The sequence below is a fragment of the Panthera pardus genome, unplaced genomic scaffold, assembly GCF_024362965.1.
Source record: "Panthera pardus isolate Hobbes unplaced genomic scaffold, ASM2436296v1 HiC_scaffold_13, whole genome shotgun sequence".
Lineage (NCBI taxonomy): Eukaryota > Metazoa > Chordata > Mammalia > Carnivora > Felidae > Panthera > Panthera pardus.
In genome coordinates this window covers 167257356-167329444 of record NW_026526688.1, presented here as the reverse complement: position 1 = coordinate 167329444, position 72089 = coordinate 167257356, and the positions used below count along the sequence as shown (strand labels likewise).

Sequence of the window (72089 nt, the reverse complement as noted above, 5' to 3'; positions counted from 1 at the left end):
AAACTACTTGATCAAAGTACATTCTGATAAAAAGGCCATTAAAAGATGGTATCCAGGCCCTTTGGCTATTTTCAGTGGGTGACCTTACAGTCCATTGTTGGTTTCACAATTACTGAGAGCCAGTGAGCATAGACTCTTTATGTTCTACCAGAATTTTGAAGAGGATAAGCCAAATCTGCCTAAGCCTCAGTACACAGAATTCTGTAGAGTTAGCATCAACAATGGCTATGGCTGATCACATTATCCAGTAAATCATCATCTACACATCATTCAAGACAGAACCATTTTTAAAAAGAAAGATATATCTTGGAATTGACAGGCCTGATAAATCAAATCTAGGCTTCAAAGCCAAGAGTAGATTCAGTGAAACCATATGAAGCCACGAGTTGGCTCAGAGAAGCTATATAGTAAAATTAAACTTGTTTCCAAATGTCATAGGTACACTTAAAAGCCTCATTTGGTTGGAATTGAATAATATATAAATTAATTTATGTATGTAGATTATAAGGGGGAATAACGCTGAAATTTAAACATCTCATAGGCTCTGAGATTAGATATCCTTATTTTTCATTTGGGTCCAATAAATTAAATGATTCTGAACTTGAAGATAAAAAAAAATAGCTAGAAGTGTCTCCTACTGAATTCCAATTCCTACTGAAGAACAAATGCAATTAATAAATAGAAGGACAGGGGTGCAGTCAGGTAAGGGACTGACTTTGGCTCAGGTCAGGATCTCACAGTTCGTGCGCTCAATCCCCACGTCAGGCTCTGTGCTGACAGCTCAGAGCCTGGAGCCCGCTTCACATTCTGTGTCTCCCTCTCTCTCTGCCCCCTCCCACTAGCACTCTGTCTCTCCCTGTCTCTCAAAAATGAATAAAAACATTTAAAAATTTTTTTAAATAAATATAAGGACAGTGGTGACATGGAAATGCACTGGCCAGATCTCCCTCAAGGCAGGACTTGTTCCATCTGTCAGTAGACAGCCTCCAACTGTTAGCTCCTTCAGTGTTTGCCTCAGCAGTGGAGTGCTGCCTCACTGAAGGGATAGCTTTCTTAGGGTAGTCCCCATCACATGACTGATGGTGGGGTATACAGGCCCTGCAATTTTTGTCCACCAAGGAGTGGACTGCATGTACTCTAGAGCTCTGCACAGCATTAACCAAAGCTTTGCTAGGACTGCAGTGCTATTCAGTGACTCGCTGTGCTCAGTCCTGCTCCCTTCCCTTTCCAACTGCTCTACTAGTTATCCTGCATGCCAGACTCCTTCTCTGTGTCTGCTTTTGGAAAACAAGTTTGCAGAAAACAGCATACAAAAATGATCTCTGCAATGAAAATATCAAGCCCCAGCTCTTCTCTGAATGTCACAACAAACAGTTCAGCCTACAGAGGGTTTTGGTACCTTAAAAAATGGCAACTTATGGTATCTACTTGTTGCACCAGGAACCAACTTTCTCATTGCTGTGCCAGAAAGAGTTGTATGTTATTTCCTTATTTTTCAGACACTTGCCTATGAAATAATAGTTATTGGGCATTCTATGGAGTGTGTGTGTGTGTGTGTGTGTGTGTGTGTGTAGTATCTAAAAAATATGGATAAAAATGATTTACCTCTAGGGCAAAGATTTTCAGAGGAGAGAAATGTATTTGTAAACTGTTGCAGATGACTTCTAGACTGGCTTACTTTTAACAGCTTAATTCAACACTTTCCAATACACCTGCTTATTTCCACTGAATTAAGCAATCTTAAAATCACAGCACAGAAAAATAAAGAGGCCTATTTTTTCAAAGGAAAAGTAAATGTATTATTAATCCATCCTTGAACCTCCCATTCTTGGGTTTAAAGGAGGTGTATCTCCCACTATGGGAAGCTTCTTCTTCAGGACATATGTGGCTGGCAGATGCGGGATATGATTTCGTTGCATAGGGCCCCTGTGTTCTCGTTGTGCCTTGTTCTCGTTTTTAAGAGGGAAGTCAAGAGTGTTGAAGGTAGTTCTCAAGGCATCATCTAAATGTACATCATAGCAATCTACTCCCTGAAAGGTGTTCTTTTAGCAATTGCAATTTCCCCTTCTCTCACATTTCTAGTCCCTAACACCTGTCTATCAGATACAAAACTTCTTATAACTCTCTCCTCCAATGCTTAATTATGGAAATGGAAATGTAGATTCATCTCTTATAGCTTCAATTATTTTAAGCTGCAATCAGAGGACTACAGATCTAATTTATTTAATGCCTTCAAATTTTCTTAGTTATTAAATTAATAAATATTAGGAAAATTAGTCATTCCTCTTCCTAGATATTTTTAAAAGGGAAATATATTTATTACTGAACACTAAATATATTAATATAATTTCTATATTTTCCTTAAAGAAAAATTCAACAAAAAAAATGATATTTGCTCTTCTGTTTTCTCCTAAACCTGAAGATTACCTATATAATTTCAAAACAGAAGTTAGCAATAAAGTTGCTCTTCCCACCCTCCACCATACATAGCTTCTTAACTACCCACTTGTGCTTTCCAGTGGAAACTGCTAATGGTTTGATTATTATGATTTGAGAGCAAATAGTTTTTCTCTAGTTTATTTTTGGAAATAATGGTAAGCTCTTTTTGGAATATGTTAAATTTTGTGTCACCCAGTAGTATCTGTTTTTCTTTCTGTCTTCTCTGATTTATCGGTTATTTTAAGAATGCAAATATGATCTAGGGTTAGAAGTTGATGTCAGATTGTGACTAATTCACCCATGCTCTATCTGCTGCTTTTTCCTTTCTCTGCTGACTCCCTTATTCCTTTGCACCATCAAATCCTACCTAAATGATCAACAATGCTTCATGCTCTAGGACACTTAATGTTTAGTGGCTTAATATTGAATTGTCTTTTCTGCTAGACTGTGATATTGTTCATGTTTTTAGTAAATGGGCTTCAGGATGGTTCCCTGTGCATGACTATGTTTGTTGGTTTGGGTTTTATGATGGAAAAGTGAGGGCAGGGGAGAAGCTATCCTGTCTATTCCACTGATCTCCTTAGGCCTCCAGCCGAGTGATTTCTCTTTATTTGAAGAGTTCACTCACCTCTTTACTTGAAGAGTTATTGATCTGCTTGAAGGTGTGTTTTTCACCTGCTGTGTTACCAATATGGTAACAATAAAAAAGGAAGAATATGATTGGTTTGATATAAGTTTAGAGAAATTGCTGAATGGGCACAACTGGAAGGACTAGAAGGCGAGATGGTTAAGGATATTCGTGAGAAAGAAACTGAAATACTGAATTCTCAAATTTAATTGGGTTTGGAACAAAGTACAGCTAACAGGATTTATAGGTTTGGATGAAATGAATGTGTCAACCAGGTGCCAGTAGAAAATGGATAAGATTCTTAAAAGAGGTAAGAGTTTATATACTAATATTTGGTCAGTCAAAAAAGCATGGTAAAGCTCCCAAAGACTGTCAATAGAGGGAATTCTCACCTTCTCTAGGCCTGAATGGCTATAGAAGGAAGGGATGGAGGTGGGGGGTGGGAGAACAATGAGAGACAGGGAAAGGCTGAGAGAAAGAGAGGATAATGAGAATTTTACAATTAGAAGAGGCCACTGAAAATGGAATGTGTGGGGCGCCTGGGTGGCTCAGTCGGTTGGGCGGCTGACTTCGGCTCAGGTCATGATCTCGCGGTCCGTGAGTTCGAGCCCCACGTCGGGCTCTGTGCTGACAGCTCGGAGCCTGGAGCCTGTTTCTGATTCTGTGTCTCCCTCTCTCTGACCCTCCCCCGTTCATGCTCTGTCTCTCTCTGTCTCAAAAATAAATAAACATTTAAAAAAATTAAAAAAAAAAAAAAAGAAAATGGAATGTGGCCTTTGGTAGTACAGGGAGACAGGAGAATAAATTCTTCAACCTCGCTCTCCTCTCACCCTTTGACACCATGTCTCTTTGGCTGAACTCATCCAAAAACCAGAGTTGCAAGGGATACTGGTTGAGAAAGTACATCAGTGAGACCAGGTTAGAAAAGACAAGACTATAGATTTGTGTGGAGTATGAGGCTTCTTTTAGTGTTAAGGAAGTGTAAAAGTTATAGTACTTTTTAAAATGGAGGTAGAATGGATTTTAAGCATTCAGTGGTGAAGCAGTTTGAAGAGTGACAAGTGAGTGTCTGATAAAGTAGAGGAAGAGTGAAGGTCATTAGGCTTGCTCTTGAAGGTATGGAGTGAACTACCTTCGTTTTCTTGAGAGAAAGAGTTTTCCAGGGGTATAGGACTTTCAGTGCTAAAAGTGTCCAGAGAGTCTGGGCAAATTGGGCAGTTGGTCAAACTTCTTGAAGGATAAGTGGATTTGACAGGCATTCCACGCAGAGGGAAAACATTAGCCTGGGTATAGAAATAGCAGAGCATAGGGAATGTTTGCAAGGACAATGAATTGCATTTTTGCTCTAGTTTAGAGTAGATTTAATAGGAAGAATAAATAAAATAAAAAGTAGTATCACTAGGTTATAGAAGAACAAGAAGCTTGAACTTTATGCTATACAACCAGCATTTTGGTTTTCCAGTATTGATGTTGAATCTCATTGACTGATGTATAGACGTCACAAAAATAATACACAGGCATAGATCCTGTGTGTACCTCCCATCTAGCAGTATGTGACTTTTTTCTTTCCTTGGTTATCTGTGATTTTGTCATTTTTAGCAACCATTCAAACTATCTGAAGTCTTTAGATGAAATCTGTTAGTGTGTGTTTCTATACATCTATGGTCCTAATTATCAAGGAAACTCAAGTTTCAAATATAGATTTTTAAAAAATTATCAGATGAAACAGTAATCAGTAGGATTAAAATAATTAAAATTCAGTTTCTCCCCTAATATTCAAGTTTTAAAATCCCAGGTAAGAAATTAGTGCCAGATAATGCCAGATGTTTTCTTAAATTTGGAAGAACATAAACATTTCAAAAAATCTGTCATTTGAAGAAATCAAGTCAAATTAAAAATAGGAATGGCTGGAGGAGGGTGGGGAGACGGGTTAAATAGGTGATGGGGATTAAGGAGAGCACCGAGTGTTGTAAGGAGGTGTTGAATCACTATTTTATACACTTGAAACTAATATTGCACTGTATGTTAACTAACTGGAATTAAAAAAAAATCTTTACAGGGTCACCTGGGTGGCTCAGTAGGTTAAGCATCTGACTTTGGCTCATGTCATGATCTCACAGTTCTGAGTTCGAGCCCCATGTCAGGTTCTCTGCTGTCAGCACAGAGCCTGCTTCAGATCCTCTGTCTACCTCTCTCTCTGCCCCTCCCCAACTCATGCTCGCTTTCCATCTCTCTCTCTCTTTCTAAGAAATAAATTAACATTTAAAAATAAGTAAATTAAAACTTTAGAAAAATAAAAATAGAATTGGCTGTTAGAATATAGAATATAGAGTATAAAATAGAATATAAAATAACAATTCCTTTTTCTGTTTTAAATATAACTTAAACTTATAAACTGCCATCTTGAATGATCTAAAATGCTTCATTATGAATCACTTTTTAAAAAGCCTAATATCAGTTTAATACTGATACTGAGGGGCACCTGGGTGTCTCAATCGGTTAAGCATCTGTCTGACTCTTGATTTCGGCTTAGGTCATGATCTCACAGGTTGGTAGGTTCCAGCCCTGTATCGAGTTCTGTGCTGATGGCATGGAGCCTGCTTGGGATTCTTTCTCTTCTTCTCTCTCTGCCTCTCTCTCTCTCTCTCTCTCTCTCTTTCTCTCTCTTTTTGCCTGTCTCTCAAAAAATAAAGAATGACAGTTTTTAAAAATATATTGACACTGAGTAATATTTTTTTTTCATGGGATTAGTCAGTTCACTAAAATACTTAAAGAATCCCAGTAACACCAGAAATCACTACTTTTCTAAAAACAGGGTTGAAAGAAGAGTCAACTTTTCAAAGTCGATGAGGATGTTCTGGGGTTGTCATGTGACATAAGACTTTGAAGTCCTAATGGATACGAAGCTTGGCCTTTTCAAGTGGCCACTCATGCCCAAATTCTCACCAAAGCTGCAGAGCTGGTAGCTGCTGTGAGACTAGTTTTCAGGCTTATTTGTACACAAAGTACAGTTCAAACATTAATACCTGAAATTGGTATAATTTTGTTTATTGAGAACCATAAATTAATTAAATTATCTCTACCTAGAATTTTTCCTATAATGTGGAAAAATGTTTATTAATCATATAATACCTTATACATCATAGACTCTCAATCGGTGTATTTTGTATTTTTAAAATGTTACCTTGGAAGGTCTATTTGCTGTCTTTATGCTCATCTCTGTAGCCACTTCCTCCTATGGTAGAATTACTTGAACAACATACTGCAATATTAATCAGTCCTAGATTTATATAACTCAGTATCGTTCCTGTTTTCAGAGGTGAAATTTTGAGTTTTATGAATCAGATAAAATAAATAGGTCAGGAAGAAACTGCCTGTGGATTAAAATAGTCAGAGGTCTAATTGCAACTTAAAAAAATGAGGCTAAAGTGCCATTATCCAGCTTTTCAATTATTTCTTATGTTAATATTTTCTTCTTGAGGTAATAGCCACATTGGCCTTTATAGAACAGAAAAAAACTAGAGAATGTTTCTATATAATGCTTTATTTATTGTTGTAAGTATTTCACTAGGATACTATGTCCACTTTACAGTAAAGAATTCTGAGCACTAAATAAGAATCAATGAGTAGGAGTTACAGGGAGGTCTCATCATCCTCTTGGAATACCTGTAAAACTGTTGTGCCATATATATTCATGTTGAAGTGTTTAAATAACTTGTGAGTTTTTAAATTGTCAAGAACACACTGGCAAATGCACAGTCAGGCCAACTTGGACTAAGTGAGACAGAGACTAGATTCCAACCTGCAAGAGGCAGCTGGTGAGGCTGCTCAGCAAGCATGGGGAACATATTCTGTAATGCTGTCCTCTAAAGTGGCCAAGATGATGATAAAAAAGAAAGAATAACCCAGAGGGCATCTAGGACCTTTTGGCAAACAGATATCGTTCCCTTGTACCATCCCATCTCTGCACTCAGAGGGATTTCTCAAGGTCAACATTTGAGAAGCCATCGGAGAAAAATGTTCTGTTATATATTCTCCTCAGGCCATAGGCTGCCTACATTGATTATATTTACATTTTCATAACTAAGAGAGATGTAAAAAATGTTTCTACTTCCACAGTAACAAAAATCTGACCAGAAAAAATTCGCCTTTTTACTTATACTTGCAGAAGTTCTTAAGCTGGCAACTCTTGTGCAGTTGTGAAGTTCCCTGTGGCAAGGTCAAGTTAGAAATCAACTTGCTTCTTTTTCTGTGTATGTTGGAAAGTGAAAACATTTCTTTTCTTTCTCCCCCTTTTTTGGAGTTATTTCTTCACTGTTAGCAATTTCACATTGTACCTAGTATTACAAGACATATCTGTTATTAAAATGTGTGAACCAGTGTTTACTTAGAATTTTCTGACTCTTTGATTCTTTATATCTTTCCCAAAATGTAGTTAATTCTCAAGGTTATAGCCCTGAACAGTTTGAGGAATTGAATCTCAATCCATACAGTCAAGTCTTTCTATATTAAACGTTAAACTACAGTTATCAAGAGTACTCTTTATTGATTTATTTCATTAGGAAATTTAAAGGAGTTGCCATGACTAAGTTCAGAGAAAGAGTTTTTGTTGTTTTCTTTACCCATCCATTGATGGACCTCTGTGTTGTTTTCACATCCTTGCTGTTGTGAATAGTGCTGCAGTGAATGTGGGAGTGCTAATATCTCTTCAAGATCCTGCTTTCAGTTCATTTGGATAAATCCTCAGTTGGATTGCCAGATCATATGGTAGTTCTATTTTTAATTTTTTCAGGAAAATTCGTACTATTTTCCATAGTGGCTGCATCATTTTGCATCCTCACCAGCAGTGTTCTAGGGTTCTAATTTCTCCACATCCTTGCTAACATTTGTTATACTTTTGTTTTTGACACCATACTAACTGGTGTGCAGTGATATCACATTGTGGTTCTGATTTGCATTTACCTAAATTAGTGACATTGAGCATCTTTTCATATGCCTGTTGGTCATTTGTATATTTTTGGTTAAATAAATGTTGGAAATTACTTGCCAACCTCAATATTGGTAACCTGTAAAGATAAGGTATTAGCTAGCAATTGCTTAGTTTCTGGGGCCTTATGGATTGTACCCAACATACTCACAATGGTTTTTCACCAGTGCTTTCTGCTTTTAATCACTTTCTAATCTTCCTCTAGCCAGTCTCATAAGTTTAAGAAATAAGATACTTATTTAAGCATATGTGTTAGTTCTATTGAACTTTGGTTAAATTTGAGTTTATATGCAATTTATGTGTATGAGTGTGTGCATATATATTGGGTATTCTGTTTAAAATGCCTTACTTTCTGGAAAAAAAACATATCATACATCCAAAATAATCTCTAATTCTACATTTGACCATTTTATAACTATAACAATATGCTTTTTTTCTGAGTGTTGTAGAACTACTACACTGTACTTTGGGTAGCACAAAAAATGGCAATAATAGCAACGTGGTATCTTTTTAATTACACCTTTAATCTGTGTTTATTCATTTCTGATTGACAAAAGCAAAACAAAAAAATCAGGAAGTCCATGTTCCAGAAAACTCTTTTCTTGTCAAGATATGTTATCTTGATGCTAACAATATTAAATTACAAGGTGCCTTTTTCTTCTTCAACTAGAGATCTTTCCTATTGCATTTCTGTAAAAACTATAAGAAAATCTTAAAAACCAGATTCATATGTTCATGTGTGGTTGGAAATTGCTTGGTTATTTAGAGGTGCATGCTATTTTCACTATATACATAGTAGTTTCCTGAAAAAAAAAAGATAAAGAATCTCCTCTTTCGTGTCCTCACTGTGTGATGATTCAAAATATCTAACTAATTACATTCTTATCACAAAACACAAACTGAACTATCCCATTAACTACAGGATGATTTTCCTTGTCAATGATGTTCTCATTTCTAGCAGCATTGTTGAGAGCATGGGCGCTGAATCTAAGGTTTGTGAGTTTGAGTCTAGCTCTACCATCTATTAGGTCAGGGCTGAGACTTGACTGGTACACATCATGATGGTTCTCTCTCTGTTTTGATTGTTATTGCCCATGTTGCTATTATATATTTGTAATAATGCCATTGACCACCTGTATGACCCTGGATAAGTTACTTGATTCATCTGTGTGTGAGTTTCCTCAACTGAGGGATAAAACTGATATCTATCTATCTCATTGGGCTGTTGTGAGAATTAAATTTATAAATATCTATACAGTGTTTAAAAAGTTCCTATTACAGAATAAGTGCTTAATACATGCTATGTATTATTTTTTATCTCTCTTTGGCTCTTTCTGATCTATGATTCTGTTTCTTGCTTTCTCTGTGTTCTTCCTGTAATTATGCTCTTACAGAATGTAAATGTAAAGAAGAAAGTGAACAGAGGAGAAAAAGTAAAAATAAGAATACTAGCTAGGAGGTTATTTCAATTGCCTGTTCATGAGTTAACAAAGAAGAGCTTTATCTAATGTACTAGCTCAGAGAATGCAAAGCAAGGAATAATGATAATAGTTGACATTTATTGAGCCTTTATAGTGTGCTGAGCACTGCTTTTAAAAGTGGTTTCTTAACTTCATTCTGCTGTACATTTTGTTCTAGGCATCCCTATCAACAACTTAAGGACACTAGAGTTTACTGACGTTAAATAATTTGACATCTAATCTGTGACAAAGTTGGAATTTTAATCCAGATATTTGAGAGTCCCAAACGTATGTCCTTAACTACTATATATTGCTTTTCTCCAGGGAAAATATGTATTCAGGCATTGGACCTGAAGGAATCAAGAGACTCTAGTAGATATGGCTTGAGTTATTTGAAAAAAAACTGTCAGAATATTGTATTTTAATTTTTTGGCATATTGTTTCAATAGCCAGAATGAAGGCTTTCATCGGAAGCAGCTTCATTTTTGATCTCCAAAAGCCATAGGGGTCTTATCAACAACAAAACACCTGACAGTAATAAAGGAGGACTCATTAGCCTTATCTCTGTAGACAGGCTCAACCACTAGCTACCTGGAGTTGTCCCACACTATTTTATCTGGGCATGAGATGGTAAATGGCAAAGCAGCCCTTAAAAATAATTCTTTCCTATAACTCTTTTTCATCCTTGCTGCTTCCTAGTCACTAGTATACGAGGAAATTAAATAAAGCCTGCCTGCTTTTGCTCTGAAGGGGAAGCAATGACAGATCTCTTTTATAAATGATCCCCTTCTTTGTTAAAAAGAAATGTCACCCCTTAACGTAATTTACAGCAACTCTTACTATTTATTTCCCTGAATTCGTACATTAGTTAAATCAATCATGGAATCCACACACTGGGGGCTTATGATAAACTTGAGTTTTGGTTGATTTCATTTTTCTTGATTATAAATATTGGAAAGGGAATGAGTTTGAGAAATAAATATCTCTAAATAGATTCCTATTTTATAGGTACCATATAACATACTATACTCAAAGGTTTAAGAGGAAAACCAAAAACATAGTTATACCTACAAGCACAGACATTACATACATCTGTATATATATTCATACATACAGATGTTCCTATATACAGTTTTTTTTTTTTCAAATTACGTTTGTGAGATTTGGATAAATTCAATAATATGTAACATTTCATAAAATGTCAAGGTCTTCTAAGGAAATTTTCTTTCTAATTATCAATTCTTTTTAATATAATACATGTTTCTTTTCTCCCTATAGATTTGGTAAATTTCTCCCCATGCTAACAATGAAAGATTCACTTTTAAGAGTATCCATAATTCAGTCATGTCTGATAAATAAATATCTTCATAACATTTATTCCATTAGTATGTATTAAAGGGCCAACTGTGTGCACTCTCCTAGTCACTGTAAAAGGAATGAGGAAAACAAAGTCCTTCTGCATATGGATGTCACATTCTATTGGAGAAAGACTGGCAGTAAACAAGCAAACAAGTGATGTGTCGTGGTGATAAAGGCTCTGACAAACAATGAAGTCAGCAAGGGTGATAGCAATCAGGATGCTATTAAATATCAGGAATCTGTGGTTAAGAAAGTCTTCCATGAGGCATCACAATCCCAGACTTTAGCCTCTACTACAAAGCTGTCATCATCAAGACAGCATGGTATTGGCATAAAAACAGACACATAGACCAATGGAATAGAATAGAAACCCCAGAACTAGACCCACAAACGTATGGCCAACTCATCTTTGACAAAGCAGGAAAGAACATCCAATGGAAAAAAGACAGTCTCTTGAACAAATGGTGCTGGGAGAACTGGACAGCAACATGCAGAAGGTTGAAACTAGACCACTTTCTCACACCATTCACAAAAATAAACTCAAAATGGATAAAGGACCTGAATGTGAGACAGGAAACCATCAAAACCTTAGAGGAGAAAGCAGGAAAAGACCTCTCTGACCTCAGCCGTAGCAATCTCTTACTCGGCACATCCCCAAAGGCAAGGGAATTAAAAGCAAAAGTGAATTACTGGGACCTTATGAAGATAAAAAGCTTCTGCACAGCAAAGGAAACAACCAACAAAACGAAAAGGCAACCAACGGAATGGGAAAAGTTATTTGCAAATGACATATCGGACAAAGGGCTAGTATCCAAAATCTATAAAGAGCTCATCAAACTCCACACACGAAAAACAAATAACCCAGTGAAGAAATGGGCAGAAAACATGAATAAACACTTCTCTAAAGAAGACATCCGGATGGCCAACAGGCACATGAAAAGATGTTCAATGTCGCTCCTCATCAGGGAAATACAAATCAAAACCACACTCAGATATCACCTCACGCCAGTCAGAGTGGCCAAAATGAAGAAATCAGGAGACTATAGATGCTGGAGAGGATGTGGAGAAACGGGAACCCTCCTGCACTGTTGGTGGGAATGCAAACTGGTGCAGCCGCTCTGGAAAGCAGTGTGGAGGTTCCTCAGAAAATTAAAAATAGACCTACCCTATGACCCAGCAATAGCACTGCTAGGAATTTATCCAAGGGATACAGGAGTACTGATGCATAGGGGCACTTGTACCCCAATGTTTATAGCAGCACTCTCAACAATAGCCAAATTATGGAAAGAGCCTAAATGTCCATCAACTGATGAATGGATAAAGAAATTGTGGTTTATATACACAATGGAATACTACGTGGCAATGAGAAAAAATGAAATATGGCCTTTTGTAGCAACGTGGATGGAACTGGAGAGTGTGATGCTAAGTGAAATAAGCCATACAGAGAAAGACAGATACCATATGGTTTCACTCTTATGTGGATCCTGAGAAACGTAACAGAAACCCATGGGGGAGGGGAAGGGAAAAAAAAAAAGAGGTTAGAGTGGGAGAGAGCCAAAGCATAAGAGACTGTTAAAAACTGAGACCAAACTGAGGGTTGATGGGGGGTGGGAGGGAGGGCAGGGTGGGTGATGGGTATTGAGGAGGGCACCTTTTGGGATGAGCACTGGGTGTTGTAAAAAAATAAAAAAATAAAAAAAATAAAAAAAAAAGAAAGTCTTCCATGAGAAAGTTCTTCATCTATCCATAAATGAACAAGCCTTGTCATCTAAGACATCACTCTTCTCAAAGGAAGAAATTTCAGAAAGAAGGCAACAGGAGGTAAACTAATACCTACTCCTTAATGGAGCTTGGATACAAATCCCATGTTTACCTAAGGTCATGCAGAGATATGTTTTGCCAAGGCTTGAGCCTTAAGTGGTTTATTTTACCCAGGGGTAAACTATTTCATATAACTTACCATTGCAGTTAAAAACCCAAACCAATTATTGCCAAAGAAACAGAAATAGAAAATGAATAGGAAGAGTAAACTTGCTTCCGAGAGCTAGAGTGAAAGCCAAATAACGCAGGCTTTTTGGCAAGGGCTGCTTGTTTCCCACAGTTGTAGGACAAAGAAAGTGCAAAATGGATAGAAAGATAGCAGGGGGCACTTGTCTTGGTGCTTTTGTGTTTCTTCCACTTTGGCTGCATTGGAGTATTTAACAATCACTTTGATCTTTAATTTCATTTCAAAGATCTCTAGAAAGTAGTTCCCAGGCAGTGTCTTCAAAGGTGATTGTATCCACATTTCTAATCTGTTGGAGCAATTGCTTCATAAAATCCACACCTCCATAAGAGCAATGAAAATAATGACAAAAATGCCCCAAACCAACCATTTCAGAACTCTCTCTGGAAATTAAGCAAAGAGCTCTAACAATCTGAGGAAGCATTTATTTGTTTGTTTGTTTATTTATTTATTTATTTAATTTTATTTTTTATTTTTTAAAATTTACATCCAAATTGGTTAGCATATAGTGAAACAATGATTTCAGGAGTAGATTCCTTAATGCCCCTTATCCATTCAGACCATCCCCCTTCCACAACCCCTCCAGCAACCCTCAGTTTGTTCTCCATATTTATGAGTCTCTTTCGTTTTGTCCCCCTCCCTGTTTTTATATTATATTTGTTTCCCTTTCCTTATGTTCATCTGTTTTGTCTCTTAAAGTCCTCATATGAGTGAAGTCATATGATTTTTGTCTTTCTCTGACTAATTTCACTTAGCATAATACCCTCCAATGTCTGAATCTTGGTATGAATGTCGAGCTTTGCAGCATTTTACTTTGCTCTATTCCCATCCTCTTCTCCTTAGGTCTACAGAAGCCTTGAAACAGCAATTTCACAACCTCAGTATCTGTGAAAACCAGGAACCTAGCAGCCACTGGAGGAGGCAGACAGTTTTAGAGCTCTCCAAAAGTCCCATTCCTAGAAATGTATCATTATTTGACTTGTCTGGCAGAACTCTGGGAAAATGCTGTTCTTGGGCTTGACTTTATTTGACTTAATGTAGCACTCACTTCAGAAAACTCTATCCTCAGGAGGGTGGGTTAAAAACAGTTGGTGGCATTATTTAACATTGCAGTTGCCTAACTGTGATACTAGTTGGTTATAACAAGGGACTGGCAAAAAAAAAAAAAAAAAATCTGGGGAATTAGATGTACATAGGAGGCTTTACAAAGCTTTGACATGTTTATAAGGGATCTAGTAAATTGTTCTCATACAGAGCCACGTGCATGCTTAAGGAATATCTGATTTGGTCCAAGTCTCTCATCTCTGACTCACCTGAGACTATACAAGCAGGAGTAAAGATTAAGTAGAGTTGTAAGATACTGAAAGGTAAAGGCTTACCCTAAGAGCAAGGACTGAGATACTTTTTGGTTTAAGACATTTAATGAAATCCCTGTCAATAATTAGCAGACCATTAAGCAAACCAAGCATAAACTTCAGTGGCCACATATGACAAAGATTACAGACTTTGCAGAATTAGCCCAGGAAAGTCAGAAGTGAAATTTTCTCTAGAAGAGATCAAAGTCACTTTGAACAGATAATTGAATCATCCAACTTGTGGATGAGTCGATTGAGATTTTGTAGGCTAAAAATAAAAAAGAATAAAAAAACGAAGGAAGAAAAATGAACAGAGATTTGGAGACCTGTGGAACAATATCTAATACACCAACATATACATTATGGTTGTCCCAGAAGGACAGGAGAGAGAAAAGGAGGGCAGGGGGAGAGTATTTGAAGAAATAATGGCTGAAATTTCCAAAACTTGATGAAAAACATTAATCTATATATCAAAGTACCTCAATGAATTCTACATAGAATAGACTCAAAGAGATACACCCCAAATTCTAATCATACTATCAAAAACCAAAACCAAAGAAAGACTTTTGAAAAGGTATCCAGATATCTATATGCAAAAGAATGAATTTGACTGCTACCTCATACCATATACTTATATTAACTAAAGAAGTATCATTGACCTCAATATAAGAGCTACAATTCTAAAAATCTTAGAAGAAAACATAGAAGTAAATCTTTAAGGGTGCCTGGGTGCCTCAGTTTGTTAAGCATCGGACTTCAGCTCAGGTCATGATCCTGCGGTCAGTTGGGTTGAGCCCTGCATTAGTCTCTCTGCTGACAGCTCAGAGCCTGGAGCCTGCTTCAGATTCTGTGTCTCCCTCTCTTTCTGCCCCTGTCCCACTCATGCTCTCTCTCTCTCTCTCTCTCAAAAATGAATAAACATTTTTTTAAAAAAGTAAAAATTCATAATCTTTGGTAGGGAATTGTTTCTTAGAAACAAGTCATTGAAAAAATACGAATAAATGGGCTTTGTCAAAAGTAAAAAAAAATGTATCTCAAAGGGTACCATTAAGAACGTGAAAAAAAAACATAGCCTGGGAGAAAATATTTGCAAATTATATACCTGATAAGGACCTATATCAAGAGTATATAAAACACCTCTGACAACTCAAGAATAAAGACAATTCAAATTACACTTGGGCAATATATTTTGAGTAGACATTTACCTGAATAACATATATAGATGGCTAATATGCACATAAAAAAGTGTTCAGTATCATTAATTATTAGGTAAATGCAAATCAAATCCCCAATCAGATACCTCTTCACACCCACAATATGACTAAAAGATAGATGAAAACAACTTTGGCAGGAACATGGAGAAATTGATACCCTCATTCATTGATAGTGGGATTGGAAAATAGTTCAGCTACTTTGGAAAGAAGTTTGGCAGTTACTCAAATGTTGAACACAGAGTTATCCCATGATACGGCAATTCTATATATCCAAGGAATTCAAAACTATCCCACACATAAACTTGTAGATGGGTGTTCATAGCAGAATTATTCCTATTAGCCAAAATGTGGAAGCAACCAAAGTGCCCATCAACTGAAGAATGGCTAAACAAAAGAGGTATCCATGCAGTACAATACTGGGCAATAAAAATGATGTACTGATGCATGCCACAACCTGGATGAACCTTGAAAACATTATGCTAAGCAAATGAAGCCAGTCATAAAAGACCACACATGGTATGATCTTGCTTATGTAAAATATCTAGTTGAGGCAAATGCTTAGAGACGGAAATAGGTCAGTTGTTGTCTATGGATGAGTTAGGATGGGGAGCCACTGCTAATGGTCATGAGTATTGTGTGCATGTAAAGTTTTTGTTGGTGATTAAAATGTCCTAAAATTGGAGAATGAAATGGGAATTTAATATTAATCAATATTACACTCATTTGGACTTGTAAAGACCACAAAAGGTATTAATTTAGAATGAACTAAAGCATATCAGTATAATTAGTCTTTGTCTTAATTGATCTTCCACCCTTATTTTACTTGTTATTCTTCTATATCTTTTGGTTCCCCACAATGGCTCTATGGACTGTGATGATCATCCTGCTAGACTAGTTATTTATTATGTTAGTGTTGGTAAAATACAATTTTAGTTTTTCTCTAATATACATACTTTCTCACCTGCATTTCTTTTACTTTGGCTATTTGTTTGCGATTGCTAACACCCAGATCCATGTGAGTAAAGGACATTTATTCTACTCCAATGTGTACTTGCCAAAATTGTCTGTTGAAGTCATATGAGATCCTCTTGTCTCTCTAAACTATAATGACTGGCAAGAAAAATTACATAGATACTCCTGTATTTTAATAAGAAAACAATTTATATTTGAATGCTTCTTGAAAGTTTTGTCATGACAGGAGTTTCTGTTTACCTGGTTTGTTGCATTGTTTTACATGCCACATTCCCACCTCAGATTGCTGTATATTTTCTTTTAAACTGTAGCGGGTGCATTCATGGGTATATTAGTTCTCCAGGAAAACAGAACCAAGAGGATATATATTTAAGCATATATATACGAGGAGATTTGTTATAGGAATTGACTTGCATGATTATGGAGGCTGAGGAATCCCATGGTTTGCCTTCTGCAAACTGGAGAACCAGGAAAGTTGGTGGTATAATTCAGTCTAAGTCTGAAGGACCACTAATGTAAGTCCTGGAGTCCAAAGATCAGAGAACCAGGAGCTCTGATATCCAAGGACAAAAGAAGATGGATGTCCCAGCTCAAGAAGAGAGACTTTATCCTTCTGCCTTTTTGTTCAATTCAAGCCTTTAACAGATTGGATAATTGCCCACATTGGTGAGGGTGGATCTTTACTCGGTCTGCTGATTCAAATGCTATTCTCTTCCAGGAACACTTTCCTGGATGCACCCAGAAATAATGGTTTACCAGATATCTGGGAATCTCTTAGCCCAGTCAAGTTGACACATAAGATTAACCATCAAAACAGGTAATTGGTATATGAAATAGACAAAATACATTATATCCTTAAGGGAGGACTGAAACATATTGCTCCTGGGTGTGCCCTAGAGCCATATTCTATATGTAAGTGGCTACATAAGCAAGTACATGTATATTCTATTTTTTATATCTCATAGTATAGTGTGTTATTATTAGACTTCTTTAGCCTTCTTTGTGTTTCTTTTGAAGCATGGTTGGACTCAAAGAAATTTACTGGTGCAGGGCTGATAATGCACTTTTCTCTCTTGGGTAAGATGGGGCTCTATACTCCATAGGTTTTGCTCTAGAAGGAAATCTGGCTGGCTTTCCTGCTGCTTTCCATATTGGAGGAGGGCAGGGATCATCCTAACTGGAACACTTTGAGCTTGATAATCTAGGTTTCAGTCTTGCTGGTAGGAAACTTACTGTTCCATATTCGAATATGTCTGTTCGAATATTGGTACTTGGTTTAACAGAAGGCATTGCCACTCACAACCTTCCAGCCCAAAGAGCTGATTGCTAGACTTCCTCAGGTAGTCTGCTGGGATCATCCAGAGAACCAACTGTTTTTCTCCTTCACTATTTCCATATTACCTTGTAAGTTATCTAAAGTCCTCCCAAAATTTGTCAGCATTTTGAATAAACTTAGTCTCCAAATTAAGTTTCCCAAGCATTCTATCTTAATATGAAGATACTAATGAACTAAATATTGGGAAACATGAGTTAGGTAATTCTGTCTCTGCTTGAATTTCAGAACTGGAGTCAACTAATTTCTATCAAATTCATTTCATCACTAATATGATGAAGTACAAGATGATTTCTCATCTCTTGCAAATCTGTGATTCTGTAATGATGTGCAATATTCAATAAGTCTATTAAAGGAAATAATTCAACTTTATGCATTTACACAAGATCATTTTACAAACTTTTCCATTGAGAATATTCCTCTTTATTCCAGATTTCTATTTACCTTATTGTCTGGGTCTCTTATGAACTATAAGGTAACAACACGTAAGGGAAAATACCTTAGCATGTCCGACTCCATGTTGCTTCTATTTCCCTTGCTGCTGTGACCTGTATCTTAGAAACTTCTGCTTAACCCTGCACATAGGCATGTTACAATTAATATTTGAAAAAAAATGCTCTTTAGCCAAAACCTACCTTAGGAGATAAGGAAGTATGCACAGAAATGACTATGCTGTGTTTAAGATTTACAGAAATGACATGACCAGATTTCTGTTTGCAAAGGTCAACTGACTAAGGGCAGAAGAGTTTCGCAACCCTCTTCGGATCCTTGCAGGCACTTTAATGTCTACAGATGTCTGTAACCTTTTGACACCAATCTCCTCCTTCTTCTCCTTTTCCCTAATATAAAAGAAGCTGGAATTTCATGGAAGGGGTGGTGATTGAAGTGTGCTGCTTTAGGACCACAGTTGGCCATCTCTTCAGTTTGCTGGATTTTCAAATAAAGTCATTTTCCTTAGCCCGACGTCTGTTTCTCAACTTATTGGCCTGTTGTGCAGCGAGCAGAACACACTTGGATTCAATCAGTTACAAAAGCAAGAGTTGGTATATCTTTCTTTGGAAGTTGGTGTGTTAAACTTATCCTGCTGTATTTTAAATTCACTAAATCAAAATGTCTTTACCATAATTGCATCTCAAAAGTTCACATTGCTGTCATATGGTCTTTTCTCTTTTAATGGATATGAAATTGGCTACCAGGAAAAAAAAAACTTTTTAACACTTTATATTTAGAGGCCAAATCAAATGTTATTTGTGCAGCTATCACTGGTAAGATGATCATGTGGTATAATTAGCACTGTATCATGTTAAATTCTGCCTACACTCAGGAAACATAAACTTCTTTTTTTTTTTCAAGTTTATGTATTTATTTTGAAAGAGAGAGTGTGAGTGGGAGAGGGGTAGAGAGAGAGTGAGGCAGAGAGTATTCCAAGCAGGCTCCGAGATGCCAGTGCAGACCCTGACGTGGGACTCAAACCCATGAACCGTGAGATCATGACCTGTGCTGAAGTCAGACACTCAACCAACTGAGGCACCCAGGTGCCCCAGGAAACGTAAGCTTCTTAATGTCCCTAATAAACAGCCAAAAATGAACTCATTTTCTATGACAATAGGAAAACGACCCATGTATACTTTTCTTCCTTTAGTTTCCGTTTATTGGGCTCGAGTGAATCATTGAGTAGTATATTTATTATTCATCACTAAGTGCATAAGATGAACTAGGCAATCAAAGTGTCTTTTAAATACAAATTATCTAATACCAAAGAAACAATACTTTTCAGATAATATTTCACTAAGAAATTTCTCAAGATTTTTTTTTAACCATAATGTACTTTTACAAGTGCCCAGAATGAAGTATACTTATTTCAAAGTCTTTGCAATTTTTTAACTTAGGGAAAATTCAAGTCAATGTAGAAGAGATCTCTGCACAAAATTCTGTATATGAAATTCTGTTTATAAACAGGGGTTTTTGGGCAGCTCCTTTAGTATCTCCCGCATGGGGACCTTAGGACTGGTTTCCCTTTTTCAGGTCAAGCGAGAGCGGAAATGTGCTTCCACTGGGTCTCTGCTGACAAATAATCTGTAAAATGTTGCAAAGGCATGACATGAAGAAGATTCTAATGAATTCTGCAGGCTCTTTATCCAGATTAGTATCATTTTTAGAAAGTTGGGTTATATTCCCCCTATTGACAGTTTCTGAAAAGGCCATTACTTTTGTACTCTCTATTTCTTCAAAGCTTTGTAGATATCACTAACCTTCTTCTCAAAGTCCTTCTAGATTCTTCCCACTCTCTGGGCATTCCCTTCTTTCCAAAGACACTTCCTGATTTTTTTTTCTTTCTTTTTTTTTTTGCCATGGAGAAACTCCACTTCGAGGTACCAAAATCTGTTTATCTGTTGCACATAATAAATCACTCCAAAACTTAGTAGCTTAAAATAGTAATAAATTGTTTATATCTCACACAGTAGTGGTGGTGAGGAATTTAGGAGCTGCTTAGCTGAATAGTTCTAACTTGATAGCTTTTGTTCAGTTGCAGTCAAGCTAGCAGCCAGTTCTGCAGTTGTCTGGAGCTTTGACTGGAACTGGAGGATCCATTTCCAAGATGGTGCTCTCACATAGCAGATAGTAGGACTGTTTAGTTCCTTACTGGCTTATGGCAAGAGGCTTTACATGGATTGCCACAGAGCTGCTTGGGAATCTTCATGACATGACACCTGGCTTACCCTGGAGTGAATAAAGCAGTACAGCAGAAGCTATAAAGACTTTTATGACTTAATAGTGGAAGTCACACTTGTCATTTCAGCCAAATTCTGTTGGCTACAAAATCAACACTAATCAGGGTGGGCACTCACTACACAAGGGTGAAATACCAGGAGGCAGACATCACTGAGGAGTATCTTGGTAGCTGGCTACTACAGTCTCTGAGTTTGCTTTTCTTTGTTTTTCTCTTGATTATCAGTCACACTTTCTGCATCTTTGCCAAAAGTCTAGTACTCTTTAACTGTATTATGTGTTTTGTGTTTAAACAGATACTGTGTTGAAGCTCCGAATGACATTATCTTTTACCTGAAAGACTGCTTTCCTTTATTAAGCAGGGAGGGTGAGGGGCTGACTATTCAATCTAGCTTGGGCCTCAGTTGGATCAGGGATGGATTGAAAGTTTGTGGAGACTCTACCTTTGAATTTTCTTTCCTTTGTTGTGTCCTGTCTAGGCTTTGTACTGAGAGCCTGGCAAGTCACTATCTCCTTCCTGAAAGATAATAAATGTATCATGGGGAAAATCTAATTACATGTTTAGGATTGATGGCACTCCCAAATTATTAAATAATTCTAGCACTGCATGACTATCAAAAGTTTTTCTGATTTCTCTTTCCCCGAGTGGAATACCACTTTGTGGGCCAAGCTACCGTCGCCTCGAACTCAGAATTGGGAACTGCCCTCACAGAATAGGGTTTTTGGTAACTCTACTACAGAAAAAAAATGTTTTGTAACAGATTTGCTCCCTCATAGAGCTCTCCTGTTTCTGATACCTGATGATGTTTCAGTTAATTGTTCCTCTTTTCTACAGAATTAATGTTTGCAGTGGGAGCAGAGTCTTCCATGGAATCTATTGTTACATCCTAATTGGAACTAGAAGTCTCTATAGTTATCTCAGAAAAGAAAGAGGGCTATACTCTCTACAATTCTGTAAAAGAGATTCTCCGTTTTTCTCATCTCTATAGTCTAACGACTAGAGTTTTGTTAATGTGTGTGTGTGCCGTATCGCGTATTTTTTTCCCCATTCTTTCTTACTTTGGAGAATAAAATCTTAGAATTCTTTGCTGATATGGTTTACAGCCCTTATCAATAAGTCTAAGGACATTCTTTAGGCCTTGCAGAAGTTCCTTTGCAAGGCTTGTACATCATACAGAGCATATGGCCCTCTGACAAGAGATTGATGTGCTCTGCTCCTTGTAACTCTAATGACCGTCAGTGTTAAATCATCGTGCTTGATTGTAATGAGACCAACCTGACTGGGTATGTGGCAAATATTGAACAGCTTTTCCAGCCTCGGGGACCCAGTAAGCTATGCAGCATCACAATTACAAACAAGATACTTTATTATCATAGTGTCAGCATATGCTTTTAGGACATATTTTTAAAAATTTGATTATCTTCTTATGAAATTTATTCTTGAAAACTAAATTTACTTACTAGGGCTCAAAAGTAAATTTACTTTCTAGGGCTCAAATGATGAAATCAGTCTTGGCAGTTAGTGGCACATACTTGTCATAACTCCCATTGATTTCCAGTAGGTATGTTAATTAGAAGTCTCCAGAAGCTCTTGGTTTGACAACTGAGGTTAAGCAGCTATGTTTAATTACAGAAACCAGAAACTTATAAATCTAAATGGGTCACTAAGGCCACACCTTAAGAATAGAGTATTGCTCATTAATTACACACATTGAAACATTATGTTGTACGTTCTAAGATGTGCTATGCCCTTCTTCTTGGAGGGTATCATAGAATCAAAGAACTGGAACAGATTTCAGGGATTACCTAAGAGAATTCTATTCACTGGCAGTCACCTACTTGTTCTGTTAGTATAAGCTCAGGTAGATCTTGATTATTTGTGTTCCCCTTTTCATCCCTGCCCTCACATCTTCCTCCCCACCAATGTTTATTATCTTCAACTGTACCTCACTGTATTTAACTAAAATCAGTCCCTTCTTCCCTTCCCTTCCTTTTCTTTCCTTCTACCATATTTTGTAGGAATGCATATTTAACATCACCACATTTCCTTTTCGGATATACGTCCTCCGTCTCTTGAAGTTAACAGCCCCAGCACCTGCTTCTCTTACGATGACTTACACTTATAGATAGTGTGCTTTAAGGCATGATCTTATCTTTTTATTTACATTAATACTAGACTTCTCAGGTCCTCCACATTTGTTGTTTCCTCTCCTGAGAACCCTCTTCTACATGCTGAGATCTAGAAAGGCAGGATCATATGGCTGTTTACCTCTGAAGTAGACATTTGCCACCATGCTGGGAATATTGTGTGCAGTAAACCCTCATATTTTATTTAACTAGGAGCGAGTGAGTCAATAAATAAATTAATTGTTTTTAAATGTTTATTTATTTTGAGAGAGCAAGCACGCGTGAGTGGGGGAGGGGCAGAGAGAGAGGAAGAGAGAGAATCACAAGCAGGCACTGTACTGTCAGTGCCTGATGCAGGGCTTAATCTCACAAACCTTGAGGTCATGACCTGAGCCAAAATTGAGTCAGACATCTAACCCACTGAGCTACCCAGGTACCCTGATAAATAAATTTTAAAATGTGGCTCATATTTACTGTTCATATTTTCTCACTATCTTTCTGATTACAATCTTTTTATAATTTTCCTGTCCCTTCCATGGGCACAAATTTCTCAACAGGTTGAAAATGACTTTTAGACCATCATATTTCTAAATATAACAGTCACTTTTTCATAACTTATCTTACTAATTTTTTCTGGCTTTTCTCCTCACCTTCTCCTTTTGCAATCATTACACCCTTCAGAGGAAAAGGATATTCCTGTTAATTCCTACCGTTTTTTTTGTTATTGTTGGAAATGAAGTGATTTCTAAACTCTTATGATAAATTTTTGTGCTTTAATTTGGTAACTTAACATTATGGTAGCTTGTGGTAATTACATATATAGTCTTATTATCCCTGTCAGATTATAGATTCCTTGTGGTTAATAATAATGACTAATATTTGTAGAACCATGACAGGCTTTATTCTAAGTGCTATATACATAATAACTTAGTCTTCATAACTCTATAAATAAGGTATAATCCTATCATAATTACCGATTTGTGAAGTAGGAAACTGAAGCCAAGAGAGATTTAATAAACCTTCACGGTCATGTAGCTTGTAAATGGTAGAGCCAGGAGTACAACACAGTTTGTCTCAACAGTCTATGTGTTTACCCCTTGCTATACATCTGTCCATCATAGCATAACCTGCATTTTATTTCTCCTTATATTCTCAGCTGCTAGCCCAGTGCAAGAAATATAGTGGGTATGTAATATATTTTGGGGGGATTAGATTGAGTTATTCATGTCAGTCCCTTTATTGAGAATCACATAGACCTATACCTCAGTACTAGAAGATCCCTATATGCCTTCTTCAGAGATCTTTCCACTGCTTGTAGAACATTATAGAAGCACTACTTTTATTTTCAATAACTTTTACTTGATGTGAGCCTACTGACAAATCCTTGATACGTTATAGTTCAACACATGTTTTTACAATTTCAGCTTTAATTTGAATCACACATGTCTCCCAGTTAAATTGGGAATTAAGGCTTGATTTCTGGTAGCCGCGCTGTCACTAATTAGCTGAGTGACCCTGAATAATTCTCTTTACCTGTCTAAATTTAATATGGTAAGCATGCAAATTACACTTAAATGATCTTTATTTCTTCCAGCTGAAATTCTGAGGCTGTGTTTTTTGTTTTGTATCCTTAGCAACCTAATACGGATACTTAATGGAATCATTTATTTAACAAACGTTTATTAAATGCCTGCTATGTACAAGGGATTGTAGATCATCTCCAAAGATGAGAAGACAGAAGAGGAAAATTAACATATCCTTTTGTATTATCAGACTGCATGTTTTTCTCAGAATATCCCTTGATATTCATTTGCAAAAAGTAGAGTCCAATTTGCTTTTATGCAGCCCACTGAGATATCTGTGATTCCAGATTCCTCCTGGGGTTTAGATATTTATGACTTTAATTATTTTTTCAAATAGATTCATCCCTTTGTACAATTCAGCTTGTTTTCCACGGTAAGAATAATTTCAATAAGTGTTCTGTACACATTTGTCTTAATAATATATCCCATTTGATGTCGGCTAGGTAATTGTGTAGCTTTATATTTAAAAAATGAGCTGCAGGTATTGTAGGGAGCAAAGCCCAACAGTAAGGATTGGGCCCAACGGGCATGTCTGCAGAGCTGGGGTCTCTGCAATACAATGAGTTCCAGTGATTGCCATTGCAGTGATGGCCCTGTTTTATCTGTTCTATTTTGTATATGTGGATACTAGATGACTGTTCCAGAGCAACAACTTTATAATTTGCCTGCTCTTGAAATCTTCTGACCTCATTTCCACATGTGGCATTTTTAATTTAGGCATCAATATTACCACTAAATAGTAATATTAACTGATATTTATTGAATATATAACTATATGCCAGATGGTATTCTCAGTACTTTATAAATATTACTTCATTTAATTCTCCTAAATCTGTCAGGTGGATTTTGTTGTCATTCTGATTTTTCTCATGAAGAGTGTTAAGCAGCTTGCCTAAGGTCATATAGCTAGTAGCAAGAAATAGAGCAGGAATGTATATCCCAGTCTGATTAAGTTCAATCTGGTATTAGCCTTTATTCTAACTACCGAGTACCACTTTAACTCTTAATTATATATTATTCCATAACTGTCTCCATATAAATCTCGTTTTCTATCACTGATGAAAGTGGAGCTTCTATTTAAACCAGCTTTGTGGATCTACATTCCACTTATTGTATAAATTATGTATAATTTTATACATGAAATCCAAAATATTTTTAAAGAGGGGTATTAAAATGTATATGTCAAAATCAATGTTATACATTCAAAATTTAAACCTAAGAGTCCAAATACTTATATATGGGAAGTGCTGCCATTTCTTAAAGTGGTTTTGGAAATAATTTTCCTATGGGGACATATTTTATTGGTATTTATTTTCCTCTTTAGGCACAAAAAAGATAAAATGCTTTCATTTATGCACAGATAATTACAGTATTCACATAATCTTTAGAAGTCTTTTTTATTATATTCTTTCCTTTTAAAGGTTCTGTATTTACTGAAATTTATATCAGCCTAAGCACATGGAATCCTTCCAGCTTGCACTTAAACTAATTTTGGGGAGAAAGCAGCATAATTTATACCTTACATTGCACAGTATTTATGAAACTGCATTTATTAAATCTTTGCAGAAAAATTCATTTAGGGCTTGTTGGCATTTTCTTCATGGTTTGGTTTGATAATTCAGCGTCAATTTATGGCAGTCTTCCCTCTTCACATCTCTGGATGTTTGTCCACCGGTAACAAGGAAAATCCTGTAGCTACAACATTTACTGTAGGAATATGATTTCTCAGCCTCCATTCTGTAAAACAAGTTTAGGGGTCTCTTATTTTCTGTTAACATAATATCTACTAAAGTAATTTGTAACTTCTTTTATATCTTCTCTCTGCATTCTGTCAACAAATCTGCAAAACAGAATAGTTTTTCTTCATTACTTAGTTCAGGATGTTTGAAGGGAGACAGAATAGAGCAGTGTGTAGATATGGGGTATGGAGTCAATACCTAGGTTCAAGCCCTACCTCTACTGTTTTCAAACTGTATGACGTTGGGGCATGGGCATGTTCATTAACTTTTGTAGACTTCAGTTTTCTTATCTATAAGATGGGATTAATACAAATAAGAGCTAACATTAATTGAGCACTTTATATATGTAAAGCATTATTTTTAAAAAGCTTTATATTCATTAACACATTCAATTCTGACAGCAACCTTATGTGGAGGTACATTTATCATTTGATTTTATAGCGAAATAAATTAAGGCACAGGAGGGTCAAGCGGCTTGCTCACGTTCTCATGGATTGTTGAAAGGATTAAAAACTCAAGTAACTAACAGCGTACTCAAAGAACAAACACTAAAGAAAGGTATTTTCTTTTTTTGTTTTGTTTTGTTTTGTTTAAAAAATTTTTTTACATTGATTTATTTTTGAGAGACATAGTGAAACAAAGTGAGAGTGGGGGAGGGGCAGAGAGAGAAGGAGACACAGGCTCCAGGCTCTGAGCTGTCAGCACAGAGCCCAATGTGGAGCTCAAACTTGTGAACTGCGAGATCATGACCTGAGACGAAGTCAGACACTAAACTGACTGAGCCACCCAGGCGCCCCAAGAAAGGTATTTTCTTAAACATACAGGAAGAGCTCTTGGTCACATGTTTGTGTACCTTTAACAATAAATAAAAGTATAGACTGTTCTCTGCTATGTAAGTACTTGTTTGTGTTAAAGGTTCTGGAAATTTTGACAGAGTCCAGTCATCTAATTTTATAGATGAAGAAGTAGATACTGCTAGGTTATATGAGTTGGTCAAGATTTCAGAGAAAATGGGTTTGCATTTCAGAACTCAGGTTTTCTGTCTTGACCATGGGCTATTCTCTCTCATAAGCCCAATGTGATAGCTCCTCATATTTCTATCAACTTGTTGGCAATTCATTTTTTAGTTAGAAATATCCAAGGTCAATGAGGTGTGGCTTGTCTGTTTTTTCTACTTCCCAGGAAATAGTGAAGATAAATTACCTTGGTACCAGAATTACAAACTTTTGGCAAGGAAAAGAAAAGTGATTTATATTTGTACTTTGTCCTACATAATCACAATTTATGTTGGTTAAAATAATGTAAAATAGTTCTTTTAGTTGCCTTTCTCTGTGGGGAGAGTACGGAATGTCCCCTTCAATAATCTTGCAAATTATCTACTCAAATAATATACATTAACCTTTTTATTTAGTACTTTCTTTTGCACACTGTGTAAGAGAACTAAATGTGAGATAATGACTCTTAAGTAAAGGGTCAGACAAAGCAGATAACAATCAATGTATCTAGGATGGACAAAGTTTTCTAAAGGGAAGAGAAAAACCTAATGTCAATTTTATTGGTTATGATTTGCTTTATGGTTTTGAAGTAAAAATAACAATTGTACTTCACAATTAAAAACAAGACAAATCAACCCCCCCCCCCAGAAATATAGGGAACATTTTTATGTGTGAAACGTTACTATATGCTCAAGTCCAAAGTTATTACTCAACCTTTAAATATATCAAACTATCCCAGAGAGAGTGAATGTCGTGGTTAATGTGACAACTGGTCTTTATGTGTATGGTGTATACCTAAGAATTCTCCAAGTCCCAAAAGCAGTTGAGTTGCCTGATTTATTTTAACCTTTCACACAAACACAAACTTAAACTGAATAAGGAATTTTTCTTTTTTTAAATGTTTGTTTGTATTTTTTGGTTGAGAGTTATCTTTCTCTTTCCTGTTACTTTCTTTCTCAGTATGCCTGGATGTAGATATTCACAGTCTAAATCAGATTGTCAGAGGCACTATAAGACATAAAGATTCTAAGTGAGATTAATTTGATTGAATTAATTCAATCAAAATTGATCCCTATTCCACTACAACATATGAAAAACAAAGTGCTTGGGCTTTAAAGGTTTTTCTATGACTTTTATCTGATTCTTTCTCCTGGCATTTAACATCTAACAATTTTATCTAATATAAAAACATGTATTTAGGTTTTCTTATATATATTATAATGGAATAGATATTTATCAAATTTGTAGACAGAATGGCATAATCTGGTTAAGTATTTGAGCTTTGGAGCAAGACTAACTAGGTTTGCATACCAGCTTTGTTACTTCCACAAGACTTGGGGCAAATTACTTGTTCTTTCTGTGTCACAGTTCCCTTCCCTGTAAAAGGAGGATCATATATGTATGCTGCATAAAGTTGTGAGGATTAGATGAGTCTGTATGTTTTTTTTTAAAAGTTTATTTGTTCATTTTGGGAGAGAAAGAGCACATGTGTGTGCTCACATGTGAGCAGGGAAGGGAGAGAGAGAGGGAGAAAGAGAATCCCAAGCAGACTCCATGCTGTCAGAGCAGAGCCCAATGCGGGGCTCCATCTCAAAAGTCATGAGATCATGACCTGAGCCAAAATCCAGAGTCAGCCACTTAACCAACTGAGCCACCCAAGTGCCCTGAGTTCACATGTGTTAAGTGCTTAGTGTGGTTCCTGGCATAGAATAAGAGGAGTTTTGTTATGATTATTGCTTTAATTGTAATAAATTACCATTGAAGTTGAAAATGTTTTTTAACCATTTGTATTTCTTCTATGATTTCTTATTCATATCACTAGCCCATTTCTATTATCAAGTTTACTTTTTTGTTTGTCCTACTGATTTTCCAAATGCGTATCATTTACTGACATGCTGCTTTGAATATCGTCAACGTCATCAGTGTTCAAAATAATTAATAAAAAAATATTAACCAAGAACATACAGTGTTTGAGACACTATGTTAGGTGACATGTAGAATAGGAAAATGAGTGACATTGTCCCTTTCCTCTGGGATTTTTAACATAGTAAGGGGAAAAATTAACATCCAAAATAATTCTATGCAGTGTTTCATAATAGAATTTTCCATACCTGTGCTTTTGGTACATTAATAAGGGAGACATTAATTCAAATTGGAATAATTCCAGAAGCTTCTTGGAAGAGGTGGCATTTAATATTCAATTGAATCATGATTAAGATCTTGAGAAGAGGCATAGGTGGATGGATAAGGGCATTCTAGTGGATTAGAATAATGGGAGGAAAAACAGAGTGGGGAAAGAAAAAACTCATTTAAAAAACTTATTTCTAAATCTTGTATCCATATGCGACGCTTGTTTTTATAAAGCAAAATAAACATTATGGTCGCTCCTCCCTTAGAGCTTTGAATCATCAGGGAAAGATAATGACTTGTGCTTAAGTTGACCCAAGACTAAGTCATTAATTCAAACTAGTGGTGTAAATGATCCATTGAATGCTACAATTTACATTAAAAGGCTAAACTAAATTCATCAGTCTGACAAACAACATAATAAAGACAATTTCTTTTTTTCAGTATTGAGTAGAAATGGTGGATTATGCAATTCCAAGGCTTACATATCTAGAGGCATAGTACACAAGATTTTGTTGCAAATTTACTAGGGCAGATTTGAAAGAAACCAGTTAGTGATCCTTGAGTAAGCAGGGTTTTTCAACCTGGCACTGTTGACAGTTGGGTCAGATAAGTATTTGCTGGGAGTGGCTGCCCAGTGCATTCTAGGATGCTTAGCAGCATCCCTAGCCTCTATCTACTATATGGAAGTAGCATCCCTCCCCACCCCAGGGTTATGACAAACAAAAATATCTCTAGACATTGTTAAATGTCTCTTGGGGTACATAATTTGCCTGTGGTTGAGGACCACAGAAACAAAATGTATAATTATTCCTTTATTTCAAATCATTCTACTGTTTACCTTATTCTCAGGGGCTGTATTATACTTTTTATAGTTATAACATCAATGACCTACCATTTATTGAACATAACCATTAAAAGGTTTTTTTAAAATATATATGTGTTCCATATGGAGTATGTTGTGTTAAAGAGAAGACGCAGAATGGTGTCAGACTGAGTTCTCAAACTTGGGCTTGATACCTGCTAATGCAGTTTTTACCTCCCCCAGAAATGTAATCTTAACTGGTCAGTCAGGAATTTTTCAATCAGCTCCAAAGAGTCTGCTACAGGGGCCCTCTCCGTCCCTCCAAGGAAGATGAGGTAACCTGGTTGATGAGACACCTTGCTTTTTCCTCTAAGGGAAAGTCTTGCCTGAAATAATGCTTTTCTTTTGCTAGTAAGTTTCTTCACCCACCCTCTTAACTATAAAAACCTCCCATTTTTGTACACCTCAGAGTGCCCATCTACTTGCTAGATGGAATGCTTCCTGATTCATGAAGAATGTAATAAAGCCAATTAGGTCTTTATAATTTACTCTGTTGAATTTTTGTTATTAGAACAGTTCCAAAAGTAAAAACTCTACAAACCCAGCTGAGCTAATTTTCTGTATTCACCCCCACACCAGCAAATGCCTTCTTTATCTGTAGCAACTTACCATTCCTGCTGTGAAAAATCAAGTTGGTTTCTCTAACTTAAGAAGACCTATGGAATTACATTCTTTGCAAACTTTATATTTTGAAATAATTTCAGAATTAAAGAAAAATTGCAAAAATTATACAAAATATTTCACATACCTTCACCCAGATTTCTCAAATGTTAACATTTCTTTGCTTTGTGTTCTTTCTGTGTGTGCATTTTATTTTATTGTTTATGTGTGTGTTTGTATTTTCTTATTATTATTTTTTAAATGTTTATTTATTTTTGAGAATGAGTGCTAGCGGGAGAGGGGCAAAGAGAGAGAGAGGAGAACAGAGGATCCCAAGGGCCCTGTGATAACAGCAGCAAGCCAGCAAGCCTCATGTGGGGCTTGAACTGACAAACCATGAGATCATGACCTGAGCTGAGCCCAAGTTGGAGGCTCAACAGACTGAACCACCTGGACACCCCGGGTATGTTTGTATTTTAGAACCATTTGTAAATTGTATGCATGATGCCCTTTTACAACTACATACTTCCATATTTATTTCCATACTTCCATATTTATTTATCCTAAAACAGTATATTCTCTTTTATAACCATAGTGCAGTTGTCAAAACCAGGAAATTAACATTGATTCAGTACTAATATTTACTTTTTAGGCTTTATTTGAGTTTTGCCAATTGTTCCAATAATATCCCATCTAGGATGATGTGTTACCTTTAGTTGCCATGTCTCTTAATCTCTTTTAATACAGGATGGTTCTTCTTCTTCTTCTTCTTCTTCTTCTTCTTCTTCTTCTTCTTCTTCTTTTTTCTTTTTTGACTGTTATGGACTGAATGTTTGTGTTCTTCCAAAATTCGTACCTTGAAGCTCTAATCCCCAGTGTGGCTGTATTTGGAGATGGATCCTCTAAGGAAGTAATTAAGGTTGAGTGAAGTCAAAGGGTAGGGCTGTGATCCAGTAGGATTTGTGTTCTTAACAGAAGAGAGACCAGAGAGCTTTCTCTATTTTGTTCTGCATACCTACAGAAGAAAGGCCGTGTGAAGACACAGAGTGGTGGTAGCCATCTGCAAGCCAGGCAGAAAACTCTCACTAGAAACCAGCCCAGCAGACACTTCGATCATGGACTTCTAGCCTCCAGAACTGTAGGAAAATACATTTCTGCTGCTTAAGCCATTCAGTGTATGGTATTTTGTTATGGCAGTCTGAGATGACTAATACAATGACTTTGACATTTTTATTTTTTATTTGTTTATTTATTTATTCATAAAAATGTTTATTTATTTTTGAGAGAGAGAGAGAGAGCAGGGGAAGGGCAGAGAGAGAGGGAGACACAGAATCTGAAGTAGGCTTCTGGCTCTGAGCCAAAGCTGGGCTTAACTGACTGAGCCAGCCAGATGCCCTGATTTTGACATTTTTAAAGAATACAGAGCAGGGGTTCCTGGGTGCTCAGTGAGTTAAGCATTTGACTTCAGCTCATGTCAAAATCTCACAGCTCATGAGTTTGAGTCTCTGGTCTGGCTCTGTGCTGACAGCTCAGAGCCTGGATCCTGCTTTGGATTCTATGTCTCCCTCTCTCTGTGCCTCTCTCCCACTTGTTCTCTCTCTCTCTCTCTCTCTCTCTCTCTCTCTCTCTCTGTCTCTTTTAAAAATAAATTTTAAAAAATTTAAAAAAAGAATACAGACCAGATACAGTGCTTAAATCTTAATTTTAATATCTATCAAATCTATGATCAGCTAAGAGGCTATTGCAGTTGTACAGGCAATATGTGATGGTAGATTGGTCTAAGATGCTGGGAAAGAAATGGCAAGATGATTCATATTCAGGATATATTCAATATTAAAGCTAAGAGGCTTCCTAATGCATTGAGTATGAGACATGAGGGAAAGAGAGGAGGCCCAGGTTCAACAAACATAACAAAAATCTATGACAGTTTACCACAAAGCAATTTCTATTTTGAAGTAATTTTCAGTCCTAGTGGCATAATATTTTTAAAAGATTTTCTATGTAAGTTTATGGAATGAAATATGACTGGTTGGCTGAATGAATAGCTTCATTTATAGCATATTTTTTATTTCAGGGTAAATTTAACTTCAGGAATAATTTAAAAGCCATAAGGTAAATAAGTTAGATGACCACTTTAAGCAATAAAATTTGCAGCCAAAAATATAAGTAATGACTGTGATTTATTTGCATTGTTGTTAAGCTGATTGTTAAAGCAAGTCCAAGGGAGACTTTTCCAAAAAGGTTTTAAGCAATGATATAGCATCATTAGCAAAAGTGGCTATGTCTTAAAGATTATTTTTCTTTGAAGACAACAAAAATCAATACCCATAGATGATATAATAGATATTTATATCTGTAAATATAAATATCTATAAGTTATATTATTTTTAATTATTTAAATGTCCCCTCTCTTCCTGTAGAAGACTAAATTCTTTTTCTTCATTTTTCTGTTTTCTGGACATGGCTATATCTAGGGTACCCTGATGTGGTAATTAGAGAAATATCTATATCTATACCTATCTATATCTGTATACCTTTCTATATATTTGTGTCTCAATCTATCTATATTATATGTATACCTAAATATATATGATTGTTATGAAGAGGTCATTCTCTTTAATCTGATAATTCCTGTTGCATTGTTTCCTAATTTCTTTTAGATTTATGAATCTGGAAAAAACTTAGAAGTCATCTACTTAAACTGTCTGATCTAGTGCTTGAGGAAACTGCAATTTTCTTCCCCAATAGACCTTTACCAAGCATTACATGTAGGATAAGAACCCAGGTTCCCTGTCTTCTGGTGGTTCACTTTCTGGCTTACAGATGACCACCTTTTATTGTGTCCTCACATGGCTGAGAGAGTGATCTTTGGCCTTTCTTTCCCTTCTTATAAGGAGACTAATCCCCTCATGGGGGCCCACCCTCATTACCTTCCATAGGCTCCACCTCCAGTTACCATCATATTGGGGATTAGAGCTTCAACATATGAATTTGGGGGAGGGGTGTGATATAAACATTTAGTCTGTAACACTTATCGATGTGTTTTCTTCTTTGATGGAGCTTACAGTCTAATGGGAAAAAAATAGAAATAAAAATTTCCTGTAACTAGTGTTATAAAGTGGCAGAATAAGGTCTGTAAGACCTTGGATGGAAAGTCAACTTTAGGTACAATTTTTTGGAAAGCCCACACAGTGAGGGAATGTTTGAGATCTGATGGGTCCTGGAGAGCCAGCCTTGGGGAGAGAAGAGATGTTCAGACAAAAGGAGTTTCACTTACTAAGAGTCTGAAGAGAGAGAGAGAGAGAGAGAGAGAGAGAGAGAGAGAGAGAGAGAGAGAGATTGTAGTATGCAAGATGCTGGAGCCAGAGTCCAGACTGTAGATCTCTCAAGCCATGCTAAATGAAAATATATACAACCAATTATCAATTTTCAAACTTCACTCTGCTTGCTTTGATCACTAGAAAATGTAAACAACAACATGATTAAAATGTTGGCTGAGGAAAAGAAAGAAATGCAGTTTGCTAATTTACCTCTTGTTTTATTTATTTATTTATTTATTTATTTATTTATTTTTGAAGAAAGGGCTTTTTCTTGTTTTATTTGACAAACATAGAAAAGGCCTTAATAATAGGCAAATATGTTTGGAATAGGTGTTTGGCAAGAAGCCACTGGAAAGGTCACATTCCTAATTAATGGGGTAGACCATACATGGAGCTTAAGCCCCCAATTCCTAATCTGCTGTCCTCTTTACTACATTGTTATCTTCAGAGTTAAGAGGGATAAACAAACAAAAAACTCCACTGAAACCTGTACTCTTAAAAACATGGATCTTCTGGGCACAGCTTCCTACTCTGTTCCAGACACTGTTGGTGGTGTTCTCTCTGAGCCCCAGCAAGCTACTCCAGACCAGCAGAATGAGGCACTTACTGTCTCACACAGTTAAGCACTGGTTGAAATCCCAGGGAAATGGCAGGCTGGGGCTCTGCTCTCAGGCACCATCTGTTCTTCTGATTTGGGAAATGATTTAAGGGATTTGCAATATTCTATTTCATCATGTGTAAAAAGCCAACTTGACAGTTCTTTTTTAACCCATGACCAATATATTCCTTGAAGACATACAGTTTCAGTTGAAAGGCAAGACAGGGAAACAGCTCAATAAGGTTAATTCTGGAAGAAAAGAAAATCTTACTTCAAAATGAAACTACACTTGCAAAAATGTTGTCATAATTTTCTGTCTCTTCCATTAAATATATTTGCCTAATTGAAGGAAGGGACTTTTTTTTCCTTAAAGTTGAAATATCCATTATATCTAAAGAGAAGGTGTGACTGCTTCAAATGCAATATTCTGTTTGTACATCAAACATAGCTTCTGAAAAGTTAATAAAGGCATGTTTTGGATCCATAAGCAGGATAGATGTATATGCTTTTTACAATGAAAACATTTTGTGAAGAATTATGTCTTCAGTCTGCCCTACTGTAAATTGGAGTATGGGGAATTTACAATGAATTTGAAAAATGCAGGTCTGCTTTATTTTACCTTTTCCCTAACTTATGTGGGAAATTGAGGCAATATAAAAGAAGTATACTTACATCTAAAAATAGCTGCATCTCAATTGAATTGGTATAATTTGAGATTTATCCAATGAATATGGGCAGAACAAATAGATGTTTTTGATAGGAGGAGTTAAAGTATTGGTTGGAGCCCTTGCTGCTTAGGTCTTTTGGTACAGCCACTGTATTGTAGGTGGGAAGAAAAGGTTTGACTTTTTTATCTCTTCCGTGGCAGGGTTGGGAAGTGGAGTAGAATAAAAGAATGAATGTGATTTAAGATGTTTAAAGGGATTGACTCCAATAAGTTGATTCTTAATTTTTAATCACTTTCTTCTTTCTACAAAATGGAAAAATAATTTGCATGTTAGTGCACATCATATTCCCTTTTTTTTATTTTTTAAGATTTATTTATTTTTGAGAGAGAGAGTGCAAGTGGGGGAAGGGCAGAGAGAGAGAGAGAGAGAGAGAGAGAGAGAGACAGAATCCGAAGCAGAGTCCAGCCTCCGAGCTGTTAGCACAGAGCCCAATGAGGGGCTTGAACTCACAAACTGTGAGACCATGACCCAAGCTGAAGTCAGACGCTTAACCGACTGAGCCACCCAGGCACCCCAGTGCACATCATATTCCTTAAACTTGAAGTTCTTTAAACCAACAACGCACAGAGAGAGATGTTGTTTATTTATTCTAAGGACCTAGAAATGAGACAGCTTAATGATGGTGTTTAAACAATCACCAGCTAGTCAGTTTTAAATATGCTTCCTTCCACAGTGTTCTTTATTCTGTAAATTAAATGGTAAACATACTCAGTTTACCCATATTTATTAAGTAACCACCGTGTGCCACACATGGTGCTCAATACTACTTATATATGAAATGACTATGATGTAACACTCAATGGAGTTTTTAGTCTCATTTGGAATAAAAATACTGAAAATTTCAGGTAAGTAATTATCCCATATTTTTAAAATCTCCATTTTTTATCTTAATGAATTTTCCTGCTGTATGCTATACATCTTTATCCCTTTCTTTTACAGCCCTATTGAAGAATAATTGAAATATAATAAACTATAAAGTTTACAAATATGTTAAGTTTCAAAATGTGTATATACTGTGACACCATCACACAGTCAAGATAATGAACATAGTCTCTATCCCCCAAAGTCTTCTCTTTTATCATCCCTCTTCTTATTTATTTCCAGCCCGCTCCCCAGCCCCAGGCACCTACTGATAGTTCTCTCACTGTGTTCTAGTTTATACTTCCAAGAACTTTATACAATTCTAGTATGCATTCTTTCTTGTATGGTTTCTTTCATTCAATGTAATTATTTTGAGACTTATCTATTTTATCACATGTATTAATAGTTCATTTGGTTTCATTGCTGTGTAGTATTGCAGTGTGTGGATTGCAGTTTGTTCATCCATTCATCTGTGGATGGCCATTTTTGTTGCTTCCAGCTTTTGATCATGATTATGAACAAAGTGTTCATGTGCACAATTCTTTGTGTGGATATATGACCTCATTTTCTTGGGTTAATAAGGAATGGCTGGTTCATATGATAGGTTTGGATACGCATTTTTAAGAAATTGTCAAACTTGCCTCACCCAGTATTGTCTACTCTGTGCCTTTCCCCTTTGCCCATGTTCATCATTCCATGTGCCACCAGCGTGTTGGAGAAATTGCTCTACAAAGTTGCTACATCAATCTGGCTTCCTAGGGGACGCAAGGCCCTGGACATCATGGGGAATGAGATGTTGGGCCTGATGTGCATGCAGGAGATGTACTCAGTCTTCAAACCACTGAAGGGTGCCCGCATCACTGCCTGCTTACACATGACCATGGAGATAGTGGTCCTCATTGAGACCCTTGTAGCTCTAGGTGCTGAGGTGCAGTCGTTTAGCTGCAACATCTTCTCTACCCAGTTACCATGCAGTGACTGCTGTTCTAAGGCTGGCATCCCAGTGTACACCAGGAAGTGTGACACAGACGAGGAGTACCTCTGGTGCATTGAGCAGATGCTATACGTCAAGGATGTACTTTCTCTCAACATGATTCTGGATGACAGAAGTGACCTCACCAACCTTATTCACATCCACAGCTCCTGTCAGGCATCCAAGGCATTTCTGAAGAGACCACAAGGGGGTCCATAATCAATGCAAGATGACAGCCAATGGGATCTGGAAGGTGCCTGCAATCAATGTCAATGACTCTGTCACCAAGAACAAATTTGACAACCTATATGGCTGCCAGGAGTCTCTCATAACAGCTTCAAGCAGGCTATAGACATCATGACTGCAGGCAAGGTGGCAGTGGTAGTTGGCTATGGCGATGTGGGCAAAGGCTGTGCCCAGGCCATGAGATATTTCTGGGCCTGTGTCATCATCATGGAGATTGATCCATTAATGCACTTCAGGCTGCCATGGAGAGTTTTGAGGTGACCGCTATGGATGAGGCCTGTCAGGAGGGAAACATTTGTCATCACCAAGGGATGTATTGACATTATCCTCAGCTGACACTTTGACCAGATGAAAGATGATTCCATCATGCCTGACATTAGACACTTTGATGTAGAGATTGACGTCAGGTGGCTGAATGAAAACACTGTGGAGAAAGCGAACATCAAACCCCAAGTGGACCGCTACTGGCTGAACAATGGGCTCTGTATCAGCCTGTTGGCCAAGGGCCAGCTGGTCAACCTGTGCTGTGCAATGGGCCACCCCAGTTTTGTGATGAGCAACTCATTCACTAACCAGGTATTGGTGCAGATACAGCTGTGGCCCCACCCAGACAAGTACTCTGTCAAGGTCCACTTCCTGCCCAAGAAGCTACATGAAGCAATGGCTGAAGCCCAGTGGGTAAGCTGAATAGGAAGCTGACCAAACTGAGTGAGAAGCAGGTCCAGTACCTGGCCATGTCCTATTAGGGCCCCTCTAAGCCTGATCATTACTGCCACTGAAAACCAGGCCTGTTGTTTGTGTTTTAGCTGCTGGCCTTGCTAAGGTCCCACCTCTCTTCTCCAAGAGCAAATGGCACCGACTTTGAGGCAGGTTTGCTAATGTCCCCTGTTGTCCCCCCTACCCCACTCCCAGGCTAGTCACTCAGTCTTTAGCCTCTGCTGCATCCCTCATACTGTTCCATGTGTAGCAGGAGGAATTGAGAAGCCACTCCTCAAGCCCTGGTCATGGTATAGATACACAGGAGACACCCACAGGGAAACATGAGCTCAAGGGTTTTGAAATTGCTCACTCAGTCAGTCCTTACTTAGATTGGAGGTCAGCAGTGGTGGTCATAAAGTCCATGCAATTTACCATCTACACACTCCCTTGGTCTATGGACTTCATACCTATGTTCTTAGTTTACTGATGCACTATTTCTTCAGCACATGGCAGATGAGCATGAACTATAATCAAGGGCAGGGAGGAATTATTGGGAGTTTGAATGCTCCTGAGAGCTTGGCTTAGTGCTGAACATTTTCTTGTTTAAGATATTTCTCAGAACAATGAGGTTAGTACTTTCCCTATGTTACAAGGGTTAGAATATACTGTTAAAGGACAACCAAAAAAGGACAAGGGAAGTGACAGCCAGAGCTTGAGAGGGTCCAGAGAATCATAAAAGCAGGCATAAATCTGCTACCATTTGTAACATGATGGTTCCTATCACTACCCTGAATTGAAAAGATTCATTTGGTTTATAATGTTTATAATGTTAAAAGAGAGCAGGAAGAGGCTGAATGGGTGGCTCAGTTGGTTGAGTGTCTGACTCTTGATTATGGCTCAGGTCATGATCCCAGGGTTGTAGGATCAAGCCCCATGTCAGGCTCTGTGCTGAGTGTGGAGTCTGCTTGAGATTCTTTCTCTCTCTCCCTCTGTCCCTCTCCCCTGCTTGTGCTCTCTCCATCTCTCTCTAAAAATAAAATAAAATAAAATAAAATAAAATAAAATAAAATAAAATAAAATAAAATAAAATAAAATAAAATAGGGCAGGAAGGTAAGTAAATAAAAATTTTGTTGCCAAAAGAAAGGAAAGAAACAAATTGCCAAACTTTTCTAGATTTGTTGATCATTTCCCATTTCTACTAGAAGCATATAAATGTTCTGGTTGCTCCATATTACTAACAAAATTTAGTATGGCTATTCTTTTAAAATATTAGACATCTGAATGGTTTGAATGATATCTCATTGAGGTTTTAATTTGCATATACTTTATGACTACTGTTGTGGGCAATTTTTTGTGTGCCTATTTCTGCGTGTCCATCCATATATCTTTTTGTCTAATTCAACTATTTTTCCCAGTTTAAAAATTTTTGTTGTATGTTTACTTATTACTGAGGTTTGAAGATTCCTTACATTTTCTGGATATAAATCTTTTATCAACTATGTCATTTTCGAATAATTTCTTCTAGTCTTTGGTCTTTATTCTGTTAGTATCTTTCAAAGACAAGAAGTTATTCATTCTGATGATGACCAATTTATTATCATTTTTTTCTATATGGAAAGTGTTTGTCTAATCCAGTATCAGAAATATTTTCTCTTATGTTTTCTTATGGAAGTGTTATGGTTTTAGTTTTTACTGTTAGACCTATGTTCTATTAAATTTAATTTTTGTATATGGTATTAGCTGTAGATTGAAATAATAATTATTTTTAAAATGCAGATATGTGTCATCTATTGAGTGTTATCTTTTGTACATGTTGTGAGCTATACATTGAAATAATTCTTCTTTTTTAACAAATAAATACATGCCATTTGCCTTTCCCCACAGAATTGTCTTTGCCTCTTTTCTGTACTCTATTCTTTTCTATTGAACTCTTGTCTATATTGAAACCAATACTATGCTGATTTGGCTATTGTAGCTGTATTATAATTGATGCCAGAGACATCAGTTAGTCCTTCAGTTTTTTAGGAATTAATTTTTTATTAAGACTTTATTTTTTTAGAGCAGTTTTCAATTCACAGCAAAACTGAGAGGAAGGTACAGAGAGTTCCCATATACCCCAGCCCCCACACATCCACAGCAGAGTGGAATATCAACATTCCCTAGCAGAGTGTTCCTTTTGTTAAAACTGATGAACCTACGGGGCACCTGGTCAGACTTCAGCTCAGGTCATGAACTCAGAGGTCTGTGAGTTCAGCCCCGCATCAGCCTCTGTGCTGACAGCTAAGAGCCTGGGGCCTACTTCAGATTCTGTGTCTCCCTCTTTCTCTGTCCCTCCCCTGCTCACACTCTGTCTCTCAAAAATAAATAAACATTAAAAAAATTAAAAAAAAAACACCTGATGAACCTACATTGATATGTCATAACCACCCAGTGTCTATATAGTTTACATTAGGATTCACTCTTGGTGTTGTACCTTCTATGTGTTTAAATACATATATAATGACATACATCCATCATTATGGTATCATATAGAGTATTTTCACTACCTTAAAAATACATGTTCAGCCTATTCATCCTTCCCTGGACCCAACCCCTGGCAACCACTAATGATTTTACTCTCTCCAAAGTTTTGCCTTTTTCAAAATGATATTTGGTTAGACTCATATAGTACGTAGCCTTTTCATATTGGCTTCTTTCACTTAGCAATATGCTTTTAAGTTCCATCCACGTCTTTTCATGACATAATAGCTCTTCTTTTTAGTGCTAATATACTGTTCTATATTTATCCATTTAGCTACCAAAGGACATCTTTGTTAGTTCCAAATTTGGCAATTTTAAAAAGAGTTTCTATAAACATCCCCGTGCTGGTTTTTGAGTGGATGTAAGTTTTGAACTTCCTTGGGTAAATACCAAAGAGTGCTATTGCTGGATTGTATGGTATGAATTTGTTTAGTTTTGTAAGAAATCTCCATGCTGTCTTCTAAGGTGGCTATAGCATTTTGCATTCCTGTCGGCAATGAATGAGTGTTCCTATTGTTTCACGTCCTTGTCAGCATTTGGTGTTGTCAGTGCTCCGGATTTGAGCCATTCTAATAGGTGTGCACTGGCAACTCATTATTGTTTAAATTTGCATTTCTTAGATGACATATGATCTGGAGCATCTTTTCATATGTTTATTTGCCATCTGTGTATCTTGTTTGTTGAAGTATCTGTGAAAGTTTTGGGCCCATGTTTAAATTGGATTGTTTTCTTACTGTTGAATTTGAAGAATTTTTGTATATTTTGGAGAATAGTCCTTTATTAAGTATGTCTTTTGCAAATATTTCTCCCAGTATGTCCAGCATATGGCTTGATTCTCATTTTCTTGACATTGCTTTTTGTAGGGCAAAAGCGTTTAATTTTAGAGAAGTCCAGCTTATTATTTATTTCATGAATTGTGCTTTTGGTGTTGTATCTAAAAAGTCATTGCCATGCCAAGGTCATCTAGGTTTTCTCCTATGTTATCTTCTAGGAGGTATTTTTTTAAGTTTATTTATTTATTCATTCATTCATTCATTCATTCATTTAGAGAGACAGCACACAGCAGGGGAGGGGCAGACAGAGGGAGAGAGAGAGAGAGAGAGAGAGAGAATCCCAAGCAGTCTCTCCACTGTCAGCACAGAGCCCCATGCAGGGCTCAAACTCACAAACAATGAGATCATGACCTGAGCTGAAATCCAAGAGTCAGACGCTTAACCCTTAACCAACTAAACCATCCAGGCACCCCTCTTCTAGGAGTCTTATAGTTTTTGTATTTTACATTCAGGTCTATGATCCATTTTGAGTTAAGTTTTGTGAAGGGTTTAAGGTCTGTATCTAGATTTTTTTTTTCATGTGAAAGTCTAATTGTTTCAGAACCATTTGTTAAAAAGACATATCTTTGCTTGATTATATTGTCTTTGCTCCTTTGTCAAAGACCAGTTGACTATGTTTATGTGGGTCTATTTCTGTGCTCTATATTTTGTTTCATTGATCTATTTGTCTATTCTTTTGCTAATGCTACACGATGTTGATTACTGGCACATTATAGTAGGCCATAAAGTCGGTAGTGTCAGTTTTACAAATCTGTTCTTAGGTTTTTCATAGATTCCCTTTATGAGGGTGAGAATAACCCTTTTTATTTATAGTCTACTAAATTTTTTTGTTTTTAAGAAGGAATAGATGTTGCATTTTGTTAAATGTTTTTCTTGCATCTATTGAGATCGTATGGTTTTTCTTTTTCATTCTGTTAATATGATGAATTACATTGATTGATTTTCAAATATTAAACCAGTCTTCCAATCCTACAATGAACCCTATTTGATCATGATATATTATAATTTTTATATTTTGGGGGCTTAATTTGATAAAATGTGCTAATAATTTTTGCATTAATTTTTATAAGAATTATTGGACTGTAGTTTTCTTTTATTACAATGTCTTTGTCTGGTTTTAGTATTACAGTAATGCTGGCTTCATAGGATGGATTATATAGTGTTTCCTCTTCTGTTTTCTGAAAGAGATTCTGCAGAATTGGAATGACTTTTTCGTTAAATGTTTGGTACATTGAGAAGCCATGTGAACATTGAGCATTGTGTGTGTGTGTGTGTGTGTGTGTGTGTGTGTCTGGGATGGACGGTCGGGGGGGTGTTAGTTTATAATTGTAAACTTAATTTTAAAAATAAATCAGTGTTTTCACTCTTTATATTTTCCCATCCATTGTAAGCTCCCAGCTCTTTTTTCATTCCTCTGTGTTGATCCAGATTTTTATCTTATGCCATTGTCCTCAGAAGTTCTTTAATATTTCTTATAATATAGACTTGCTGGCAATGAACTTCTCTAGCTCTTATGTCTGAAAAAGCCTTTATTTCACCTTTATTTTAAAATATAGAGTTACAAGTTGACAGGCTTTTTTTTCATTAAAGGTGTCGCTCCTTTGTTTTCTGGCTTACTTGTATTCCAATAAGAAATCTATCGTTAATCTTATTTTGTTACCTTTTTTTCTCTGTCTTCTTTTAAGAGTTTATCTTTATCACTGGCTTCAAACAATTTGATTATGATATGCCTTGGTATAGTTTTTATTTTTTTCACAACTCCTGTACTTGGGGTTTGTGGGGCATCTTGGAACTATGGGTCTGTAGTTTAATTCAAGTTTGGAAAAATTTTGGCAATAGTTTCTTCAAAAATTTTTGTCATACCCCACCTGCTCCCCCTCCCCCCTTTTAGGGACTCAAATGACATGCATATTTGGTTAGTTGAAATTGTCTCACAGCTCTTTGAATTATTAGTGAGGTTATGCCCTCTGGTGTGTGAACTTCACAAGGGTTTCTCATTTCCCCCTCTCCTCACTTAGGAGGAATAAGAAGGCTCAGGTGGGCTGGAGTGGGCTTAAGTCCCATCCCTCAAGTCAAGTAGGTGCTGAAAAAACCCATCTGTTTAGACTTTGTTAACTAGTTCTTACTGAGGGTAAGCCTTGTTAAGAATAGTCTTTTGGTTCATTTCAAAATGGTTCCTTTTCCTCTCTCTCTGACAGCAATGTGAAGGTATTTTTCTCAGTTCTTCATTGTGGGAACCTGGTTGAACTCCTGGAAGTAAAACTCAGCAAAAGTGAATGAATGTTTTACTCTACTGAGTGCTGGATATTTTTGTATTCTATAAATATTCTTGAACTTTGTTCTAGGATACAGTTAATTTACTTGGAAACGATTTGATTCCTGTTGAGTCTTACTTTAAAGCTTAGTTAAGTAGGGTATGTAACATTAGTCTAGGGCTAATTTGGCCACACTGGTAAGAGAACTTTCCTGAGTAGTCTACTTGATGTTGCTTGCTTCTGAGGTTCTTCCCTTGACTGCTGGGAACAGGAACTGTCCTTGGGGAGAGTATTTCCTCTAATGCCTTTTCCTAGCCCTTGGTAATTTCTTCACATGCAGGAGCTGATAGTAACCTAGCTGAAGTTTCTGGAGGGAGTTTCCATGAATCTCTACAGCTCCTTAGGTAGCTGTCTAGCCATGATGGCCTTTCTTGTCTTCCAGCAATACCTGCCTCACTCAGGGAGACTGCTAAGCTGTGCCTGGTTTCCCTTTTCCTCACCAAGTCATGCAAAAATGTTTCAGAAATTATTGTCTTTAGTCACCTGAAGTATAATATCTTGAGACCTATTGTTCATGCATTCCCTGCCCCAGCCTGTTGTTTTAGTAGTCTAAAGTTTAGAGGGCCTGTTACTCAGTTTTGGCCAGAAGAAAAATACCTTCATTTTTAAATTTTGTTTTTAATAGTTATCTGAATTGGATGGTTATGGTTTATGTGTATTTGGATTTTTGTAGCTGAGTGGCATTAAATGTATAAATTATGCAAATTTCATTTAGATAATTTAAGAATTTTAATTAACACTCCATGTTTAAATTTTATATAATGTAAACAAACAAATTTCACAACCAAAAAAGCCCCCAACAAATTTTAGGAATTCTATATTTTCAAAGCTGGACAGATCAATGGATCGCAAAGTATGTTCATGCTACTGACACATTTTGGCACCATCTTTTGTTTAACTTAGTTGAAGTATGTTGAGTTTGAATTCTGCAAAATATTCAGTAATGAGTTGGTTATACAAAGTGCTTTTGATGTAAGTTTATCTCTCCTGAAAGGAAGGCATTATTTTTTTTAATTTTTATTTAATTTATTAATTTTTTTTAATTTACATGCAAGTTAGTTAGCATATAGTGCAACAATGATTTTAGGAGTAGATTCCTTAATGCCCCTTAGCCATTTAGCCCATTCATCCCTCCCACAACCACTCCGGTAACTCTGTTTGTTCTCCATATCTAAGAGTCTCTTGTGTTTTTGTCCCCCTCTGTGTTTTTATATTATTTTTGCTTTTCTTCCCTTATGTTCATCTGGTTTGTATCTAAAGTCCTCATATGAGTGAAGTCATATGATATTTGTCTTTCTCTAATTTTGCTTAGCATAATGCCCTCTAGTTCCGTCCACATAGTTGCAAATGGCAAGATTTCATTCTTTTTGATTGCCGAGTTATACTCCATTGTGTGTGTGTATATATATATATATATATATATATATATATATATATATATATATATTACTTTGGCTATTGTTGACAGTGCTGCTATAAACATGGGGGTGCGTGTGCCCCTTTGAAACAGCATACCTGTATCCCTTGGATAAATACTTAGTAGTGCAATTGCTGGGTCGTAGGGTAGTTCTATTTTTAATTTTTTGAGGCACCTTCATACTGTTTTCCAGAGTGGCTGCACCAGTTTGCATTCCCACCAGCAATGCAAAAAAGATCCTCTTTCTCTTCATCCTCGCCAACATCTGTTGTTGCCTGAGTTAATGTTAGCCATTCTGACAGGTGTGAGGTGGTATCTCATTGTGGTTTTGATTTGTGTTTCCCTGATGATGAGTGATGTTGAGCATTTTCTCATGTGTCGGTTGGCCATCTGGATGTCTTCTTTTTTTAAATTTTTTTTATATTTATTTATTTTTGAGAGACAGAGAGAGACAGAGCACAAGTGGGGGAGGGGCAGAGAGAGAAGGAGACACTGAATCCGAACCAGGCTCCAGGCTCTGAGCTGACAGCACAGAGCCCGACGCGGGGCTCGAACTCACAAACCGTGAGATCATGACCTGAGCCGAAGTTGGACGCTCACCGACTGAGACACCCAGGAGCCCCCTGGATATCTTCTTTGGAGAAGTGTCTATTCATGTCTTTTGCCCATTTCTTCACTGGATTATTTGTTTTTTGGGTGTTGAGTTTGATAGGCTTTTTATAGATTTTGGATACTAACCCTTTATCTGATATTTCATTTGCAAATATCTTCTCCCATTCCGTTGCTTGCCTTTTAGTTTTGCTGATTGTTTCCTTGGCTGTGCAGAAGCTTTTTATTTTAGTGAGGTCCCAATAGTTAATTTTTGCTTTTGTTTCAAAAGGGAGGTGTTATTATCATTATCACATAAGTGTAAAAGCTGAGGTTCACAGAGCTTTTGACATCTGCTTTACTATGTAGCTGAGAGAATCAGAGCAAGTAATGAGACCAACATATTGCGAGGTTCAGAAATAAATGCGTTCTGCTATTCCACATTAATTTAGTAGTTGCTATAAATTCTTAGGTAAATTTGTGAATTAACAATAGAAATTTAATGAATTTAATGTATTTGTAAAGTTGAGGAAGCTACATTTATGCTAGTTCCAGATTTTGTTACATGAAGCTATAAATTATTATCTACTTTGATGTTTATTAAATCCCTTTAAGGGGAGGGACCTCCCACTTTACTTCCTCAAAGGAATCAATATCTGTGTAATGTTGCTCTCCTCAAAAGTAAACTATCTGACTAACAGTATTTGGAAAAGCTAGTCTGTGCCTGGATCGCCCCACCCTTTCCTGGTTCTCTCCCTTTTCTTCTCCATCTTTCACAATTGCTCTGATTTGCCTCTTAATATTCCTGGGGGAAATCTGGGACAGAGTATTATTCAGGATCTATTAGGTCTGCCAGACTCACTTGTCCTCTTTCTTCTGCCTTTTGGATTCTTGGGCTCTTTGCATTTAGTGTGTTGAGAAGAAGGCCAGGATCTTCTGGTAACTGATTAGTAAGGCTTCATTTGGAACCCTTAGAGAACTCTTTATGGCTTCCTAGTCACCACATATTCCATCCAGCTTTACCAGCAAAAAAAAATTGATGTTTTAAAGTTTGCTTCTAAAGGTGAAAAGATATGATAGATCATCTATTTCATAAACCACAACAGGGGGCTTCAAATCATATACTTATTTCCTCAGAGTAAGAAGGAGATCTCTTTAATCATGTATTTATTTATCAACCCCCTATCTGTAGCATCATATTAATATTTATCAAATATGCAATGATGTAGGTACACTGGCTATTCAGTGTTGCAATACTTTTGTACAATCTAGTGAACGTCTAGTTCCCCAGGCTCCCAAGTACTCACCCACTGTCTTAGCAGTTATAGTCCTTCCTTTAGGACCATCCTGAACTCCCCCAAAATAACAACTAATGGGTAACTAGCTGGCATAGCGGGATACTGCTAAGACTCTATCCAAGCACTACAGTTTGGAAATGGAAATGGAAATGGGGTTGGTATCCATTTTGATTGTGAGACCCATGGCAAACAGGCATTTGAAAAATTGACTATCACCCCTGCCTAACACATTAAAAAGAAAGTAAGCTTAAAAGACATATTATAAAATATAATAGAGAACATAAGGACAATTTTTTTCTAAAATTGATGTTTTTTTCAAAAGTTTTTATGGGAAAAACTACATTAAGTGTATAACTTTTTCTTCTGCTGGTACCTATAAAAACAATGTGAGATATAACCCAAGAGGGGTAAAAAAGAAACTATTTACTCAAAACCTGCCTTTTTTTAATTTCAGTTTAAGTTTTTATTTATTTATTTTGAGAGAGTGCACCCGTGTGCTCACACACGTATGGTGGAGGAGCAGAGAGAGAGGAAGCAAGCAAGCTCTGCACCTTCAGCACAGAGCCTGACATGGGTCTCAGTCTCATGACTGGGAAATCATGTCCTGAGCCTATATCAAGAGTCCAGTGTTTAACCTGCTGAGCCTCCCAGGCACCCCCAAAACTGCCTTTCTTTGACAAAAGATTTTTTTTAGTTCCTTTTTTAAAGTTTCTTTATCCATTTAGGGAGAGAGAGAGACAGAGAGAGAGAGAGAGAACAAGTGGGGGAGGGGCAGAGAGAGAGGGAGAGAGCGAGAATCCCAAACAGGCTCCACACTGCCAGTGCGGAGCCCAATTGGGGGGCTCAAACCCACGAAGCTGTGAGGTTATGACCTGACCCAAAACCAAGATTCAGATGCTTAACCAAGTGAGCCACCCAGGTGCCCCTCTTTGACAAAAGATTTGAAGTGGCTTACAAGAAATACATATAATAGAAATACAAAGTAAAATATAAATTTGGATAGTCATCAAAGTGAGATTAAGCTAAAAAGACATATTTCTAGGCTTCCTGGAGTATTCAGTTGCTTAAAGTGGGCGATACATTTCATTCTGAGGCTCCTAGCAGTGAAGTTTAAAGAAAACCAACAACGAAGAAATTAAAAAAAAAAAAAAAGTTGTGAAGTATTTTTATATCTCTGGATGATATATCTCTGGATGATATATCTCTGGATGATATGAGGATGTTGTAGCTTAAAATCAGTACAGGAAATCATGATGGAAAAGTGGTAGACTTAACTACATATAATTTTGAACATATTATATCAAAAATAACAATATAATCTGTCTTTAAGGGAACATAATAGTCTCAGAGAAATATTTCTAGGAAATATGAAAATATGTGATTTTTTTTTCTTCTGGATTTGCAGATGATGCTTAAGAACTCAGAAGGATTGTCCTTGGTGGGTGTGTCTTCTCCTTCAAATATTTTAGATGTCAGGCAGAACAGACTTAGAAACCTACTAAGTGACCTGCTTAATTTTTACCAGTTTTCCTCCACATTCAGGAGGTCCGTCCTAGGATGCATGCTTTTGGTAAAGTTCTACTTTATACAGAAATACAGAAATTACAAGTTTGATTTCCAGGTAGTTTTCGTTGTTCAGATAACCCTGTTACTGTGCCTATAGCCACAGATAATTGAACAGCTGATTTAAGCCAGTGAGCCTTTTCCAGGAGGACTTTGACACCAAATCCAGGTGATTCCAATCAGTCTGGCATCACTTGTAAGGGAAAAAAAGTGCAGGGGGATATTAGTGATGATAGCTCTCTATCATGAATGCTATAAAGCAGATAAAAGTCATTTCTCAGGGTTGGGGAAGAGTGAAGCAGATCAGCAGAGAGGAAAGAGAGGATTTTGTGATTTTTTTTTCTTTTTTCCTGTAGCTTTTCACTTATTGGTTCCAGATCCTTCTTTGTCCTCAGCTGAAATTCTGCCCTTCACTTTCCTGAGAAGCATTTGTGTGTTTATAGTAAGTCTCCCTCTCTATTTAAGTTAGCTGCCAAACAGTTCCTATGAAAACGTGGACCCATCAGAACTTTTGATGTGTATCCTCACCTAAATCATGCCAAAGAGTGTAACTTCCAGGCTCCATGCCTTGACTTCTGATTACTCCTTAAGAGTTTGGCTCTGAGACTGTGCCACCTACCTGCACACCTGACTAAGGTGTGCAAGCCTTGTGTTAGCACAAATGCCCCTCCTTCTTCTGATTTCTCCATGTTACTTTTAGGTTCTGACTTCTGTGATTCCTCACACTCCCATCTGGTCACTGCACAAAGAAACAAATTAAAAAATATTGAGGTTTCTGGTAGGGACAGCTTGATCATTTTTTTTTCTAAATATTTTTACATGACAATATACCTTAAAATTCAATGTTAAGGGGCACCTGGGTGGCTCAGTCTCTTAAGCTTCTGGCTCTTAATATCAGCTCAGGTCCTAATCTCACGGTTCATGAGATTGAACCCTGAGTCAGGCTCTGCACTGACAGTGCGGAGCCTGCTTGGGGTTCTCTCTCTCTGCCCCTCCCCTTCTTGAGCTCTGTTTCTCTCTCTCTGAAAAATAAACAGTAAAAGAATAAAATTCAATGTTAAATTTAAACATCCATTATTGTATCTATATACCATTTTGCTGTATGTTGACAACACTACATTATTCTAGTCCAAATAGTCTCAAATTAATAATTTTATGAAAATAACATTAGTTGAGAGTCCCTTTATATAATAAGAAAATCAATTTATTCTTGTAGGGTCCCAGCAACTGCTGGGCTTAGAACATAAATTGAGAAATCAGCAGAATGTTTTGAAGAATGATGACTAATTTATAATTTCTTAAAAATACCATGTATAGAATTAATACCTTGCTTTTATCATATAAATTCTAATTTATATGTAGCACAGTAGGGATTATGAGGAAAAGTACTGCCATTCTGCATTGTATAGTAATGTGCTATCTTGTGGGAAGAGGTCTATTGTGCATGGTTTTATTAGAGATTTAATGGTCAGGAGGAATTTTCTCATTTAGGTTTTCACCACTGAAAGAATAAAAGTGCGGTTTGTCTTCAATCTTGAGTCCTTTGAATGCCTTGTTCAACAATTTATGCTGTTAATTGCTATAGTTAAGATGACTAAGAACATTTCAGGAGTGCCTGGGTGGCTCAGCTGGTTAAGCTTTCGACTTCAGCTCAGGTCATGATCTTGTGGTTTGTGAGTTCGAGCCCTGCGTCGGGCTCTGTGCTTTACAGCTCAGACCCTGGAGCCTGCTTCGGATTCTGTGTCTCTCTCTCAGCTCCTCCACTCCCCACCCCCACCTCAAAAATAAATAAACATTAAAAAAATTCAAAAAGGTGACTACGAACATTTCAAATGCTACCTATAATTGAAAAGTTTTTGGAGTCTTAATTTCTTAGACAAACTGAAAACAATGTAGCATCATTACTATTTGTTATAATTGATGCAAAACCTAGTGTTCAGAAAGGGACCCAGGAGAATTAAGTACATTTATCATTAACATATATTTAAATTCGTTGCATTCCTTGCACTCAAGAGAAGTTTGTTAAAGACTGCCCCCACCCCCACCCCGCTCCTTAGAAACAGGAGGTCCGTAAGCTGGTGAGACCCCCTGCCTTGTAGACACCTGTACTGCAGAGCATTTATACACTTAGAAAAAAATACACCACATCACATCCAGGTAAACACTTTTGCCCTATTTAAAGCTAGTGGTATTGAGACAAGATGATCCTATGTAAAGAAAAAACTGGTGGAGCTTCAATGATGGTTTGGTTACTTTCAGCTGTTTGTTCTCTACAAAACCAGATAGCTGTGTACTCCCTCAGGGAAAACAACTCCACAGCAACTCATTTTACACCAAAACGATTAACTGAACTTAATTGGGCATAGCATTTAATAAAAAGTCTCCTTTGGGAAAACAATTTTTTATGTGTCTGCAACCACACAGCATAAAATTGCTATGATTTGTGTACGTATGTGTTTTAGTAACAACTTTATAGAAGACTCTAGAGACCAACATAACTTCTACATGGTGTTTGCCAAATTGTTGACTGTTAGAAAAATGATGTTTTTTTTTTCAACACGTTTATATGAGACGCCATCTTCTGACCAATGACTTATCAGATTCTTCAGGAATAGAATAAATGTGAATTTTGTTTGAAAACTCTTCCTCTTGCAAGTACCTCATGTGAACTTCCCTATGGAGACCTGTATTTCAAGCTTTATTTTCTTTGACAGAGGGAAATTCCTTTTTTATATCTATCTGAAAAATGATGAAAATATAAATCAATGAAGTACAGATTGTGATAGAGTTTACTGGTGCTCTTTTAGAACATTTTCTTGCTTATCCATTAAATTTTAAAATGTAACATTTTACCCCAGGGTTATAATATGCTTCTAATTTGACATAGATAAAAATGCCTACCATGGTGTTGTAGAGAAATTTCAATTTATGCAACATTTGTGCAGTATTCTACCTTAGTCTCTAATACAATTGAAATAACTTTGAATTTTTTAAAAGCCTTAAACCGTAAGTTGTGAGGAAAAAAATGATACTTAAAATTACTCTTTTTACTGTCAGTGAAGGGATAATATGCATACAAGAGAAGATATGAAAATATGCTTAGTTGTCATTATTGGTCTTAAGACTCAGTTTGGGTAAAATGGAAAAGAGGTTTTATTCTGATTCCCTTTTTGCAATAAATTTAAAAGCTCATAAAATTTTGGAAATGCTATTGCAGGACATGTTGGAATAAATGTTTGTAAAATTCTTGCCTTAAAGTAAGAACTAAATGTTTCTAAGAGGAAATGTATTTGTCACAGATAAGTGCATTCTACAATAATCTGTTTTAAAGTAAATATAAACTATGGAATATTTGGTGTTCTGCTCCTTTGTATTCAAATATAAATCTGAGTGCCCCGAAATTATTGAGCTTCTCCAGTTCTTGAAGTTAAAAGACTCCCACTTAGACTAAAGAAAGGCAGGTAGTCCTTTCACCATAGCGAAAATTAGCGCATGAGCTTTGGAAGGGCACATATGCATAATGAAATAGATTCAGCACATTTTACACATAAATGTGTCTAGGTCTGGTAAGGTCAAATGACTTGCCAATGATCATCTTCATTAAAGCTTGGAAATAGTCATAAGTAGCTAAAAGAGAGAGGGAGAAGTTTACTTTTCAGTTGATTCTTGTGCTTTTACTGATTTTTGTATTAACATAGGATTACAATAATGTTCTATGGAGTGGCTGCCTGGGTTTAAATTTTTGTTCAAATACTTGCAATTATGTGACCTTGAGCAAATTATTTAACCACTCTCTGCCTGAATTTTCTCATACATAGCTGGGGATATAACACTATTTACTTCCTAAAATTGCTATGAAGGTTAAATGATTTACAACCATTTTGAATAGTGCCTAGAATGAAAATAGTACATTGAGCTGGATAAACCCAGGACATGTGAGTAGTGGTCTATCTATCTTTCATATGATGAAAAAGCTCCATTAAAGGATTTGTTTGTGCTTCTGGTTTTTTATACAAATATCCAAAGCAGTTTTGTTTTCAATAGCTAGAATACAGAACCAACGAAAATGTTCTTCAAAAGATGAATGGCCAACAATTCATGGTATATACATATCATGGAATACTACTCAGCAACAAAATGGAACAAAACATTGATACACACAGCACTTGGATGACTATCCAGGGAATATTCTAAGTGAAATAAACCAATCCCAAAGGTTAAATATCACATTATCCCATGTATATAACATTTTTGAAATGAAAAAATAATTCTAGGAGGAGGGCTGGGGGCTGAGCAGGGGGAGGTGAATGTGGTTATCAGAGGTTACACAGAGAATTTTCATAATGATGGGACTGTTTGGCATCTTGACTGGGGTGGCTCCACAAACCTACAATTGTGATGATAATGTATAGAACTAAATACACCCTTCCATACACTGCACAAATTAATATAGGTAAAACTAGGTAAATTGGAACAAGATGTGTGGATTGTGTCTATTCAATATCCTTGCTGTAGTTTGCAAAATATTATAATGGATGAAGAAAATAACTATGGGACTTCTGCATTATTTTTTATAACTAAATGTGAACTGCATTAGAACTGCATTTGAATCTACAATTATCTACTAAGAGTTTCAATTAATAACTAGGGTGAGGCAGAGCCTGCTTAGGATATGAAAATTAGTATCAGTACCCCATGTGTAGAAGATAGACAATTGTAAATTAAAATGTAAATTTTGTACTGTATACAAAAAAGTATATATAAAACATATCAAATAGAATATAATAGAACGTGAATAGAATCATAGAATCCAAAATACCCTGGAGAGATAACTTATCCAGATGAAGGTTTTATTATTCTTTGGTAAAGTGAGTAAATATAAGTATGAGGTGGTGGTGGGTGTTGTTGTCATAAATTTTCTAACTGTCCTAATTTGGGAAGAAACTATTCTTTATTCTGAGATTATGCCCTCCCTACTTTTGATATTGTAGTTTTCTTTTCTTTTCTTTTTTCTTTTGTTTTCTTTTAGTAGTTGTCATAATGTCCTTCCTTGATAAAATACAAAGTTGATTAACTTAAAAAAATGGAAGAAGTACAAATATATGCCCCTCCCCTTCTACTAATAAATAAAATAGGGATAGGATAGGAAAAAAAAAAAACAAAGTAATACTCAGCAGTAAAAATACAGCACTTATGTGGAAAAGAGAAGTGATATTGAATATATAAATGTATGTCAGTGTACAATGGTAAGGGAGAGACTGGAAAGCTGAAGGAAAGGTGAAAAAACCGGAGAAAAAGCATGAGCTTGCAGAAACTGAAAAAATGGTGAGAATGAAAATGAGAAAGAGACAAAGTGCAACCAAGGATTTTCCACATTAATCACATGCACAGAATTTCTGTTCAGTAGGAGTACTTATGATTGGGGCTGGTTTGGGCTCTGGGAAGTTGCACTGCATGTGTATTGAGTCTCTTCAGAAGGAGCTTTCTGATGTTCATTGAGCATATTCTGTGGTTTAGAAGTTGCCTACTTCCTTCATACTCAACTGTTTCTTTTATTACAAATTTCCTTACTATGTTTAGAGTTGGACTTTAGCTAAAAGATTAAATCATGTTCATAAATTAATAATATTCATCTTATGATTGAGTTCTTTTGAGTAAGAAAATTCTGGGAATTTTTCTATATTCATTATTTTTATAGGTTTCTCACTATCACTGCTTCTCAAGTGATTGTTTCAACCTAAATTATTATAGGCAATTTTGACATACGAGGCACATTTATGAAATCATCTGGGGAGAAACCTGACTGAAATTTTCACCACTGTTTTCCATAAGTTCATCCTTCACCCAGATTCTCTCATGAGTAAGTGCTTCCTTTTGGGTAAATACCACTCCCTCCGAATGTCTCTTTTGGTTTCCTGGAGCTTCTCCATCTGGTCCTTATGACCCTGAGCCAATCCACAGTAACTCAACCAGGCCTCTTCCCTTGTCACCTTTATATTTTCAAACCATATGATAAAACATCATTAAAATTGCCATAATTGAGGTTTGATTTTTTTAAAATTACTCTGAGTACATTTGCCAAATCTGCATATTGCCTGTCAGGCTCCTCACTGAGTGCTTCCACATTTCTCTGGCTAGAGCCTGAGGATTCAGAGCAGTGGGGTGAATACAAACCAGAAAACACTTCACAGAACTCAGGGTCTTGGGATGGCATATAATCAGACACACACACACACACACACACACACACACACACACACACACACAGTTTTGTTTAGTTAGTTTACTTATTTTGAGATAGAGTATGCATGCATGCGTAAGTGAGTGGGGCAGGGGCAGAGAGACGAGGGAGAGAGAGAATCACAAGCAGGCTCCCCACTCAGTGCAGAGTTCAATGCAGGGCTGGAACCCATGAACCATGAAATCATGACCTGAGCTCAAGTTAGAAGCTTAACTGACTGAATCACCCAGGCACCCCACACCAGTTTGTTTTTAACCTCTATTCATAGATGACAGCCTACGTAGTACACAGAGATAGTTACAAGTGTTATGAAAATTGATAGAGCTTGGTTTTTCCTCCTGGTATTAGTGTAATGGATTGAGTACCAAATATGCATTCTGAACACTGTAGTTTTCTGGAAGTAAACTATACACTCAAAATATGGACACTCTCAGTGATAAAGGATAGCCAGGAAGAAATATTTAGATGGATGCCTGCAGTGTCAAAATTCCAAAACTGGATGTCTTCACTTAAGTAAAATATGATTTCCAAATGATTATATTGAGAATGAATTATACTCAGAATATCGCTTCTGAAATTACAAAAGACTTAGTCTGTCAACCTTTATGCCAAAGTGATAACTTGGTTTGCCCTCTTGTATTTGTGTATATTCAATTTTTTATGAGTTAATACCAAAATAAATTCTTTGCCATTTTATAGTTAAAGAATTAGCCAGTTTTATACTTAAGTATTACTGAAAATATTTTTGTAAAGGTTCTATATATTGTGTATTATTGCGAACCATCTATTCAGTTGTTGACGTCTAATTTAGTAAAAAAGTTACCATGATTATTCTCTTTGATCTACCAGAGACTTACCATATATTTTTAAGTTTATTTATTTTTGAAAGAGAACACACAAAGGAGGGGCAGTGAGAGAATTCCAAGCAAGCTCTGCACTGACAGTTAAGAGCCCTACATGGGTCTTGATCTCATGAACCGTGAGATCATGACCTAAGCCAAAAATCCAGAATCGGGTGTTTAAAGCGACTGAGCCTCCCAGGTGCCCTGAGACTTACCATATTCTTGATTCATGTAAGGCTTAGCTCTTTCTTGCTTGCATTTGTCTACACTTCTGCTCAAGATCACCAGGAATGAATGTGTATTTGAACAAGTAGGGCTTGTTTCTCTCATAAGGAGAGAGACTGCATGCAAAGGGGTACTGAGTAACATCTTGGTAATGATATACTAGGGAGTACTTATTGTAGGATTTGGGCTCATGGTCGGTGGTTTTGAAAAGAGTTTAAAGATTTTCTCTGAATTGGATGCTATCAGGAAATGTGGGTAATTACATGATTCTGTATATTAAATATATCTTATCTAGAAGGAGGGAATACCAGACCAAGGCTAATGATGCAATTTATAAAGCAGCAGCAGTTATTCATCTGAGCCAGGATGGAGGAATGTTGGATTATTTTTATGGTTTGGACAATGTTTATGTTCAGATCTATATAGGGATTAGTCTTGTTTTTTGCCTTGATTCATCATAACCACTGAGTGGCTTTGTCTGATGTTGATGTTCTGTAAAATTATTTATGTTCGTAGGAGAACATTGGGATCTGGATGTATCAAGTAACTTCCTCGTAACACCTGGGTCCAGCTAATAGTACCAAGCTAACACCTGATGTTAAAGACAGCTTTTATTTTGCTCACATTTATTTTCTGTATCTTCCTTCCATCTCTAAAAGATAAGGATGTCTCTTTTAAAACTATTGTTCTCCTTTATCATTTATCATCTTGCCCATGCCATGAGGAAGATTTCAATAGAAATAATGGAGCTCTTTCGGCCTCTGTGCTTCAGTGGCAGAGTCCTCTAGTCAATGGTTCTCTGATAAATAATTCTCTCTCATAGTTATACAAGATGTGTCACTTGTCACAGCCTCCTTTTGTCACCCTGCAGGGCTTTATTACATAGAATCAGCTGGTGATAATCCACAGTGCCTTTCAGTTTAGAATACTTTGACTTAACCTTACTTCTAGTTGTTATGTAGAGTCTATATAACTTAAGAATTTGATTTGGTGATGCTGGATGTGTTTAAGGAACACAGAAACCAAGGTGAGAAGATGAATGTCACAAGTGTCCGAGACCTCACATAGACAAGCTGAGAGAAGACCTCACAGGGTAAACATTGGTGAGCAAAGGATACAGTTCACTTGGCAGGCTGAGGGAATGTTGGTTTGTTTGTTTGCCTTGCTCTGAATGTCTACTCTGGAGTAGATCCCAGCTCACTGGAGGCTGTGAAAATCGTGGTGTTATTAAAAACATCTAAGTGTTTGCAAGTCAAACTAGCCTGATTTATTTTATATTAAGTTATCCTAGGATTGTTTAAAGTTCTGGCAATTGTTGGGGCACCTGGGTGACTCAGTTGGTTAAGCGACTCACTTCCGCTCAGGTAATGATCTCACAGTTCATGAGTTTGAGCCCTGCATCGGACTCTGAGCTGACAGCTCAGAGCCTGGAGCCTGCTTCAGATTCTCTGTCTCCCTCTCTCTCTGCCCCTCCCCTGATTGCACTCTGTCTCTCTCTCCCTCAAAATAAATAAACATTAAAAAAAAATTAAAGTTCTGGCAATTGTTAAGAGTTTCCAGGCCTCCGTAACAGAGGACACTTTTTTCTCATAGTCTTCCTGTGCCTCACAAAACATGTTGATACCCCAGGGTAACAATGTAGGATTATATACCATTTAAATGGTTGTAAATGTTTTCTATTTTGCTTTTAATGGTAACCATTTCTTCTGGGGACTTGTCCTATGTATGAAATAAAATAAAATCCCTTTGTCATCGTCCCTGTTTCCTTGGAAAATGTATGATGTTCTAGAGAAAAAACATGAACTCTGGAGCCAGACTGAGTTCAAATCCTGGGTCCCCAAATCCTTGTGTGACTTTGGGCAAGTTACATAATCTCTCTGTGCCTCTGCTTCCTCATCTGTAAAACTGGGTAATAACAGCAACTCTCTCTGTTGGGTCATGGTGATAATTAAATGAGTTTTTATACATTTATCAAGTATTTAAAACAGTTTCCAGCACACAATAAGTATTCAATAAATAAACTTATTATTCAACATATTATTAAATAAATTCAACCTATTAATTACCTTCTAAAATATCTATTCAATTACCAGTAAAATATGTCCATTATCTTTTGATTCATTACAAGTCTTACCAAACATAGAGGTATAAAACAATAGTAATAATTTATTTTTATTTCTCACTGCTCTAGGGATTGATTGGGCCTTAGCTAGTTGGTTTCTGCTCAGGATTTCTCATACGGTTGCTCCTGGATGTTGGCTTGTGAGGCTTCTTCTCTCCTAATTCTGGCTGGTAGCTGGAATCTCAGTGGAAGCAGTTGTCTAGAACATCTACATGTGGTCTCTGGTTGCAATCTGAGGTTCTCTCAGCATGGTAGCCAGGTTCCCAGGGCAAGCTTCCCAAGAGTATGAGCTGGAAGGGAGCTGTATCTTGTTTTCTATTTAATTTTGCCTTAGAAGCAGGTTAAGACTAGCCCATATTCAAGGCAATTAGATTTCATCTCTTGATAGTAAGAGAATTAAGGAATGTGTGGACATGTTTTAAAACCAACTATAACAAACTAAAGCAAAAAAAAAAAGTGATAGAGATTTATTATAGATCACTAAAACATTCTTCCCAACTCCTACAATATTTGTATTATAATAAATGGTCCAGCACATCCTCACCACCTCTTCCCCCCCCACCCCAAATAACTGGCGCTGGAGGGAAGGATTACGGTAATTGGTCTAATATTCTAGTTTTCATAATGGCTCATTTGGATTTATGTATGACTAAAATTCATTGGAGAGCTGAAATATCAAATGCTATATCTGAAATAATAATTTTCAGATGAGCTTCTGTGATGGTTAAATTTTATGGTCAACTTAGCCAGGCCTGGTGCCCAGTCATTTCGTGTAACTAACTAAACACTAGTCTAGATCTGGCTGTGAAGCTATTTGTATGTGATTAACATATAATTAGTAAACTTTAAAGTAATAGAAAATACTCTTGGTAATGTGGTGGGGCCCATCCAATTAGTTGAAGGTCTTAAGAGCAAAAACTGAGTTTTCCTCGAGAAGAATAAATTCTGCCTCTAAGACCGCAATACAGAAATGCTACCTGAGTTTCTAGCCTGCTACTCTCCCCTACAAATTTCAGACTTGAGGACCTCCTACAATTGTGAGTCAGTTCCTTACAAAAAAATCTCTTAATATACATTTATACCTATCCTAGTGGTTCTGTTTCTCTGGAGAACCCTGACTAATACAATTGCTACTTAGCATTTTATAGTTGTGACTTTTATACTTTTAAGTACATGATAGGGACATTTAGTGTAGGGAATTTATATTCTCCAGGACTATGCCCTATGAATACTTATTGAATGAATCAATGAAAACTTGGTGACACTTTCCCCATAACTTATAATGCTCTTTATTTCATTAGTCTTCACTGATGGTTAAAGGACCTGAAGGTCAACTTAGTTTTTCTAAATCAACACAAAGTCATTTATATGTTAATTTATAATTCAGACTTATCTGAATTTTGAGTGAATAAGACTAGATACAGGGGCTAGGTTAAAAATGACTGAGTTTGCTCTGAAAACTGAATTAGAAATATTTGAAAATGCCAGCAGCCTTCTCATTTTATACCATAATCTGCATTTATTAACATGTATCATATTGAGAGGTATACTACTCCTGATTTATATATTTGACCAGATTCAGAAAGTTAGAGTATTTAGACAGTGCACAGTAGTTATTTTGAACTGGCCACTCCCTTCAAATGGGATTTGGTTATCAGTAGGTTGCGTAGATTTTTATTTTTCTATTTGTATGAATCTTCCCAACTTAAATCTTTTTTGCTGCCTCATACATTCAATTTTAATATGAATTTAAGAAGTGATAGTTGGTTGAGGTCCAAGAATATAAAATTTTAAGCTCAGGATATGAAATGGCAGAAATTTTATTTGAGTCTGTGTTTTATCTTATTAGCATACAGGGGTGCCTGGGTGGCTCAGTCAGTTGAATGTCAGATTCTTTATTTCCGCTCACATCATGATCCCAGGGTCATCATGATCTAAGGGTTGTGGGCTCGAGCCCCATGTCAGGTGTGGAGCCTACTTAAGATTCTCTCACCCTCTGCCTCTTTCCCCTGATCACTCTCTCTGTCTTGAAAAAAAATCTTTTTAGCATACATAATTGAGACTAGGCAAATCCTGATACACACCAGACACCTTTTCTACGTTTTTTTATCCATATCCCAGCAACTATAGTAGAGTGTTCCCTATATATTTTATTCATTGTCTTAATGTTTTAGTAGAATTACCTTATGTAAGAGGGACTACTTTATTCATCATTTTTTTGAATTTTTATTTATTTAAATAATCTCTACACCCAACATGGGGCTTGAACTCATGACTGCGAGATCAAGAGTCCCATGCTCTTCTTACTGAGCCAGCCAGGTTTCCCAACAATTTTAAAATAAAAATTTAATTATTGACAGCTGAGATTTTAGGATCCTGGCCATCAAGATTATATGGATTTTTATGGTTTCTATCACAGCGATTCCTGGATTTCCCAGATTCTATCATTTCTGAACCACCCCACATTACTTTCTTTATTTACTTCTTCAGCTTTTGCAGGGTAAGTGCTGCACCTGTGTGTGGGCAAAAGGGTTCTATACCTAGAACCAGATAATATTTTGCCCAATCTGTGCTCTTTGGTTACATTCCCTCTTGCTTTTTCTCCCTCACCTACTTATCTTTAGAATAAGACATTGGTTTTATAGACACACACACACACACACACACACACACACACACACACACACACCAGGAGCAAGACAGAGGCTGAGAGACCGCTAGGCTGGATTCAGGGTCCTTGCTGTATCATTCTATGGCACTTGGTACTTCCGTTATCTTCTCTGTCAGAACACTCTACACACTTGTCTCCTCTCCACTTTGCAAGCTTTGGGTTCACAATGTGCATTAAGTCACCAGTGCCTAGCAAGATACTGATGCATTATAGACACTAACAATAAACACATAAAGAATCAGAGATTTTTGTCATCACTTTTCATTCAGGTGGAGAAAAATATTCTTTGAAAGAGGGAAAAAATGTTTAGAGACCAAAAGATAACAAAGAAATATTTTCAGGTTTTGAAAAGCTTGAGATACTTGACCAATTGCTAATTTCTAATTTTTTTCCAGCCTCTTTCCTAGTTATTACCTGAGCTGAGTGTATTATTTTCATATGTTAACCAAAAGATAATGTAAACAATGAATCTATACAGTATATGCTTATTAAGAAAGCTAAAAAATTAAAATGAAGATCCCAGGCCATTTTTAAGTAAAAATGTGGCATTGGATTTTGTTATGTTCTTTAAGTATATGTTATTATTTGCAAAAAGATTATTTCTAGTATTTAAGTGATGAAAAGAAAATTATTTTTAAGATACAAACCAAATATAAATGTTATGTATATATGAATAATATATGTATATTTTACAAATACATATGTTTTTGTATATATGATTTTACATTATGTGTGTCTAATGTAAAATAGTACATATTTTAGAGGGTCATTATGAGGATTAAATATAAAGTGCTTTGAATGATACCTGGAACATAAAAAACATATAATTTTTTAATATTATGCTTATCAAGATTTAGAAATATTTTTGGGTTGAAGCAGTTGCTTTTGCTCTTTTCATTTCTACAGAAAATAAGAGATAAAATATTCTGGTCATCAAAGCTAGTTAGCATATAGGGACAATTTGTGCTTTGGGAATCAGTGGACTGAAAGTGACATCTATATCAAGTCAAGCTAAGAAGATTATGCATCAGTGCTTACAGTCTAAAAGCCATCACCCTTCCTTCATTTCTTTGGACAGAGGAAAGTTCTGTGAGGTCACGCTCAAATAGGGCCTATGCCCCTAGTGGTTTTCCATCAGTTCCTCAGTTTCAGATTATAGCTTCGCATCTCTTAGAAGTTAAACTCTTTTAGAAATTTTCATCTAAAATTAGTTTTCCAGAAGACTCACCATAGTTTAATTTTCTTTATGTTTCTTGATGATATTTTTCTTGCTTTCCCTCTCAAGCAATTGGGATAAACACAGGAATGCAGATATCTTATTAATTCAACAGGTGTCTCTATACACTCTAAACAACCACTGTCATTTCTGCATACACATTAGCATGTTTTTTTTTTCCTACTGTATTTCACTTAATGAGGTGCTTGCTCAAAAAAAGTAAAGGCAATGAATGGTTACTCTATAAAATTTTTGTTTAAATGGAATAAATATGTTTGAACTCTGTATTTTTATTTTATGGACTTAAACATATATTTTGTTGATGGTCTTCCCTCTTACTCTTTGAAAAAAATTGCATTCCTAGTATCTCCTCTCTATTTTTAATTACTCTTTCCTTTCTTAATTTTTACATTTCTAAAACACACCTGGACTTAACTTCCTATAAGTTGTACAGTAATTTACAAGTTTTAAAGCTCTTTTAAGCTTTATTCTCCCAAAGACCATATGAGACCATCATGCCAGAGAATAATGCCCCTCACCCTTTTGTGAAAAATACTAAAAAATAGCTCAGTGACCTGACAGTGTTAAGCTTCCCAGTAAATATTATGCAATGATTTGGTGTTACATCATTGGTCTCCTAAATTTCATGCTACTGCATCATGCTACTTCCAATGCTGAAAAAGGTCATGTAATGAGATGATTCTGATCTAAAAGTAAAAATGTAAAAAAAAGTAACTTAAAAGCCTAGGTTTCAATAATTATTCTTGTCCTAGGTGATTTCTTTGTGTTAACAAGAGGAAGCAAGGTAAGAAGACTCAGCTTCTCCCAACTTGCCCTCGTGAGTTCTTTACATTCATCAACATTTACCATAGTCACTATAGGAAAAGTGGCCATTTCTCCAGTGTAGTGAGAGATAAAGGAAAAGAAGGTGAAAGAGGAGGTTAGAGGTTGTCTATTCATCCAGTTTTCTCATTCTGGTACCTTGGCAAGAATTTCCAGCAGGTATTTTCCTTCAGGACATGCAGGGCCAGAGATAACCAAAATGTCCCCTTTTGCCCACTGATTGACTTCTGTTTGCCCACCCCACTTTTTCTTCACAGAAGAATCTGTTGACCCTTACTTCTTCCCCAGGATTAGTACTCTAGACAATAATGACTTTTCTTATTTTCTTCCAAGATCTAGTCAGAGAAGCAGAGTTCTATTAATAGATCAACTGCTTTATATTGTTTAGGAAACAAATTTTAGAAAAGAAAATTGAATTGGGTCATTCATGACCAACTCAAAATTTTCTCTGAGGCATTTATTCAAAGAGATATATTCAAATTCAAATTATAGTTAGAATAACTCTGTTACATTAATTATATAAGTAACACATTAATTGCATTGCCTTCATTAATAATTAACACAGGCCAGATAAATCCAAGTCCCTTTTATCATGACTACAATCTTGGGCCTCTTCATCCTTCTCCAGAAGTAGCTACAGAAATAACATCTCTTGTGTATATTTTTTTTTGTCTTTTTCTTTCTCATATCTGAGTTGCATAATATGTGGAACTGCAGAAAATAGACTACTGTTTTGTTTTTGACATCAAAAAAGTGTTTTGAAATTTGCTTGCCCCCCTCACACTCAATGACAAATCTTGAAAGATCTTTCTATACTAGAATATAAAGACCTACCTCATTCTTTTTATCTGTTATACTGTATTTCATAATATTGTATCTTCTCTATTGCCATTTAGGTTATTCCCAATTTTTATTGGTACAAGTAAAGCCACAATAAGCATCCTTGAACATGACTCATTGAGTTCAGGTGTCAGTGTTTTCAAGGGTGTATATGGAAAATTAAAAATGGAGGATTATAGATAGGGTACCCATAGTCTTAATTATGCTAGACATTGCTAAATTTTCCCGTAAATCACTATCACAAATAACACTAAATAAGCAGGGCACATTTTCCACAGTTTCAGTAGCATTTGTCCTACAGCTTCGCATTTTTGCCAGATCCATGAAAAATGGTTTCAGGTTAACTCTCCTTTTCCCAGGGTGGGATAATTGTAATTAAAAAATGATTAAAAATAATGTCATGTGATACCTTCAGCAAAAATCAAGTTGATACATTAATTTTTTTCTTTATTTCTATTGTATTACATTATACAGTTAGATGTCCTTGTTCAGACACTGCCTTAAGACTCTTTGGGCAGAACTCCCTCCTCTCATAACAGTAGGACTGTTAATTGGTTTTTGAATCTGATTACTTATGATACAAATGGGATCAATGGTAAAAGCACTAAGCACTTTATTTTATTTTCACAGTCCATTGCCAAGAAAAGCTGCTAAGTTCCCATAAAACCAGGAGATGGTCCATCCTCCTAAAAAGCAAACAAGTAAGCGAGCAAAAAAAGAAAGAAAAAATCCTTGAAGCAGTTGTAACTGACAACTTGTTAAAGACACCATTCCTCAAGTCTGGGATTATGAGAAGAGTCAGAGCATGTTCAGGCTTTCACTGCACTTTGTATTGTACACAACTATCTGTTTTTACTTAGGATCAAAGCTAGAGGTGAGCTTCAGGGCCTCAAGGTCTGGCTTGAACAATCAAATCAAGTTATTTTTAGCACTAGTTATTTTTAGCTTCAGTGGCTGTGCTGTGATGATGATAAGGAGGCCCCGTGGCCAAGAGATTCAAGATTTTTAACAGGAATCAAAAGGGAAACCCCAGGGGCGCCTGGGTGGCTCAGTCTGTTGAGCGTCCTACTTCTGCTCAGGTCATGATCTTGCAGTCTGTGAGTTCGAGCCCTGCGTCAGGCTCTGTGCTGACAGTTCAGAGCCTGGAACCTGCTTTGGATTCTGTTTCTCCCTCTCTCTCTGCCCCTCCCCTGCTCATGCTCTGTCTCTCTCTGTCTCAAAAATAAATAAAAACATTTAAAAAATCTAGAAAAAAAGAGAAACCCCAATCTCAATAAATAGTGTTAGGGAAGAAGAATGTGCTAAACTCTTCATTATCCACAACAGTGCCAGTGTAGAGAAGTGAACTCTAAAGTGTGTTTAAGGTATAAACATTCTAGTTACATGTTGTAGTATTTGTCATAGGTAAAAGAAAAATACATTTTATAAAGGCACGTACTTTTCAGTTAAGGGAAGAGTGAATGTGGCAGTGTAGTTTAATTATTATACCATACTAAAATAGACATCCAAGTTGTATATGAGCATTTCTGTCAAATACCCTATCCATATGGCTTTATATATAAATTGGAGTTACTAATATTTTACTGATAACTTCATAGGGCTGTGAGAGTCAGAAGAGAGCATATAAGTCATGTTAGGTAACCTCTAAACCACGATTATGGATTCCTTCATTTATCTATTCAACAAGTAGTTATTGAGTATATATTATGTCCCAGGAGTACACATACACAAACAAAATAATATCTACAATCAATTTGGGGAAAGGAATGTGTATTCTTAGCTATTATGACAGCCTGTAGCAAGAATTTTCATCCAAGAAGATATATGTAAGCCAATAGAAGAGACTGACAATAAGAGCAAGGCCAGAAGGGTGAGTTTAAGTTACTCAAGCTAGGGGCAAAGTGTTTAAGAGGGCAGAGATTAGTGGTACTTCATGTAGCAAAAAAGTATGTAAAATGTTTCAGGCAATACTTATCTGGGAAGTTCCTTGCACTTTTCTGTAGTTATTTTTATGCTAATTTCCAACTCTTGTATGGGAAAATGTATATATGATATAATTCAGGATATTTGCTTTAAAAGCTTTTGTTTTAGGAAATGAACTAATTTACTAGAATGGAGTAGTTTTTATTTGCATTATATGTTCCAGGGGTAGATAGAAGGCTTCTATATCCTTAATTCATATCCTGGTGTTACTTGGGAGTTTTATGTATACATGTGCATTTGTTCCATTTCTTTAAAACTAAAAACAAAACACTATTTAATACCTCCAGCCTGTATTCAACAATGGCTGTGTCTTTCAGCAGACTTAATTAGTTCCTTTGCCAAACAAAAATTTGAGTTATAATTTTGTAGGCATATTGAGTTAGTAATTCCAGTTGTATTCTTTTACTATGTTATACAAGCCATTTTGTTTTTAGGCTTAAAATTAATTTAAAAGTAATATTTTTCAGAGTATAAAATATTAATATTAGAGAACATTGATATCAGGCAGAAAAGTAGAACATTTTAAATGAAAAATCACATGATGCTACCACCCAGAGACAGATATTGCTAACATTTTGGAACATACATTTACAATCTTAATTCTTTTTGTCCTAAATATATAGGTCTATTTAAGCAAAACTGAAATTAGTTAGAATATGCATGAATGTATTTAGCTCTTTCTAATATCTATAATATTTCTAATTAATAAGTATTACTTAGAGCTATATTAATATTTGTAAAATGTTCAACAAATTTTATCTGAACGCAAAGCTTACTAAGAGATACCTATTGCTGAATATTTAAGTAGTTTCAACTTCTTGCTAATTTAAAAAATGCTATCCTAAATCTGTATGTATATGAATGTATGTGTATTTATTTGATTCGTTCCTGGCAATTTCTAGAAATGTAATAGCTAGGTTAAAAGTAACAAGCAGTCTTGATACATATTGCCAAATTGCCCTCCAGAAATAATGTAGAAATTTATGTTTCTGTCAGTGTTTTGTGTGTTTTCACATATTCCACAGGATTAGCCACTTATTTTAAAATTTCCTGCCATGATAGTCTTCAAAATGTATCCTTTGTTTAAATTTGAATTTCTTAGATTAAAATAAAGACTGAATTTTAATTAATTTTTTTATGTAGAAATGCTATATATGATGTATAAAACTTTGAGTTTGGAAATAAGTATACACTGGTGAAACCATCACCATGGTCTATATAATTATCCTATCTATGACCTGTAAAAGTTTCCTCCCACCTTCTTATTTATTATTACTACAATATTTTGTTATAACACTTAAGATTGACCCTCTTAGCAAACTTTTAAGTATATAACACATTGTTTTTAACTATAGGCCCTGTGCTCTACAGTAGATCTCTAGGACTTCATTTTGTAGAAATAAAAGTTTCTACTCATTTCTAATATCTCCCCATTTACCCCTATACCCCTATACCCAGCACCTGACAACCACCATTCCACTCTGCTTCTATGGGTTTTACCATTTTAGATTCCTCATATAAGTGATATTTGTCTTCCTGTGTCTGACTTATTTCATTCACTTAGCATGATGTCCTCCAGGTATATCCATGTTGTTACAAATGGCTGAGTTTCCTTTTTATGGCTGAATAACATTCCATTGTTGTATATATCAATTTTTCTTATCCATTCATTTGTCAATGAACATTTAGTTGTTTCCACATCTTCACTATTGTGAATAGAGCTACAATGAACATGAGAGTGCTAATATTTCTTTGAGGTTCTGATTTCAGTTCTTTTGGATAAATGCTCAGATGTGGGGTTGCTAGATCATATGGTAGTTCCCTTTCAGTGTTTTCAGGAGCCTTTACACTGTTTTCCATAGTGCTTGCACCAATTTACATTCTCACCAACAATGACTAAGAATTTTAATTTCTCCACCTCTTTCCCAACATTTACCTTTATTATTATTATTATTTTTATAATAGACACCCTAGTACGTCTAAGGTAATATTGTGGGTTTTTATTTGCATTTCCCTGATGATTAGTGATGTTGAGTACGTTTTTGTATATCTGATATTTGTACATTGTCTTTGGAAAAATGTCTATTCAGTTCCTTTGCTCATTTTTAAATTGAGTTATTCATTTTGCTATAGAGCTGTAAGTGTACCTTATGTATTTTGAATATTACAAATACATGGTTTGTAAATATTTCCTTTCGTTCTCTAGGTTGTGTTTTAATTTTGTTGGTTGTTGTCTTTGCTGTGCAAAAGCTTTCTAGTTTGATATAATCCCATTTTTCTATTTTTGTTTTTGTTGATTGTACTTTTTGAGGACATATTCAAGAAATCATTGCCAAGGCCAGTGTCAAAAAGCTCTACTTCTAGGTCTTTATGGTTTCAGGTCTTACATTTAAATCTTTAATCCATTTTGAGTTGAATTTTGGTATGGTGTGAGATAGCCACTTTTCCTAATCTCTTTTATTGAAGAGACTATCTTTTCTCCATTGTGTATTCTTGGCACTAGTCAAAGATTAGTTTCTTGAATACGTGTGATTGTATTTCTGGTCTCTCTACTTAGGTCCACTGGTCTATGTCTGCTTTCATGCCAGCACTATATTATTTTGATTACTATAGCTTTGTAATATATTTTGAAATCAGGGAATGTGATACTTCCAACTTGATTCATCTTTCTCAACATTGCTTTGCCCATGCAAGGTCTTTTGTGATTCCATTCGAATTTTAAGATTGTTTTGCTATTTCTGTAAAGTATACCATTGGAGTGTTGATGAGAATAGCATTGAATCTGTAGATCACTTTGAATAATATAGGCATTTTAAAAGTAGTAATTTTCCCAATCCATAAATTAGGATGTCTTTTTATTTATTTTTGTAGAAAGACTGATTTTTCCTTCTGCATTTATTTTTGCTTATATTTGTTCTATTGTGGCCTGTCTTCCCATTTTTATTTCTACTATTCATAATATTCTTATTGACTTATATGAGCCTGTATAGATGGAAGCTTTTAACATTTTTGTATTTGAAGAAATAGTGTTCCTTTTTTTTTTTGGTATTATCAAATTAGGAAAGGAAGGAATATTTGATAAGTAGTGCTGGTTAATTATTTTGGTAGCAGAGTGAAGAAGCTTGGAGTAGTTATTAATCTTTATACATTTTAAAAAGTCTACTTCAGGTAAATGTAAGAGAAAAAAAAACCTGATGAAATAATTAAGAAATCCTAGGATAATATCTCTGATCTAAAATTAGTGAAAGCCAAGGCACCTGTGCGTCTTAGTCAGTTAAGCATCAGACTCTTGGTTTCTGCTCAGGTCATCATCTCATGATTCATGAATTCAGCATGGAGCCTAATTGGGATTCTCTCCTTTTCTCTCTGTCCCTTTCTTGCCTGTTGTCTCTCTCTTTCTCTCTCTCTCTCAAAATAAATAAATTAAAAAAAATATATAAAATTTTTGAAGGCTCTTTTAAGTATCAAGGCAGTGAAAGAAATTTGTAAAGGGAAAAATTAGGATTTGACCACATTAAAAAAAATAGAACCTATAGGTGTGTAATAGTCTTTAAGAAAAGATTTCCAAGAGTAAATGACTTATTTTATTTATTTATTTATTTATTTATTTATTTATTTATTTTTTAAAGTTTATTTATTTTGGGGAGAGACAGAGTGTGAATTGGGGAAGGGAAGAGAGAGACAGAGACATAGGGTCTGAAGCAGGCTCCAGGCTCTGAGCTGTCAGCATGGAGCCCGACGCAAGGCCCAGACTCACAGACTGTGAGTTGATCATGACCTGAGCTGAAGTCAGAGGCTTAACCAACTGAGCCACCCAGCGCCCCGTAAATGACTTATTTTAAATTTAAAGTAATAATAATAATAATAATGGATGAAATCAAACAATATAGATACTCTTTTTGTTGTTGTTGAAGTACAGTTGACATGCTTTTCTATAATCAACATCTACTTTACTTTCATATTCTAAAATGTAGAACCATTTTCTAGTAAGATATGATTCATGTATGATTGGAATTTCATATATAATGATCCTTTTGAAGTATATTTTGTTTGTATTTTGGTGTTGTTTTATTAAAAAATATGTTGCCTTTCTAATTGGCATGAGTTTACTTTCAGAGAGCCCTTCTGTTTAGCCTTTATCAGGCTGAAGTCCAGGTGGACGGTGCCTATCTTAGATTCCCCTCAAATGTCACTCTGGCCCAATGACTGATGACCACAGTCCCGAACTCTTTCATAGGCTCCAGGCTGGTGTTTGCAATTCCATATTAGAACACCATACCTGGATATCATCCCATAAAAGAGCATGTCCCAAACCTAAGGGATTATTCTCTCCCTTCAACTCACTCCTCCCTAGGTATCCCCTCTATTGGTTAATGCTAACATCGATCACCTAGATTCCTGTTCTTGGTGTCATGCTGAATTTCCCCTTCTCTACTATTCCAAAGATCTCATTATTTTCCAATAATTGTTTGTGATTCTACAAATCCCATTTCACTTTAGAAATACCCTTATTTTCTTCTTTCCCTCCCTTTTTAATGGTATTTCTCTAGTTTAGATTCTTCTCATTGATCACCTCACTCTTCCAAGAATTTGCTTATTGGTATTTTTATATCTTCTCACCCCGAAAAACTAGTTATATGCTCAAAAAATATCCGTGAAGAGATCCTCTCTGTGTGTTCTGTAACATTAACAACTGTGAAAAGAACTTGAAGAAAATTTCCTGTTTGTAACATATAATTTAAACCTCTCCATATCCCTTCACACACTTTTTTTTTAATCTTGGAAATTCCAAGTGTTTCTCTAAGCAGAAGTGATTCTGCCAAGTAAGACACAGAGATAAAGTTATGATTGAGTGCTAGCCAATGGTTGTAGGTGAAGGACAGGAAGAGGGGAAATTGAGGAGAGACTTAATGAGTATTCACTCATTTGTTCCACCTCCTGCTTGGCTTTTCCTCATTTTTCCCCTCCCCTTCTTGGTCTTAATCTTAACTCTTTGCATCAAGGAGCATGGTGCCTTTACTCAGCACACTAGCAAGGGATACATAAACAAGCTGAAATTTAACCAAAGATAGGTCAAACACAGGAATAAACCACTAAAATCAAGAAAATATTTTTTTAATTCTAAATTATGTCTCCTTCTCTAGATTTGCCAATCAAGTACTACACAAATACAACTTTCCCTAAGTCATGTTTTTCCCCCCTTCCCTCTCTGCCAAAGTAATGACTGTTGTATTTTCAGGAAAACGAGATTACAGTGATTTTTGATGTTGATTGTTGAGTTGTTGAATTCTGGATTCATCATTGGAGTAAAATGTTGGGACAGATGTCTAATAAAAGCTAATGAAATCAGTGAATTTAAACCCTAAGGTGAATGGAATATTTAGGAATATTTTCTTTGATCTCAGTGCACCCACCATGATGTTAAAGCAAACTCGTCAGCAGAATAAAGAAGAGAGTATATATTTAATATACTATGCTTTCAAATCATGTATTTTCTTAATTATAAAAATCTTTGATTTATAAATTATTCATAATTATTCATAAACTAAATAACCAAGTTGATAATTTGTCATATGGATGCAATTAAAGTGAAATGGCCCAACAATTATCATTCATTACTCTACACTTGAAAATTTTCCCTATAAAATGGTGATCAGTTTGATAGAAATTTATTTGGGTAACAAAATTAACTATTTTATATGAGTTTCTGTGAAATTATGTATAAGATCTAAAGTCTAGTCTTCCATATGCACATATTTATTTGATTAAAAAAATAAAGTAATTCTTCAGAATGTAACTTAGATTAATAGAAAATGGTATTATTGAATTATTTTTGCTTAGCATATCTCAAAAGTGTATTTCTTTGGAGTAACCACATTGTGGAGTTTTGAGGAATTTTTGGCAATATAAAGTATCTTAAGGGAAGGAAATCCTCCTTGCTTCTCCCTAATAACTGATATTCGGCGTGGTTTTAGAAGAACGGGGCTAAGCGGCCCCTTACTTTTGTTCTTTGAGTCTTATGCTTTATTGCAATTGTAAAAGTTTAATTTCCTCTGAGTCCTATAGTAAAACAAAAGTGAAGTGAAGTAAAAAGCATAAAGAAGAAAAGATAGTCTTTCATTTTCTTCTTTATACATACAAAATTATGGGGACTCATTCAGAAGCCTGATGGAAAATTCAATATAAGAAGATTTTAAAGTAGAGAAAATATATATAATACTATAAATAACTACAACTTACTGAGAACCTGCTATGTGCCCAGCACCATACTAAATTCTCTCCTTGCTGACAGTGGGGAGCCTGCTTGAGATTCTCTCTCTTTCTCTCTTCCCCTTTCCCATTCATGCATGTGTACCCTCTCTCAAATAAACAAACTTAAAACAAACAAACAAACAAACAAACAAACAAACAAACAAACAAAAAACCAAGATGGGTTGCTGCAGACCTGTGTTAAGTTGAAAAATATATTACTTAATGGCATTCAAATACAAAACTTAAAAACACAGTGCCAGCCAACATGGCATAGCTTCGGACCTCAGAATTTGATCTCAATACCACTACATTTCTATTTCTGATTGGTAGGATTTATTATGATATTCAAAAGATAAAAGATATTTAACAAATATTT

At 36.0% G+C, this 72089-nt stretch overlaps 1 pseudogene; it reads left to right on the top strand.

Annotated features, from left to right (window-relative positions):
• The first annotated feature begins 36791 nt into the window (after positions 1-36791).
• LOC109275557 (adenosylhomocysteinase-like) lies at positions 36792-38023 on the top strand (annotated as a pseudogene).
• The last annotated feature ends 34066 nt before the right edge of the window (positions 38024-72089 follow it).